We start from the raw sequence: 72,089 nt of genomic DNA on the forward strand, positions 1-72,089 counted from the left end.
GTTTAAAACTTTTTTTATTTTATGTAAAATTATATTTTGTTTTCATTGACTTTCAAATTCTTCAGTTGCTGAATGGGCTGCATAGTTTTCATAAATTGCATAGTTCAGAATAGCTATAATTGTACCAGATGGTTGCAATCAGTTAAGTTGGACTAGACTGTAATACAAACCGTTCAGTTTGTCAACAATAAAACTGACTGAAATGAGAGAAAGACTGAGTGTGAGACTTTGATATTAGATAAAATGAATATTGATAACGTTTACCTTTATGTACAGAATCTGAATATTGCAAAATATTTTAAAAAATTGCAATAATATCATATCGTGCGTTAAGTATTGTGATAATATCATATCGAGGGATGTATGGTGATTCCCACCTCTAGCTGGTACCTCATCAAACAGTGAGACATTCATTCACAAACAGTACACAGGGTAACATGGGCTGTGTACCCTAGCAGCTAATATGGAAAAAACAGATTTCTTGAAGCGACATAGTTCATCCTCAGTTCCTTCCATTCTTTTTGTAAACTTGAAGAGATCAGTTATTGGCTTCACTTTGATCATCCACAAATAATCTGCAGCTTCTGTGTGTCAATGTTTTCAACATAGTCATGTCACATAAAGTTGCATATTATCACAATATATTCTGATAGTTTATTAAGTTAAACAGTAAGCAGTTTATCAATTAATGAGACAGATTTCTCATGAAGAAAAGGCTTATTTGTAGGCCCAATTTATCAACGGGATCCAGTCGTCTGTAGTTTGATCAGTGCATCCAATTATCTGATCTTCCCCTGCAGTGGATTTCATTTGTTCCCTTAGCTTTAGTAACATGAGCAAATTCTCAAATAATTAGGAGTAAAGATATAAAGAAAAGGTACATGAAAAGATGGATGGAAGACAGCATTTCTCATCTGGGCGCAGATCCCGTCATCTCCCATAATGCTTCACTTCTTCAACGAAATCAAATGTATAACATCCCCCACAGACTCCCCACCACACACACATATAACCATTTATCTGTTGTACAAGCAAGTTCTGCTATAGATGAAGAGAATGATTAGAAGTAAACAATTTGCTCTGCTCTTATTACACAGTAATGAATACACTGTCTGTGGTATGGGTATCTTAAAATGGTTTACTCTGAGGCTTCAAAGGAAGCAGTTTTTTCAGATTTGTTCTGTCCTTAATGGTTTTTGATCACCCTTCATGCTTAACAAGCAGAGCCAATTAGCTATAAACGATGTTATCTAATGCAAACATGCTTCACATGAAAGCCTGTTAGCTTCTGCAAATATGATAAATAAAGGTCTCAGTCCTTTTTTGAGAAATTGTAGTCCACAAGCTAGCTGCTAAATGGGCTCATAATATAAACCTTCTTGCACATAATTTTTCTTCTTCTGGGTGTTTACAATCTCCACTTCTGTCTGGCTGTCCTCCAGGCGACAACGACACCATCGATCACCAGTGTCAGTCGGAAATAATAAACTTTTGTTCTTAAGAATTACGGCTGTAATCCTTATACACCAAGCACTCAGTGACTTTATCTGCTGATTGTAAACACTGATTGGAACAGCTCTGCCAGTTGTCATGTCCAAGTCACATTCATAATCAGTCTGACAGGGGTTAGATGTGTGCACAGCTTCAGGGGTTTAAAGCTTGAATCGTATTAAAAACTGGATGTTTTGTTTGTTGTTTTTCTGGTTTTGTTGTCAACGCTACCCAAAGGTTAATTATCTAATGAAGTAACTACAAATGAAATACAAATGTGGATTGATGCCATTTGAGTACTCTGAGATTTGCTGGGAAATTATAAATAATTAAAAGTTAGTGTTACGTTGGCTGTAATGTGGATCTTGTAAAAGCTGTAATGATCTGACTAAATCCTCACAAGATACAAAGCAAAACTCATCCTAAATAATCCCTTCACAGGGTTTTTACTGCACATTGTTATCACAAGAATACTCTAAAAATCATGGGCTCCACACAGGGCCTCAGTGTGAGCTCAGTCCTCATTCATAAATAATTTCCCCCAGGGATCAATAAAGTATTCTGATTCTGATTCTGATTATCTCCCATAATACTTCACTGGCTTCGGCTCTGCAGACGAGGAGGCCTCATTCACGACGGGACACCCAATTGGCCTGATTTACGAGGACGTTAATAAGGGGAGGAAACCACTTTGCTTCGCATATATCCGAGGATTAAGTTTCATAGTGAATGGGAACATTCAGCTGTTGAGTTCCTGAGTGCAAACTGATGCTGATGAGGAGGATCCATAGGGACAAACTAACATAGCTCGCCCTGCAGCGTTGGATTATTATGTGTCAACTACTTGAAAAACAACTATTTTCAGGAGAATGGACTTGATCCAATCACGTCTGGTATTTAAAGTCAGTTTTCATTGGAAATTGACGGTTCCTGTGCATTTCTGAAGAGTAATTGGAGTTTAAATGGTCAGTGTATAATAATTGCTTGTGATTTTCTCTCTGTTATTTTGCCTCTTCACTTAGAGGCATTGAGAAGCACTAGCTGTAGGGGTTGGTGGCAGTGCAGTCTAAACCAATGATCAGTAACATTATGTAGCTAGAGTAATGAAAATCAAGGAAGATATTCTGTTTTAAGCCAGATCATATGTCAGCCTAACTATTTATTTATTTATCAATTAATTTATTTTTTGACATGATCACACCATGGGCATTATATTATTTTATTTTACTTTACTAGTTAGAAGAATACATGCACCACTGCACATTGTGGGGTGCCTGCTGTGATGCCTATTTTTTTTTCTTTTAAATCAAACAAATCTAAAAAAAAATCTCAAATTATGCTAAGTATGAAAATATGATTACAATAAAAAGTCATTTTGAAGGATTCACAGCTAGAAGATGAGCTTGTATCAAAACTTTTCATAACTTTTCATAATACAGCTGACTGAAGATACGACCCTTCCATTTTCTCCCACTTATTAAATTCAGGGTCACCTGCCAGCCCTCGGAGCCTATTTGAGATCCCACAGGGCAAAAAAGTGAGTTATGCACAGAACAGGTTGTAAGTCTGGTCTAGCTAACGCAGATCATCATTCACATGGACAACGACGACGTCTGACCATTTAAGAATTGCTGATATGCCTGAACCATGCTTGTCTTTGGATGCATGGGTTTTCAACTCAATTCTATAGCTCAGTAGGTAGAGTGGTGGCCCCTGATCAGAAGGTTGGGGGTTTCAAATCCCCTGAGCAAGGTACTGTCCCTACACACTGCTGCCCACTGCTGAGCAGGATGGGTTAAATGCAGAGAGGAATTTCCCCACGGGGGATTTCTGTTCCATTAGCTGCTCTTTTTTGATGTATTGGTATTATTTCTGAAAGCATCATGAGTCAACTTTTAGAGTCTAAAGTTTTTGCAAAGCACTTCATAAAGGTTAGGGTGATTTTTAGTGAATGCTTGCTCAGTTGTAGAAAAGTTTGGATCTTTTATAGTCAGGACTTTGCCATCTAAAAGGAAGACCCACATCAAAAATAACTCAAAGCAGTAGTTTAGATCAGTGATGGTAAACATGTGGACACCAACGCAGTTTGTGGTGAAATTAGAGGCAAAACTGAACTCGAGTGTTCATCATCTCATGTGAAAATTACAGCCCTGTCTCCTCCCAGCACTCCTGAAACAGTCAGTATGTGCACACCTCATCCATCATGGATTAAGCCGGTATAGAGGCATGTTAATCTCAACAGTGAGGCATGAATCCAGCCAGACAATATAAATCAGGTGGCATGAATGAATTTATAGCTGCATAAGGTGAAAGTGTCACGGGATATGATAACAACCACAGTAAAAACAGGGGGGCATCACAACTCCGCACCTCATTCTTTGGGGTGTGTCAGGCGATGATGCCATCTAGACAAGTGAATAAACATTCAAGCTCACTCTCCCTGTGTGCAGTGAGGCTCTGCTGGATGCTGGGAAATTTGCATCCAGTCAGGAAGGAGGAGAAACGCTCCTATGTGTCCTTGAAGTCAGTAAAATACTAGTATTTCACTGATGGTCTACCATGCTAGTAGTACCTCATGCCATTGTAGATTGGACAATTAGACTTAATGTTCAACCTTTAAACTCAGGAGCTACTTTTTCCAGCTAGATCCTAATCCTAATGTAGTTCCTAGTGTAACCTTTTTCATAGCTTTTGTTGGTTACTGCACAACTGAAAAAATTACATCCTGCAATTTGCATGGACTAGCCAGAGACAGTTTTGCTATAATAATGAAAATGCCTCCTTGTAACTTTGTGGTTGCCTGTGGTCATCTGGTCAGGGGGACACTCAACTTCCGGGTGACCACTTGCGATTGCATGCTGGCTGCATAGTTTGCCTAGTGGGACACTGTCTCCATGCAGTCATGGTCTGACTCAGATTGACTGCAGTCACTCTTAAACTGGTTGGTGAAGGTTTGCAAATAACTGTCGTCTAAAATTTTTTAAACACCGACAGGTTGCGAACCCATTGCAATCAATCTGAATTAGTCTGCACCGACAAGTGCAACTCTGCAATGTGTCTCTTTGCAATACAGGACTTGAGTTATATTCCTCTATAAAAGCAAGGTTGCTGAATACCTGTGTTATTTTGTTGTTAAGTTGCCATCCTGCAGAAACTAAATCACGTGAATTTCATTATGTGTATGTAGATGGCAGCGGTTTTGCAATCTGCAACAGTTTCTCCAGTCCTCTAATATGCAACTTTGGAGACCTCGTGTGAACTATAGGCTCAGTTTCCTGTTCTCCTGGTTTCCTGCTGCTGTAACTCATCTGCTTTGAGGTTCGGCATGTCGTTCATTCAGAGATGCTCTTCTGTATAGTAAGTGGTTACTTAGTTACTTTTGCTTTCCTGTCTGTCTGGCAAGTCTCCTCTGACATCATTATCATCCAGAGCACTACCGCTCACAGGATAATTTCAGACCAGTCTCTGTAAACTCGAGATGGCTGTGTGGGGAAAATCCCAGTACATCAGCAGTTTCTTCCAGACCAGTCTGTCTGGCAGCAACATCCATCAAAGTCACCTAAATCATCTTTTTTTCTGACGCTCAGTTTTAACTTCAGCAGCTTGTCTTGACCGTGCTTCAAGCCTAAATAGACCGCGTTACTGTCATGTGACTGAACAAATAACTGCATAAGTGAGCAGTCGAGCAGGTGTACCTAATACTGTGGCCAATGAGAGTGTAAATAACACTAAACTGAATAAAAGTTGAGAAAGTACACCAGAAGTTCAGGGGACAAGTGTCCAAAATCTGAAACGTGTGAAAGCAAAATATGTTGATATCAGCTGGAGCTGCAGTATAGTGTAACGTAGGGTGGAGATGAAGCCAGCCATGGAGGTGTGCAGGTGGATAAAGAATGAGCAGCTTCTGACTTTCCACAAGTACTCATTTATTAAAAAAATCTAAAATAAAAGTGCTACCTCTACCACACATTACTTGAGAGCACACTACTCCACGTACACACGGGAGCATCCATTACAGGGAGAGTGCGAAGAAGAACAAAAAAAGGGGTGACACACCAGTCATGAGACAGGAAGCGCCACCATGTGGTGATACACTGCATTACAACAGCAACTGTTACAATAGGGGGCGATCGTGGCTCAAGAGTTGGGAGTTCGCCTTGTAATCGGAAGGTTGCCGGTTCGAGCCCTGGCTTGGACAGTCTCGGTCGTGTCCTTGGGCAAGACACTTCACCCGTTGCCTACTGGTGGTGGTCAGAGGGCCCGGTGGCGCCAGTGTCCGGCAGCCTCGCCTCTGTCAGTGCGCCCCAGGGTGGCTGTGGCTACAATGTAGCTTGCCATCACCAGTGTGTGAATGTGTGTATGAATGGGTGGATGACTGGATATGTAAAGTGCTTTGGGGTCCTTAGGGACTAGTAAAGCGCTATATAAATACAGGCCAATAGACCAGCTGATTATGCATCTGTTTCTGACCTGGACGTTTGGTTGCATTTTTTGATTGATTACAACTAAAGTTAAAAGACATGCAAGTCCAAATAACTACAAATCCATGCTGTCCATCCAGCCTATGGGAGATTTCCCAATACAGTTTAATATCCACTGAAAACTAATTCTCACACAGCCTACTGCAATTCAAAACTACAGCGCCTCAGTTCAGCTGGTTCCAGTACATCTGAGCTCATTTGTGTCATTATTGTTTTTCTGTCATGCAACCAGGAACATCATTTGTTATTTAAAGGCAGATCACGCATATGGCTTTTGCAGATTATTTGCATTTGCGTATAATTCGAACAAGGAGTCTCTTCTTCCCACCTCTTTCTGCACACTGCGAACTGAATATTGATGTATTTCACTGAGACTGTCATTGTGAGACAATACGTCAAAAAGGTATGCATAAATTTAACGAAAATGCGCTGTACTGAGACCACTGTTTGGGTTATTTTGTTACTTGACAAGTTTCTGGGCTGCAGAGAGAACTTTTTTTATTTCAAAACCCCTAAAAAGGTAGTATGAAAACTAACAGTACTGTGGAAGAATTGTTAAGATAATATGGCACATTTCTAAGTCAAATATATGGTTTTATATATGCCACTTGGGAGGTCCACTTACCTTTTGTCCTCTACCTGCTGTGTCCAGTCAGTCCTGCACAGTGTAACTGTCTTTTCATGTGTCAGCAGTAACAAAGTCAAATTCCTCACCCTCCTGGTCTCCAATTAGAAGTGATTATAATTCTGATAGTGCTGCCAAATTCTTAGTGGCAGCTGTAGGCTCTGGAATTACTTTTTTAAAAAGTGGGTATTCTGAGATGGTCCCTGGTCGGTCTCGCTGTGTCATTAAGCAGAGGAAAGCATCTCAACTTTTCACTGCAAGTCAAATATTCAGAACATAATGCTTCCCAGATTGTGAGTCTGCAAATAAGTTTTCCTCGTGTCTGAAATCCAGATAAATGAGTTTGTTCATTGGGACAGTTTTAAATCCATGCTGCAGGCCGACATTAATGAATTACTGATGCAGTGGAGTATGTTAAAGTCACAAGCCAAATGCATATACAGTGGAATGACAAATTAAAGGAACAATCTGATGAAGTGTTCTAGTAAGGTGGAAAAGATATTTCCTGATTCTGAGTTTTAGGGATACTGTCTTGGAAACCTTGCTTCAGAATATTCCAAAAGTATTCAGCTGGGTTATCTGGAGAGCTGACTCATTTTTGGCAGTGTCACAGTATCTAGAAATCTCTAAGGTAGCGTAATCTTTGCATATATACATATGCACCTAGGCTTTCCGCCTGTTGGCCAGCTGCTACTGGACATCTGGATTTTTATTTATTTAAAAGCTGCTAGTCATTTTACACATATGCACCTAGGCTATAATAATCCTGTTGTTTGGTCTGTGCCACACAGTAGCATTACAGCAGGTGGATAACGCTACAAGCCAGATGGATGATGGCTGTGTACAAAAGACAACATGAGTTGTTGCTATTAGTGAAACCTTTTCATAACATAAAATGTTGTCAGAAAGTGGATTTGTTGACTGTTGACACAGCCCACTATAAGGAATATCCAACATAACTATCTCTCAACCTTTTCACACCTAATTTCACTCCAGTGTACGCAACATAGTATGCAACCTTTTGTACGATGACTGGGAAGTTAGCCAAAAAGATTGCAATGGTTTTAAAGCAAAGTGTATAGTCTCTTTTTTTCTTTTTAAAGCCTTCGTAAAAACATATCCCATCCTCTCGAGCATCCTCTCGAGGTCCAGTGTCCTAAAACGGTGTCCCTGCTGCAACACACCTGAATAAAATTAGCTCATTAGTAAGACTATAGAACTTAACTGCCTACTGAGGTGGCAACCCCTAACCCTACTCAAGTAACTTTAAGTAAATGTAAGTGTTTGAAAAACTTCTAAAAGTACTGTTATTGCACCATGTTCATTCACTCATGAGCTGCTGTAATGTGAATCAAATGGCTAATGACCTACTAATTTTATTTAAGTGAGTTGCAGCAGGGACACAGAAAAGTTTCAGGACACTGACCCTCAAGGACTGGAGTTTGACACCTATGCTCTAGAGGAAATTTTGGGCATTCTATTTCAAGTGTTGAAAGGAAAATGATCAAATTGTTGTCAGTGACCGGGACAACAAAATTCATATCTCAAGGTTTAAAAATGGGTCTTCTTGAACCAGTAGGTAAAATCTTGGTAGCTATGTTCATCTTGTATCCTCACCAGAGATGGGCAGTAATGCGTTACGCGTTACTGTAATCCGATTACTTTTTTATTTTGAGTTTGATTCCATAAAAAGTGACAAAAACATTAGCGTCCGCTGTTCACTGCGTGGAAAGAAAACTTCTTTTTACAGCGAAAAAACCCCCGAAACCTCCGAGCAAGCACAGTCAGTACGCTGCCACGGGAATGTGAAACTCCCAGATCCTTTCACTGACCGCTACGACACACCTGCTCCAGGGCAAACCTCCACCTGCCCCACTCCTGCTATACAGGTGAAAATAGAGCAACAGGACCGCTGAGTCTTTGATTTTATTTATTTTCTGCTGTGTTTTACGTGCATTCATTTGAAAGAGTGAGTGTAAACACAAAAATAATATTTAATTTTATGTGCTGGAATGTACAGAAAATAGGTTTAAATGTTAAACAAATTTCTTCCAGTCAGAGAATGTTGCATATAATTTAATGTTTGCCTGATGCACAAAGTTAAAAGATTAAAACTAATAAAACTAGTTTCAGTGCAACATGTGAATGAATATTTATCACAGCGGGGAACGCGATCACCCAGCAATCTTCCCAACTAAAAGCCAAACAAAATAAATATTGTTTGTTTTCTTGGCCAAAAAAAAAAAAAAAATCTAGACAACCTGTGACGATGGCCCATTGTTTTTTGTCTGAGTTGTGCTAAATTATAAAGACTTTAAAAAATATATCTTTAAGAGCCTTTTGTTTGCTTGTTTGTCAAATGTCCTACAAAACTGCCTTAAAGTGAACGTGATGTATTTCTACTCATAAAATCGAATCAGCTAAGCATTTAATATTTTAATGCTTATTCTAATGCGTGTTGTTATAGTAACGATAATACTAAAACTGCTGGGTGGGAACAACATTCTCTCTTGTTAAATATAAATAGACTACAAAAAGACATCTTTATTTTCACAGTAAACAGGCCCAAAGCAAAATTCAAGACTTACATTATTACAGAGACCTCGGTAAATATTTGAACTGAGTAGTGCTCTGATGTTTTGGCTCTGTTCTCCTATTACCTTGGATGTGAAATGACAGTTTGATTAATTACTGCAATTCTCAGTTGCATTGAATGAAAGGTTAAGAGAATAAAACATTCTGGACGTCGTCCTTCACTTTCTGGAAGTCCTGACTGGGAATCTGGGGTTACTGCAGTAACCCCTCACCTAAAATATTGCAGAGGAAATTGCAAAGCAGACCCTGGATCAGAATCCAAAGGCAATTTCATCCTATTAGTCTGAAGGAGATGCAACAGCTACATCAGCAAACGCTAGGCTGCTTGAAGTCTGATGTTTCAGAAAAATATTAAGACATAATTTTCATCCCTGAGATCCAACACATGGCTCTCTTTTTTTCTTTTTCAATTATACAAGCACTCTCAAGATATCCGTACTTTAGTCATCATTTCTCAAAGCCTCCAGTGTTTCAGGTTTCTGAGTGTTATGTGTCTCTAAAATTATAAATTCACTATATAAAAATGAAACAATTAGTTAGAATTTGGCTCTGTTAAACATTTCTTAATGGATTACAGAAATGCAGCATTTTTCTGGTAAATATATTTTACACAAAACTGAGAAAATTAACATTAAACATGTCTCCTTCTGCCCTTTTAAGTTATGAGTCTAAAACTAGAGACTTAAGAAAGGCCCACCAACCCTTCTAAACCAGAGCAAGACACCCATATTGAAAATATCCAGTGTTTCCCATGCAGTTCCGCATTAATGCCCCTTTCCATTCTTTTTTGGAAAGTTCAGTCATTACCAACTACCTAGGACTGTTCCTGATCATGTGTTAATGGTTAAGATGGACTTTAATTCCACTTCCATGGACCACAGCTGACAACGAGTTCTTGTTCTTCCTCCCTGCTGAAGCCTCTGCCATAACCTGACGTGCAACTTCCTTGAAATGTAATCACATTCACAGCTGATGCAGCGCACACAGATATGCCAACAGTGTCGTTGCTAACCATAACCTTTCAAGCCACTTTGTTTGTGCCAGGTAGGCCTTTCGACTAAAGTTTATTTGCCTTCACTATCACATCCACATTTTCAAATAGAATATGTAAATTAAATAATGGAGCTGGATATTGTTTAAATCAAAAACTGAGGCCTGGTATTTTATCAAAGAGTGTAGAGAGGAGAATGTAAACACTCTGAGCATAGCCAGAGCAGACGGATTCAGTGCTGCTTTCAATTGGCAAGCCATAAAGAAATTACAGAAAAAGCAGAATCTAGAGGAAAAGCCAAACCCTCAAAGGGATCTGCTCAGTGTCATATGGAATGGCATATGGAATTTCAACCCACAGCTAAGCCCATCACTCCAGGAGCAAAGGGATTTATAACTGCAAAGGATTTTCAGATGGATACTGACTCCTTCTATTGTTGTTTGGTGAGTTCTTGCTGCATGTCACGACACTTAAGACGCACACCACTTCCTCAGTAATTGTCTGTCATTATTACTCTCACGACTCCTACCATCAAATTGTATCAAGATGACCTCAGATGATGCAGGAGCTAGTATCTTAGAATTTTAGATGTTTTCACTTTCAAGTAGTTGAGATTAGCTCAACTGTTTTCCAAAGTTGGATGGTGACAGACTCCATGTAAACCGTAGTATAGGCTCATCAGATTAACAATTGCAGTGAAATCAATTACAAGATAACATGTAAATTAAATTACAGAGATATTCAAACCATTATTTTGTCTCAGTGGCAGAAGGATTGATCCTGATTTGTTAGCTTTGGTTCATGAACTGATCCTCCAATGGTTATTTTATAGTAATGGAAACTGTCCCACTGGGCTGAACTGCAAGCATATCTTGCCAATTAAGCCAAAATGAGGTTGAACTTTAAGCTTTCAACTTATCCCTTCTTTGAAACATGGTTAAAACAGGTTGCCGCCAGTTTGAAGAAGGTAAAAACCAGTTTAAACCATGACCTAATGACTGTTTTTTGACACTTGGTAAATAGCAGTTAGAAAGAAAGAAGCTTTACACAACATTCTCAGTGAATGGGGACCACATGCAAACCACCATACAAATCACCTCCACAGCAAACTTCATCAGCTGAAAAAAAGGCTTGTTTGTTTTTATTGAAACCAAAGTTTAAGAAAAGCCAAACATTTTGAATATTACAACCTTATGGACAAACGACAGAGGCATATTCCAGATGGGCTCAGTCCTCAGCTGGCTAGACCTTTGTTAGATCCCACATTGCCTGTCTACTTTTACTGTGAAGTGTCAAATTCAGTCAAAAATCCCCCCAAAATCTCACATTTAAGGCAATTTGATGTCAGGTTTCATCCATCACTTTGTTCTCTTTATGAGGTTTCTTCCTTAACCTATGTGAATGAAAAAGTATCATTAGTCTTCACAGGACTTCTGGGGAATGAAGGAAAGTTTGAACTTTCCAAGACCTTACAGTTACAAAACCGCTCTGTGTGGTAAATGAAACCCCTTTTTTAAACATGCAGCACAATTTAAACTCTATCAGTCATCTAGTTATACTCATTTGCTCTTCTAAATACTTAAACCCACATCTTTTGGCCACAAACCTGCCTTTTCCTGAAAGCAGCACTGACCATGTCCTTGGAGAGCTTCATATCCTGAGTTTGGGTGTTAAAAATCAGGTGCAGTGCTTTCACTGTTTTATATGGAGATGAAATATGCTGCTAACGTGTAAGTGACCAATTAATAAATTTAAACTGGGGGTTGATTTTTATGCTTACTCAGGATCTTCCAAAATGTCACTCAGTATTTCCTGTCCATACACAATTTCCATTTTTTTAAAGTTAATCGTGGTATTTGTTTTAGCTCAGATGTCTGTTTAAAATGTGTTTTTCCAGAGATTAATACTAAAATACACAACTACAGTGATACTTGTAATGTCTTAGAAGTACACAGAGCTCCCATTCTCTATAGACCTGCTTCTATATCCCAGTAAAATCCAGACCATCTGTACCACAGAGCCAGATTACCTTACATCTATGCAGAAACAATCAACATGTAGAGAAAATGTACCGACTGGCATTTTATCCATTCAGTACTAATATGCCTTCCATGAAACACAATGCAATGTAATGTTCTGAGTCCAAATGTTAGCATTGTTACCAGTAACCTGCCAATTTAACATTTGCCATTTCTTCGCTTTTCATAGCTTTGCCGGTCCATGTACTCCAAGTTGCCGTAATTTAAGGTAAAGTTATTTATGAGTAAATCTAACATGAACTGCTCAGGTGATAAAGTTTGGAAGATATTTAAAACATGCTAAAGAGGATTTATTGAAATTCATGTTCAGTTAATTTTACAAGGAATAAATAGAAAATCAGCTAAAGTCTTAAGCAGTAGATCAGACTTCTTTAAAAATAAATAAATAAATAAATCTGACCAATTGTAGTTCCTGCATCCCCACAAAGATCATTTTAAACCGGTCACATTTGTGGACAGTTACACCCAGCAGAACTCTGACACACTTAAACACACAACTCACAGAATAACCAGGCAAGTGCACTCTCAGGGTCAAGGCTTTATTATCCCTTGTGAGAAAAGTGTGATCAGAGAGTCATCTGTACAAACAAGCTCCTGGCAAACCACACACACAGCAGGGGGGTGGGCAAAGAAAAGGCCTCTGGGTAACATAACTGAGCAGGCAGTAGATGGTTTGCTGCAGGAGATGCGTGCTGACAGTTACGCTGTCAAGACCAATACCCCTGATTGTCACCAGATGTTCTTTTCTGCAAACTACACAGAGTGTGATGGTGCACCTGAAATGCAGCGATTATGACCAAATACATGTTTCAGTAATGGTGGCGGAAATTAGGGCACTTCCTGTCTATGTATGCGCCATTAGAAGCCTTCGGTTCAGCGTTTCCGTAAGAAAAAGAAGGAAGTAAATAGAGTTCTCCAAAGGTGAAATGCAGTTTCTCGTAGGTGCTCTGGACGTGACATATGATGTGGAAATGAGTTCCAAGCCTCAAACTCAAACTTTCCTAAGAAAAATCCATTACGTGCGATTCAAACCGCCACTTCCCACCTGCAAATATCCACAGATGTACCTACAGGGGTCCACAGTTGAGGCTCTGGTTTAGTCATACCCAAGGTCCCAACACACAGAAAATTCAATTTGTTGACAGAGTTAAAAAAAAAAACCCCAAAAACATATATATCTTTCAGGACAGCACACTTCACAGTCCAGACATTATAAATATATTTTATGACAGTCCAAAAAACTTTAACTTTTAATATTACTGGAACAAACATTTTTAACTTTATCGTCTGCAGCCATTGCAATACCACCCACTTGTATTGGCTTGGGTTAGGTGAAAATAAAATATTTCCTTTATTTAATTGGTTTATATGGCTCAATATATTAATAACTTACTCCATAACATGTCATGAAGTAGTGATAAATACTAGTTTACTAAAGGTCCAGTTGCTGTTTTCAGATATTTAACAAAGGTCGAGCTGAAAATGTTGCAAACCGCCACCTGACTCATCATTTTTGGATGTTATAAAGCAGCGGTCCCCAACCCCGGTACCGGGCCGCGAGAATTGAGGCTCAGGTGTGAAATTGATGGTTTTCAGGGTTTTTATTAGTTTTTAGCGTTATTTTTTATCGTTTTTATCGTTAACTCTGTTTCCCTGGGTCTTTTCCCATGTTTTATGAATAAATCTTCTTTTTTTTTGTAACCGGTACTGGTTTTATTTTGTTGTATTTGTTCGCAACACCTTACAAATTACTCCTAATCTGCCAATTTCAGGAAAAAAGGGCAAGGACGTTTGTGTTCAGCTTGATCAATAATATATAAAATTGATCAGTATGTTAAAATTGGATTTCTGTCCAGCCATAGGTGAGGGAATCCAATTCTACATACAAAACCTCTTCTAATTCAGCACAGTGTTGGACAACGTGCAGCTCAGTTTGTCCCACTAATAATCTTTTTTAAATTTGCTGCAATAAGGTTTTATTTTTTAAAGTTTGGGCAAATCCAGTGTGCAGGATAAACACAAAATAGTGGAATGTATTTGAGAGTCAAGGTGGGGACAATTATTTTTTGTTTTAGGAATGAGACCTTGCAAATCAGCTGTATAAGACTCTTACCAAAGTGACTTGGGTTTAAAAAAATATTCCCTAAGAGTCCCAAAGAGACAGCTGGAAGCTATTGTAAGTGCTTGCAAGGTCACAAAGGAGTGACAACTTGTGTGTGTGCTCTGTGTATAATTGTTTTATTCTGTAGCAACCTTGGAGTGTGAGAGCACCTTTGAGATGAACGGGGAGAGCCGGAGAAAGCAATTATAAGACACTTGTTTTTACTGGCAAGTGCAGGAGACCTTGGAGGCTGCACATATGACACCATTGTGATATCGCCCGCTGAAGGCAACCATGGACTTTACTGGCACCTCGGAAAAAAAACACGGGTGACCTCGGAGAGAATGCCTGGTTTTCACTCGAAACGCCCACTCAATTTAATTTCACACTACATTAGTAATCTAATTACGTGGTGAAATGTTAAACCGGCGGGGGTCCTCGGGTGTTGAAGCCCCTAAAAAGACCCAGTGAACTCGCAGCATGGCCGCTTTACGTCTCTGCTACCGTTGGAGGATTCAGTGAACTCAGGCACTCCACCCCGGCTGCCCTGCCAGCCTCCGCCGTAAGCCGAGACCACCCTACATAAACGCCAGCAGCTGAGCTGCAGCCATGAGCTGTCAGGCAGCATTAAGACTGAGCGCTCGGCACTGCACTCACATGTAGGTTCCCTGAGAGGCCAACATCACATCACTGAATGGCCAAATGATCAAGCCCACACATCCACCTCAAAAACAGGCCCCTCCGTTCACTGAGCCAGCCTGAGGGAGTGAAATTAGAAAGACCCTTCAACACTGATATGAACCATGGGAATGCCATCTACCCTCAACCCTGACTGCCCTCCCCATGAAATTAATTAAGTGTAATTTCAACTACATAATGGGACAGTGTACATTCACCAGATTGACCGCAATAGTGAGACTGTTTATGGCAACTCATCAAACTGTGTTTTGCAAAGCAGCGCTCTCTAACCCACAGTGCCCGGTTGTGACCTCAAGGAACTGACTTCCAGCTCAGTTTTAATGTTGTTTACTGCCAGGTTACTCGTGCTGTTTTCTCACATACTTCATAAATGATTACATTGCGCAGGAAAGCTGCCTTTGTGTTTGCAAACTGTGCAGAATCCAGAAAGTCAGGACATTACCTACCAAGGCGAGCTATTGTCTGAGAGTGAGTTTATATTGGACGCGATCCACATCACCTCATGTTTGAGATTATGGCACAAGCCACCCAGAAAGCAGAAGGAATTTTTAATAAATTTGTTCTGCATTATGAAGTAGAAACTTTTCAGGGCTTCCTTAACTCTCATGAAGGGAAATAAAGGTGTTTGTCAAACAACAGCCAATGCAGAAGTTTTTTCTTCTTGAGGTTGTGATTAAAGGTAATACAGTGTTGCCCTTTTTAATAGGTTTTGTAACAACAATGGTGGAAAATTCACAAAACATCAACTAAATGAACCTTTTGGCTGGATGAACAAGCTTATTTCCATGAATTTCTTAACAGTGCTTAAACGTCTATAATTCAAATAAAACTGGGCAGATTCAGTTGTTTTTCATGATGGAAAATTCCAGAATAGCTACTCAATCGACCTTGTGGTGAAATGGTTTTCTTAGCTTTTGATCGCTAAGTTAAATAATGAACTTTGAAAAAGTTTGAACAATTTCTATCTGATTATGTGATATGAAAGAAAATTCCAGGTCAGTGACTAAATGCTCCTTGTGTTAAGAATGTTCTTTAAATAATAAAATCTTTCTTTTTATCTAGAAAGAATGTTGCAGTGTTGAAACCTGAAATATTGCTTCAAAGCTAGTTTCATTTCTCACTTACACAAACGCACTACAGTCGAGTTGCTGGTTTTCGGCGAGACCACATCACTGCTCCGAAATTTTAAGGCATCTGCAAATTGTTCTTGCATGTTCTTATCCGGGATTCGATCAGCGCTGACCTTAAATGTGAGCTCCAAGGCTGCTAATCTGCCCCTGCTGAATGCATCAATCTGTGTCAGCACTAGAAAACAGAGTACTTATACTTTTAATGCACTTTTTCTTTTTTTAGACTCTCTGTTTTTTCCCTCCCAGTGTGGATAAAAAAGTGATTAGGAGTCTTTGTGTGTGGGCTGCTGAGCTCAACTGCTGCGTACCTGCTGGCTGCACGCAGGTACTCTTAAATCTTCCCTTTAACATCCACCGTCTGTCAAAACAACTCTGAATCCGTGCCTCACGTGAATCACACCAAGAGGTTCTGTGAGTTTCTTTGTGATTTGTGTTTGAGGGAGTCTGATGGGTCTTTTGTTAGAAGATCACTTCAGATCAAATTCTTCTTTGGATTGCTCTCTGGTGTGAGTCTGGGAGAGAGTAGAAATCAAGACTTTTAGGGGTTTTTTCTGTGTGGGTAGGAAGAGGAAATAAAATTTGATATAAGCTTTTTGTGGCCAGATGCCACAGTATGCTCTTTTTAAGGAGCCACATGCACGGTAGAGACAATCAGCATCCGGAAATGAACATTGTGTTGCACCACAAAAAACATTCCTAGTGGGTTTATCCCATCTTTAGCTACACAACATGCACAACGCCTGAAAGCAAAACAATCTCACTCTGAAGGATAAGCTGGTGGATCAGAAAAGGTCCCACAGACGTACGAGGACTCAAATGGCTCATGCGGTAATGCTGTCCGTTAGCTGTCAACAAGATATGAAACTCTACGCCTCGTGAACTCACTGTTCCTGCACAGAGGTCCATTTGGTGCCTCAGCTACTGTATCCCATTGCCACCGCCGGGAATTCACTTTGACATAATTTAGTGGGCCCTTACCCTGACGCGGTCATTGAGCTGAAGGTGCAGAGCAGCGATAGAACAGACTTTGAGAATAAGGTTTCAGCTGCAAGCCACCTGTCTGGATTATGAGATCAGGAAAGCAGGCAGTGGACTGATGATGGAAAGTACCTGTTTGGAATAAACTACTTTTTCAGAATCTATTTATGCGATTGAAGGCTATATTTCTGCTGTCGAGGGTGAATAAAAACTGAAAAATTAAAATACACTGCCTTCACATTTACTGTATTTTGACTGCAAATGAGCCCTTTATTCAAGTTTTATGATGCATAACTGCATAAACACCGCATAAAGCTGTAATAGCAGCATCTGTCCACTAGTACTGATAATAGATAAGAGAATATAATAATAATAATAATAATAATAATAATAATAGATAACATAATATGACATAACTCACTTTCTGCAGCTTATCCACAGCTCTTTAGCCTTTTTTATGCCTTGTTTTGATTTTATGGCTATCATAAAGTTCAGCCTTACAACTCTTATTAATCACTAGTCAATGCTACCTGCGTAAGGAGGTATCTATTTTGGGAAAACTAGAATCCGAGCTTTTTGCAGATGATGTCGTTCTGTTCAACATGTGAGCTTCACCATGTATTTCAGTGGTTTATAGCTGATTGTGAAATGGCTGAGATGAAAGCCAGCAGCTCCAAGGCTGGGGCTGTGTTTCTCAGATGGAAAATTGAGTGCTCCCCCTGGTTTGTGGGAGGCTGCCCCAAACAAGGGAGTTGTTCAAGTATCGTGGGATCTTACTGATGAGTCACGGGAAGGTGGAGCATGGGCAGGATTGCTGCAGCATCCACAATATTGTGGGCTTTGTACCACACTGTAGTAATGAAGAGAGAGTTGAGCCAAAAAATGTAATCTTTTGATTTATCAGCTCATCCCAGCCCTCACCTCTAGTCAGCTGATCTGTGTCATACCTGAAAAGCTAAGTTCACAAAGATATGTTGCTTGAAATGAATTTCCTGTGTAGGGTAGCTGGGCCCTGAGATATAAGCAACTTCAGTAGTATTGCCTAGGCACCCTTTGATGGTTTTCCAGTTGATCTGCTGTTCCAGGACTCACTGGAGAGATTATATATCTAATCTGACTGAGGAACACCTCAATATACCCCAGGAAGAACGGGAGAATAAGGACATCCAGCCTTCCCTGCTTAGCCTGCTGCCACTAATTAAGCAGAAGAACATTAGTGAATAGAATAAATGCCCTAATACAAAAATTTCAAGTTTTTTCACTAAAAAGCTGTGTCCGATTAACTAAAAAAAACTCCCTCATCAGCAACAGCTTTTGTGTAAATTACCTGCATTTATAAAGTGTTTTTTGTTGTCTTACTGACCACTCAATGGCTTTTAACTTACCATTATAGATAACTGTTTCAACTCATTATCCACAGCTTTTACCCAGTACTCCATAACATCTGTTTCATTACGTATCCATGCATTTTGTACCATTTATCCCATGCAGGCGGGCTGGAGCTTGCATGTCTTTGGACTGTCAGAAGAAGCTGGAGAGCCTGGAAAGAACTCACACAAGCACAGGGAAAACATGCAAATTCCACAAAGGAAAGCCTCGGCCAATCAGTGGATTCAAGCCCACAGTGACCAGTTCCACCAGCTTATTCAATATGTTGAGCCAAAATTTTAAATTGGCCTATGAAATAACAACATCACTTCTTTATACTTTCATCTTACTTCATCTTATTTCAGCTATTACTCCTAACTACTTTAGGTAAATATTAAAACACCCTGCATAAAAAGTAGTGGTCCTAACACATATGACGCACCAAACATTAGTTTATAAAACATCATAGTATCCACCAACAAACCACAGTACAGAGCTGCTCTTTCAGCAAAACATATAAAAGCTGACTTTAGGAGGAAAAATCCAAAAGCAGTAAGGAAATCAACATACCAGTGTGTCTGCAGCTGCCATTGTTTCATCATTAACTTCTTTAACCCATTTCAAAGCCTTGTGGTATCTCCAGATATTGAAAGCTAAAAGTGCCCTCATGTGTTAAGGTGCCTGTTGCTGCAAACAGTTGTGCAAGGGCGTGGAGGAAGCAAGATGTTTGCCTTCGCGACAGATGTGGAGAGCCGAGGGGTTAAAATTCTGAGTCATGTCCAGAATCAGACTAAAAAGCAAAATGGGAAAAGTTTTGTTTTTGTTTTTGCTGCTAATCAGTGCAGGGGTAAGCCCTATCTTTGAATTCCAAGTGCAACAGGAAGACCTGATTAGCTTTCAAAGGAAGCTGGTGGAAATTTGTGGTCACCAAGACCGATGTGGAGTGGTCAGCTGTGGCCGTAAAGTGAACATGAGAAGAGTTCAATAAACCACACAGTAACATGCAGCTTACATCTCTGGTCATGGTGGACTGATATTTGAAAATGCTATTTCCAATATTATGTTGAAGGGTTCTCTGGCACTTGTCAGATAAAATTGACATAATAACGGCAGACATGCATCATATTTTCAGGTGGTATGTGGTGGGCTGTTATTCGCCGCAATTACAGCAGGAACCAGCTTTATGTGGACTTGGGTTTACCACTCTTCCACCATCCAGTTTATTTAAGAAGCCACATGCCAAAAAAAAATGGTGTTTGATTATATTTATACAGCCAAGCTTCCTTATCTGTTTCTTGCAACATGCTCCAAGTAATGAAATTCCAAAAAGTTGATTCTGTTCATCTTGACGTAACGTTTTCAGTGGGAGAAATGTTTCGTAACTCATCCATGTGACTTCTTTAGTCTCAGATGACTGCAGGTTTCCCCAACCTTATAACCAGTTCATTTGCATAATGACTGAAACTAGCACCACTGACAAACATTGGGCTGCAAGGTCAGTTTCTTTATCATAATATGCAAATTGTTATGAACTTTGATTAACAATCACTGATCAATGACTATTGATTAATGGCAATTGCCCCTCCTCAATTCAGAGATGGTGTTTCTGTTTTCATGTAAATGTTGTGAAAAGGAAAAGGGGTGGACCAATTTTTAGCGCAGCATTTTTTAGGGTTGAAAGCCACAAAGACGTGGCGTTTATAGAAAATGTGTCTCAACTGTTCCGCTACTCCTGACACATAAGGGACCACAAATTTATATATTTTATCATTTATAAATTTTTGCTTTAACATTAACTCTTAATTCATGTCTGGGAAACATGTTTAAATGTACTTAATAAAGTAGAAATATTCATGACACAATCACAAATAAAGAATTGTGATTCTTACAGATCCTTTTTTATTTGCATTGCGCTGGTTAAAATAGCAAGGATGTTGTAAGGTATCAACAGTTAGTCCCATAATATTCTGGGGCTCTTGAGTTCTTGAGTTGGAGAGAGACAGCCATAACTAAACAAACTAGAATAATCCATTAGGTTGCACGGATAGATGGCAAAGAGAGAACTAGTGTCATGCAAATCCTGCATCAGAAAAGAAAAACATCTGAAAGTGAACTGTTGAGGCAAAATCTTGTGGTTAGCACTGAAATATTAGAAATAAAATTAAATGTTCTGAGTATTCAATGAACTGCCAATAACCCTCATTTTATTCAAAACACTAAACAAGACCAAAGCCTCTAGCCTGGCCGGAGGAGCAACTGGATTTTAATGTTCTGCTCAAGAACATGACATGAACCAGAGATGAAACCGCCAGGAATGAAATTCATGAACGACCAGCTCTGAACCCTCTTTGGTCAGCAAGTTCATGCAACGCTCCAATGAAGGACCAGAATAACTAGTTTACAGACTCTAATGTAAGCACTTAATTGGTTAAGACTGAAGGTGTCTTAAAATATCTCTTTTGATCATCACGTCAAAGGTTTCCCAGCCAGCTGGACCTTAAGCCCCCACAATGAATTCTACACTGGCTATTTTAACCAGTGCGAAAGACATTTTGTTGGCTTTTACTGGTTTTTAACTGTATTACAATATTCCCTGAGCTTTTCCTGTCTTAGGCCCCAGTCCTACAGGCCTAGAGAGCCCGATTGGTTGGTGAGCCATTGCTCTCACTCAGCAGGCAATATTAGTTCCAGAAAAGTCTACAGTGGTCACTCTGGGAAGGTTACTTTTAAAAATACTTCTCAGTAAGAAGTATGACACAAACCGGAAACAAGACCTCCAGACCTTGTACCTATAGACACTACAGGGCTTTGTCAACTAAATGTAAACAGATTACACATTTTATGATCTCTGGGCTTAGCAGTAACCGGTTATATGAGATATTTATTATATTTTCCAAAGCAAGTCTGAAGAAAGCATGTCAATCAATAAAAAAAGGAGGAGGAATAACAACATTAAAGTGAGAATCTGTCACATCTGATGCACCAGTATTAAAAATTTGAAGTTAAAATCCCCCCTTTTGTGTTAAAACATGCACACACTGTGGGAAAAGGGATTTACCTGCTGGTGGAGGAAATGAATGAGGGTTTCATGCCCATGGTGGTTAAAGGAAATGAAAATGCTGACAAGTTGCTGACAGTTCTGACAACATTCGAGCACAAACATCCCTGCACTAAATTTATTGCCGTTCATCTGTCACGGGGTCTTTAATGAAGCTTAATTATAGAGTCCAGAGTTGAAGCTGCAGACAGTGAGATGGAAGGCTTCCCAACTCTGCGAGTTTCTGCAGCTCGGTTTTCACAGTGTACACATCTCTGATTTAGAGCGTCTGCGTTTGTGTATCTGTGTGTGCGACTGCCAACCAGTCAAGATGAGAGGAAATGTAACTCAGGTGCTCTGATGAGATTATGCTCGCTTGACACCTTTTTCGTCAGACTAAATCATCCCGACCTGCCAGTTGGAGAAAACACCTTTCTCATTTTTCTCCTCAAACATGTGACTCCCAAGTGGTTTGCTGAGGGAATTTTGTGCTACTTTTTCAGCTAAAAATGCTGATTCACAGAACTTCTTTTCAAAGTCTCCATTGTCCCAGCATCGAAAAGAGTCTCCATTTTCCAGTCAGTGCGGATTGCATGTAACCCAACATGTCTAAGTCTAATTGCTGAGATTTAAGTACAGTAGATCTTTTGATTCTGAACGTGGTATTTCCAGCCCGAAAACACACCCATGACACGAGCCCTCAGCTCAAACATTTATTTCAGCTCTCAGCGTTGTTTACAAACCACCACTCAAATATGGGATATGAGGAACTGTTGGATCTTACAGTACGCCCCTCTCATTATGCCGGTTTTTGGGGAGATTTTCACATGCAGAACATTTTTGGATTTGCCAAAATGACTTCATAATTGTCATCATATTGCACTGAGGCCCATCAACGTCTTACCAGAACCAACGGCTGACGTCAGCAACTGACCAATGTCAATATTTTCCAAGTTGTATAATGACACAGACATAAGCTAATTGTTGCCTGTCGTAAGTGTGCACCGCTCTGCTTTTACTTTGAAAAGTAAAGACTGTAAACATTTATTTAGCTCGGGTTGTAATCGGCAGCAGATATTCAGGCGTGCAGAGGGTGGGTGGTAGGGTTGTGCAGAGAGTAGGTATATTCACAATTTCATCTGATGTAATTACCATGCACAAAAACTGAATTATAATGGTTGTGATTTGATTTAGCACTCCTGCCAGGTGTGGGTACCTGCCAATATTAAATATGGATTCAATACCAGTGTTAGATTTATAACCTATGAGGAAGAGACTGGGAATTAGTCTTATATGTATTTGTAAGGAAACTGGAATAAAAACGTAGCGAAAAAAAGTCCAAGAATATAACTTTACTTATTTTCTTTGGTATTTATTATTAAGATAATGACTTGAAAGCAGCCCCAGAATAAATACAGTTGAAAAATAAATTATGCATTGATGTAATTCATCTAATTTATTGAAATGGCCTTGCCATGAGGCTGCGCACTGCTGTCAGTTACATTCATTGCAGTTTCTCCCTTTTTCTCTTCACACAAGACTGTGACGCAGACAGCGAAATATACTGTAGTCACCTAAAAAAATCAATCAGTTTTAAAGTGCAATAGGCAGCAGATAAAGTCACCAGACTCCTTTGACAAAAACAAATATTTATACAACACAGAACACAAAAGTTGTTGGTCTGCTGCCATCTGGGTTGGTTCCTTTACAAAACTGTGTGACTTACATCTGTTAACACATTACTTTGGTTTCAAATGAACCTTTTGCTTGATGTTTTGGCTCCTGTTTATGGTATGCACTGTATTTAGTAAACCTGATGAATCACTATAATACCAAATCACTTTCTTTGTGATGTTGATCCACTGGGTCCACTAGGTCAGGAAGTCCTATCCTTAACGACCACACCCCTTCCACCCTTATATATTATTTATTATATTTTATTACACTACCCTTGCACACATCCCCGCAATGCTTCCTGCAACCCAAACATCATGTACATAGTGTTCTTATATTGTTGTTCTTATTTTTTAAATATATATCTTCCTTTACTTCCGCACCTTTGTGATCTTGCAACCTAATTTCGCTGTGCAAGCAACTGTACAATCACAATAAAAGTTCTAAGTTGTAAGTTGTAAGTAGTCATCATGGACAACGTCCAGGTCATTTACAGCTTCAAACTTAGGTGATTAGGAACCCATGTGTGTACAGCCGTTTTCTTTTTTCCTTGTTTCCAAAACACTGGACTAGAAAATTGTTCTGATTTTTGTTGATTTGTGAAACATATCCCTGATCTGCTTACATGACAGTCAGAACATGCTGCCTGTTGTGTTTTAAAGCGATCAGATAAAGAATTCAGTTTTCCAGCAGCACTGAAATACAACACCCCTGGTTTCACATATTACCCCGGTCTGCTGTGTGCCAACCGTGACTCTACTCATGAAGGGAAAAGCAAATATTTCAAAAGCAGTTTCAGAAGTTTACAGTCCTGATGGCAGTGTTAGTTTGTTCACCGAACAGTTGTTGTCTTTGGCTCGGTTAGAGTAAATATTTCTATTTCTCAGTTGTGTTAGAAAATGATGTGTATTCAAATGCTGAAGATAGTCCTCAACACAGACTAAATACAATCTTTTTTATTGTTTTTTTTCTTCACAGTAAGCTGTTTGTGTGGGTTTTGTCCTTTCTTTCTTTACCAGTGTGGGTAAAATGCACTCTCTTTTGATTCCCCCTTTTTTTCTTTTCTGCTGCCATCACTGATTCACTACAACCGTGAAAATTGTCTGGCTATAAACAGCGTCCCTCTGAATGTCTCTTACGCATGTCCAGAGGCACATAGTTGTTCAGGGCTGCTTCCCAACAGAACTCCGCAGCTATTACCATCAAACACGAGTGCTGCAGTTTAATCTCTCCCGCTTACGTTTTTTAACCATTTATCTGCTTCACCAAACCTTTCTTGTTCAGTCGTCGCCGAGACCTTTACAGTTGGGTTGAAAACATAAGAAAAAGCATTTACTCCACACCATTAGCAGCTCATTTAGACCACAGTTTTATCTATTCGGGGTCACATCAGATCAAAAGTGCTTCTTTTTTAAGTGTGATACTTTAAGGAAATGGGTGGTCTGTGGCAGCAACAGAGACAGAGAAATCAGAGGGGATTTGAAAACATTTTAAAATTGTAGCCTGTTTTTCTCCTTCACGAAACGTTTGGAAGCACAGCGGGGGGAAAGTGGACGAGAACCGAAAAATGTCAGAAAGACTGTTTGTACAATCTGAGCAGCAAAGATGCAAACATGAAAACTGCTGGACATGTCAATTAGCCACATGGACAAAGAAGAGGGACAGGGTTGAGCAGCAGCAAACACACCATTACATACAGTATGTGCAAAGTTTATTAAAGAGTCTCAAGGTCAGTGTAATACCTTCCAACTGTATACGAGGGACTCAGCTTGATCTGTTTTCCATTCGTTTCAGAGGGATTGTTTGGTCAACATGATGCTCAGAATCAGACCGAGAATATCATTTCAGACTGCAGCAGCCGCTCGCCTGCCAGTGAGCCATGAGACATCCTCATTCAGATCTTTAGAGCAGGATTCGAGGACACTGATGCACTGGAATCGTAAATGCTTATATAGACTGTCAGGAACTGCAATGTGCAGTCAATCAGACTCCTGCTGGAACCAGATCCTCAGCCTCTTCCAGAAACTTTAAGGGCTTTTCACTTCCTTTCTGCATTTTTTTTTTTCATGCTCTGGCTGGGCGAGACGGTGTCAGATCCTGTCCACAGCTGTGTGTCCTCAGCCTCCGGTTTAGCTCGTACTTCATATAATTTAGTAACCACCAAAGCTGCCTCTGGCTTCTGACATTTGAGGCTTGCAGGCCCACGACCACCAGAATAATCACTTACTCTGCTCTGAAGACTGCAGGCATTGTCTGGAGTCCCAACTGCAAAGGAAGTCTTTGAGGAACAATCACAAATATATCTGAAGTTTTGTGAATGTATGGCGCCGTGGTGTTTTCACATCATCTTTGCCTGATTTTGTCTTTAAGGCAGCCAAATGCCAAGTACAAACAAACAAACAAAAGCACAATGCAGCAAAACCAGAATTACAACATCCATAATTCATGTTTTACTTTTTAAACAAAAGCGGGATTATTTTGGATGGGATACAGAGTTGTTTTCAAACATTAGAGGGGTCAGTTGCCTGCTACCACTCAGCCCCCCTCATCTTTCAGCGATCTGGCATTGGATCAGCCGCCTGTTTCTGCAAAGGCTCCCTCTGCTCGGCTGCATTACGGCTCAAACTCCAAATCTGCTCCGGAGGTTGTGGCCCCACTGGAATGCATCCACAAACACACAACCCCTGCCACTCTCGCTCTCGCTCTTTCTCTCTGTCCTATGCATTTTTTTCAGACTTAAACTCTCTCGGCTCGCTCACAGACATGGACATACCCGCTTTGTGAGGAGATGGGGACTCACTGGAGGCTCTGCCGTCACTGCAGCAAAATCTTCATTTTAAAATCTGATGTTTATGTCCAGTTGTGTCTGTTAGGCTTAGCAATACTAGTACAACTAAGCAGCGTGCTTGCATCATCTGTTACAAGAAATTTACAGCAGAAGAAAATTGTATATATTGTATATAATAGGAACCTTATTAATACAGTCAGTCATGTATTGAGCAAAAAGATCTGCAACATGTTTGCTGTCAGTGAATTCTGACAGCTGGTTAACACGTGGTCAAATGTTGAAGGAACTAATGGTGACACCACGCTAAACATGTTTATTTTAACATTTAACCAAAACCATCATCTTTTCCCCAGAGCCTGTTTTGCCCATCATCAACAACAGCACAGCCGTGTGTGAATTGGACAACACCAGTTAACATTGGCAGTGAAGATAATCCATCCAATTATATCTGCTGGAAAACATTAAGCAGAACTGTGGAGCACCAGAAACCTCTAATTTGCATTAATTTTAGCTTTAATTCATTACAAATTATGCAGAAGTCTTAACAATTTAAGTGAAGAGTGGGATCTGAGTTTTCCTCTTGCATCAGTGTGGTGGTTGTTAAGGCTTTTTCTGCCATGCTCCAGAAGTCAAAAAATAAAAGTTGGCACTCCACTCTACATAATTGTATTAAACTGAATTTAAAGAAATACAGTAAAGGTCAGCATGATAGCTTTTGCTCGTTTTTAACAACAGTTTAAATTGGATTTCACTCCATATATTTTTGCCTCCGTCCACCTTAAGCGTTTAGCACTGTTTCCTTTCCCGAGACCAGATTTAGAGCCATTTTAAGTCTCTTAGGACCACTTCAAGACAGCCTTCTTTATACATTTGCTAAATGGACTCTTGCATTATTTATTTCTGGAATTAAGTTGTTTATCTGTCTCTGTGACTGTCTTATAATGGTGTGCTCACTTTTAGTGTGCATGCTCATGCTTTGTAAGTGATTCTGTTTTCATTAAGTGTTTTAGGTCCACATATGGCGTGTTACAAACCTTCAGTTTAGCCATGACCTGATGCTGGAAGAGAATCTCTTTGCTCTGATTAACCTTTGACTCTTTCACTTAGCTCTGATTAGTTTTCCAACTATCACAGCGCCATCTAGTCTCAGTAAAAGGAGCTAACATGATCACCCCTCCTCACTTACTTAAACACACTCATTATGTTTGATCATTACCCAGAATGAATTTAACCACCAACTTTCAGCTACTAACGCTGGAGTGTTTATGTCATGGTCCTGGGTGTCCGACCCAGTATTTTAAGTTCTAGACTTATAATTCACTTCTTTGGATTGAAGAAGTATTTAAATTCAAGCTCTGTATTAGTTAGTCTTGAGTTTAGTATTCCTTAGTGCCTTTGAGATTTGTCATTTATATTTCTAGTCCTTGGTTCTTGTTTGATTATATTAGTTTCCTTTTCGGGTCCTGTCTGTCCTAGTCTCGTCTCTGTGCCTTGTCATCAGAGGGGGGTCCTTTTGTCCGCAGAGGGACAAAAGGACATCCTGGGCCGTCTGACCTCAGGAATTCGCATGATAAGGTAGGGCCAGGTTTCACAATGAGCTCACCCGAAACTCTGGCTGATTGGGACCCACACCCAGTTTCACACCTTGGCTTAGGCGATTAGAGGATCATCAGGGGGTCCTTTTGTCCCTCTGTGGGGGGACACTCCCACTAGGTTTAAATCTGGGACTCCCCACCATTAGACCTTAGAACTGAAGAAACTTCTCGGATGAGAGGTGAAACGTCTTCAAGCAACTTAAAGAAGTCCAGATGCTTTTCTTTGCAAGCTCCTTTGACTATGATGACCTGGATGACTGAGAACCTTCACAGACATGTTGTGTAGCCTAGCTTTAATGACAAAGTGTCACAACCAAGTGTGTCTTCTTGAAGAAGACTATTGAAAGTTGTAGACACTATAATTTGCAAATCTTGCATAGCCAAATGAGTGTGTCTAAAGCAAGAAGAACAAAGACCTCATTAATAAAAGAAACAAATAACCAAGCTTATCTAAAAGGAACCACTTCCTCTTTCTTGAACTCACTTTAAAGCCACGATTAAATGCAACCAGGCGAGCTGATTAAAATGCCGTGCCATAAACTGCCCTGGGAGCGGCCAACGAGTCTCCCGATTGATCAAAAGTAAATGGATTAATCCACACAGGCCATATTTGTCAGTACTATGCTCCACCCAAAACATTACATCTCCAACCACATCGGCGACGATCAGCGAATAATGTGACCACACGTTCTGTTGCCAAACGGCACTCAAAACAAGTGAGAAAAACAAAGCTTTCAAAGCTTGACATCTTGTTACTGTTAAGTTACTCTTGTTTGTTTGAAGCACCACTGCCTGATAATGCATGCCCAGGATGAGTTATAATAACAATATGTAACAAAAATTTGATTCAGAATTTATGGGGCGCCATTTGTAAACTGAAACATGCCGAAATTAACAGCAACATTTTTCCACATTTAGCTCTAAATCTTACAAAAACATGTTTTTTCGAGTCATTTTTTACAACATTTAGTAAAATATTTGTAACTTTTCATATTTAAAACATGATTTTAAATGTTAAATCTAAATGCTAAATGTTAAATCTAAATGTTAAATGTTAAATCTAAATGCTAAATGTTAAATGTAAATATTATATTTAAATGTAAATGTTAAATGTTAAATGTAAATATTATATTTAAATGTAAATGTTAAATGTTAAATGTAAATATTATATATAAATCTAAATGTTAAATGTTAAATCTAAATGTTATATATAAATCTAAATGTTAAATGTTAAATCTAAATGTTATATATAAATCTAAATGTTAAATGTTAAATCTAAATACTATATATAAATCTAAATGTTAAATGTTAAATCTAAATGTTATATATAAATCTAAATGTTAAATGTTAAATCTAAATGTTATATATAAATCTAAATGTTAAATGTTAAATCTAAATGTTACGGGAAACTAAATATTTAGCTAATATGCAAATTTATTGTACGGGTCAACGGAAATACCAAAATAAAAGCTTCAAGAAAACCTCCCGCGCTAAAGTGTGCCGGTCGCGGTCAGGTTCTGTGTTTGCGCTCCTCTTACGGTCACTTTTGACTGCCATGAGCTGCTTCGACTATTCCCTACCAGCATGTCCAGCGATTTAGCTGAAAACATTGGAAGAGCCGTTTTGTCGGCCATCCAACGATTCAGCGGTAATGCACCCTCGACCTCACAAACACCGCAGCACTTGGTAAGTTTATTGTATAGCATTTTGGACGGGTTGATAGCAGTGTTAGCAAAACTAGCAAAGCTAAATTACTTAGCTAGTCCTCAATTATTTCATTTGGTAGGCAGCAGACAGAGATCGAACATCATACAACTCTATTTATTTATTTGGTAGGTAGGTAACAGTCGTTCTTGATGTAAATGTTTCCTTAGGAATCCAGCAATGCACCTGGACCAAGTAGACCTGCCGTCTCCACTGGGATACCATACTGCTCGGTAGGCCTTCTTACACATATCATTTAGCTGACTAATTTCTGTTTTTTCTTTGGTGTAATATGTCACCTTAAATTAAATCCTGTCAAAGTAATGATTCTGATTCTACATACATTTCATCTTCTTAGGGGTCCATCACTAGCAGTGTCACATCACCACCAACAACATTCACAAGTTTTACGTCATATTTTATTACTGTTTTTGCTCTGAAGTGTCTTTTGATTGCTCACTTTCATATTTTAAAACTATTGATAAAATATTACTCTAGCTAATCTGTCACAGTACAATTGCCTCAAATTACCCATCTTTTGTTATAGAATTGTGCTCATTGAGATTTTCTGTGCCGTGTTCTAGGATGGTTACCAAGGAAGGCTTCAGATTTCCAAAGAGGAATTGGAAAATGTTCTTTCCCTGAAAACATCTTTTACTGAAGCTGCATCTATCCTTTCCATCTCCAGGCCCACTCTGTATAAGTTACTGCAAGACTATAATATCTCAGAGTCAAAATTCAATGTAATCAGTGACCATGAGTTAGATCAGATAGTGTCCCAGATAAAAACTGAACATCCAAATGTTGGAGAAGTGATGCTGATGGGTCATCTGCGTTCCAAAAACATAGTGGTTCAAAGATGGCGCGTAAGAAAGTCACTGCGGAGGGTGGACTCGGCTGGTGTTCTATCCAGGAGAAGAACTGCAGTTGCTCGGCGAGTATATTCTGTGCCTCATCCAAATTTCATATGGCACATAGATGGAAATCACAAACTGATTCGTTGGAAGTTTGTTGTTCATGGTGCAATAGATGGATACAGCAGGATGTTGATGTTTCTTCGGTGCTCCAGCAATAATCGAGCTGAGACTGTGAAAGCCCTCTTTACTGCAGCTGTTGGATAATTTGGCAGACCCCTGCATATCAGGACTGATCACGGAGGAGAGAATGCTCAGATTTGGGAGGACATGCGAGCAAGCAGGGGTGAAAGCTCTGTCTTAATGGGAAGTTCTGTGCACAACCAGAGGATTGAGCGTTTCAACCGAGACTTAAACAACAACTGTAGCCGCATTTATGCACCTATATTTTATGAATTGGAATCACTTGGTATCCTAGACTTAGAAAATGCAACAGACCTATTTTGCCTTCATTATGTGTTTCTACCACGAATCAACCGCACTTTGAAGGAATTCAAAGCTGGATATAACAATCACTCTGTTTCCACTGAAGGTAATAGAACTCCCATCCAGCTTTTTGCCTGCGGAACTCATGTGTCTCATCGTCACAACCCAGAACTTTCTACAGCAGAGGTCTCCATACCCTCCTTGTCAAACTCTGAAAGTAGGTTTGTCCCATTAAATGACAGCGATTTACAAGAGCTATATACAAGCATTCACCCTTTTGAAGAAGACAACAATAATGGTAAAACATTGTTTCAACGAACACAGCAGTATATTTTTAACAAACTTGTAAATGTGTGACCTCAACCACAGGATACCAGCGATGTTCTAAAGAGTGATGACACTTAATATTCTTAAATGCTGTACAGCAAATGCAGTTTTTGTACTACTGCAGAAGCCCCTCCCCTCTAGCAGTGATGCCTCCTGCCACATAAGGACTCAGAGTTAATGACTGACAGTGACTCATAGGCTATTCAGAAGGCTACAACCACTTTTAGTTTATGGGTAAAACCAGTTATTCAGATTGAAGTAAAGATCAAATTCACACTGTAATACAGTATAACAGTGAAAATTATCAACACGGAACAGTCAGTCTTTAAATCAATTCACAAGATTATCTACAGTATTGTTTTAATCATTGTAAAGTTGCAATAGTCTTAATAAATGTTGCTGTTAGATGTCTAAGTAATCCTGGCTTGTTCTACAAAGCATGTTTAGTATACTCTGTGCATAAACTGTTTTGAAGTGTCCTTGTTTAAAAAAGAAAAGCTTAATAAAATTGTATTACACCAGTGACTTTATTGATTTGTCGTTGAAAATACAGAGTTAGCATTTTTATAAATCTATTGAAGCTTTGAAAATTATTACATTTCAACATTAAATGCAGTCAGAATTTATTTCAACTATCTTGTATGAAGCAAAGTTACTTGAAACTACAATTAATGAACAGGATTAGAGTTAACAAACCCACCATTTTAATTTCACTTTTTTTGGAACATGTTTAGATTGTGCTGAATAAAGCTCCATGAGTGCTACTAAGAAGCAGTAATGAAAAGCATCATCATCAGCCATTGTTGTTTCATTCACAAAAAGCTGAAGCTCATTTGCACATGTGTGTGCAATCGGGAGATGTTTGCTTTCATCGTGAATGAATGTTATTTTAGGAGCTGGTTGAAAACCTATGGCTGGAACCTTGCTGCTCCCGGTGGCAAAAGCCAAGATGTGACCAGGCCTCAAAGCCTTCACAAATGCCTCTTCATCCTTGGTAAGAGTCCTTTCTCCAAGTGAGTCTCTCAGCTCTTCATCTAAAAACAAAGAAAAACCACCGTTAACCTGGGGACACTAAAATAGTTAAAGCTTGAGCTAACAACTAAATGATGGCTAATGTTTTTATAAAAAATACAGAGGTTCTGTCTTTGCCTTGCTTGTCAGTTGTAAGCTATCATACATCTTTATTCCTGTTTTGTGTGCGCGCATGTGACATAAAAAGACAAAGTTTTACTTTAGTGTCCCGAATTGTTTCATGGCCAGACTACATTATGTGAATTTCTGCTTACTTTCGACACACTGGAGAAATTCCCGAAATTTGACCACCATCAGCTCCTCTCTAACTCTTCTGTTGCTCCCAAGGACAGAATAGCTTGGCCTGAGAACCCCAGCAATTAAACTGGCTGTCAGATCTTTGTCCTCCCCCGATAGGTCAAGCAGAACACGCAAACTGGGGTTCTCTCTCAGGAGTGATAAAATCTAGACAGAAAAGTTTAAATAATGGTTAAATTCCAGTTTTAAATATAAAAGTAGCTCACTCTAAATGATTATAAAATAATGACCAATTGATACAGAAAAAATATAAATCTCACTCCATAGTAGGACAAGCCATCAGTTAGTTGATCGAAACAGCTTTGCCGTTGCAGAACTGCAAGGTATAGAGCTGCATTTTTCACAAACAGATCTTTATTGGCCATGGTGACTGTGAGTGGAAGACCTTCAACTTGATATCGCCATGAGTCGCAGCAGCTGACTGCTTCCTCCAAATCATGTTGAGTTTAGAGATGGCACGATACCACTTTTTTATGTCCGATACCGATATCATAAATTTGGATATCTGCCGATACCGATATGAATCCGATATAGTGTTTTTTAACCAACAAAACTGTTTTTTAAAATATCTTGCTGCATTTTGCAAGTCTGCAAGTTCATACTCAAGTTTAAAACAACAACTACACTAAAGCTATTGTCATGATCCTGGGTCCTTTTGACCCAGCGTTTTGTGTTTTCTCTTCGCGATTTTGGTTCTGTTCTTCCTCTGGTTAGTGTTTACTCTGTTCTGCCCGTGTGTTCCTGTATCTAGTCCGCGTTTCTTAGTTTGTGTCCTTTCATGTGTAAGTTCCTGTTTTATTGTGAAGGTCTGTGTCTTATGTGAGTGTTTTCAGTTTGCCTCCCTAGTCTCGTCATGTTAATTACTCCCAGCTGTGTTCCCACCTGTATGTAATCTCCCTGTGTTCTCTGAGTGTATTTAAGTTGTGTCTTCTGTCATAGTAGTTGCTGGTTCGTCTGTGTTGTTTCCCCTCGGTCTCCCTGTATGTATTTCCCCGGACCTCCCTGCACCGTCATTCTTGGTTTGTGTTGTTAGTTTACCCAGTTTAGGTTTCAGTTTCATGTTCCTAGCGCCTTTGTTGTTTGCATTTTTGTTGTTAATAAACACTCACCTGCACCAGAGCTGCCGCCTTTTGGTCCTATATATATTCCACACGGCTTGCCCCCGCAAACCGTGACAGAACGAACCAGCCACCATGGACCCAGCGGCAGTCAATCCGTCCGAGGAGCTCCAGGATGACATCGGCTACAATGTGGAGATCCTCCTCGGGCTGTGGCTGGAGAATCCTCCGCACGAGCTTCGCCGCGCCGTGGAAGGTCGGCTACAACGGCTCTTTTCCGGCCTGCCATGGCTACTAAATTCACTTCCTCCGACCATACAGGCTTTTCTCCGGCACACACCCCACCTTCTCTCAGCCACTCCTGCCTCGCTGCCCGACTCGCCGGATGCGATCTTGCCCGGCCCGTCGGAGCCGTCTGCGGGGAGGAGACGCCGATCGCGCCGCAAGCGCGCCACCCCACAGCTGGACGTTCGGACTTCTAATTCGCCGGCTGTGGTGAGTGAGGACTGTTTTTCATTTTCGGACTGCATGACTGTTCATTCAGGGGCTGCGTTTTGTGTGGCGGATATCAACGCGAGCTGCTTATCGCCTGTGCAGCTACCGGCAGCTAAGTTAGCTCCCCCGCAGCCACTCCCAGCTCAGTCTCCTGTGCCACTCCCAGCTCAGTCTCCTGTGCCACCCTCAGTTCAGTCTCCTGTGCCACCCTCAGTTCAGTCTCCTGTGCCACCCTCAGTTCAGTCTCCTGTGCCACCCTCAGTTCAGTCTCCTGTGCCACCCGTAGCGCAGGCCCCAGTAGCGCAGGCCCCAGTAGCGCAGGCCCCAGTAGCGCAGGCCCCAGTAGCTCCAGTGCCGCCCGTAGCGCAGGCCCCAGTAGCTCCAGTGCCGCCCGTAGCGCAGGCCCCAGTAGCTCCAGTGCCGCCCGTAGCGCAGGCCCCAGTAGCTCCAGTGCCGCCCGTAGCGCAGGCCCCAGTAGCTCTGGCTCCAGTATCATCGGCTTCACTCATTCACTCCGTGCAGGGAGAAAGTTTAATTTCACCTCAAGGTGCTTTTCCTGGTTCAGCCGCCATTGGCACTGTTTGCCGCTCCAGGGCTTCCCCAGAGGCTAGGTCCCAGTCCTCAGCTGATTCTGGACCCCTGGAGTTTAAGCAGCCACCTGGGAAGTGCCCCGTGTCAGTGCTGTCTGAGCAGGGCCAGTGCTCAGCACAGCACCCATTTCCTTCATGTCTGCCAGTGGACTCCATGCCTGCGGGCTTTGTGATGGCTTCTGCTGGAGGGTCCAAGGGGCCCGTCCAGCCTTCGTCTCGTGTCTCCGCTGGAGGGTCCAAGGGACCGCTCCGGCCTTTGTCTCCTGTTTCTGCTGGGGGGCCCGAGGAGCCCGTCCAGCAGCCTTCCTCGTCAGCTGGTGGTTCCGAAGAACCACACCAGCCTCATGCCTCGTCGGCTGGAGGGTCCGAGGGGCCCGTTCAACCTCCTGTCTCCGCTGGAGGGCCCGAGGAGCCTGTCCAGCCGCCACCTGCGGCCGCTTCGGCGTCGCCTGGTCCAGCTTCATCAGAGTCTTCATCCTCGTCTGGTCCGGCCTCATCAGAGTCTTCATCCTCGTCTGGTCCTGCGGCCTCATCAGAGTCTTCATCCTCGTCTGGTCCGGCCTCATCAGAGTCTTCATCCTCGTCTGGTCCTGCGGCCTCATCAGAGTCTTCATCCTCGTCTGGTCCTGCGGCCTCTGCTTCTGCTACGCCTGGTCCTCCTGCGGCCTCTGCTTCTGCTACGCCTGGTCCAGCCTGTGCTTCCGTCACGCCTGGTCCAGCCTGTGCTTCTGCTACGCCTGGTCCTGCCTCTGCTTCAGCGTCGCCTGGTCCTGTGCCCTCCAAGCCTCGGCCGGTGCGCCTGACACTTGGGCGCCGCCGCTGCCTTCCGCGCGGCCGGCCCCCGGACCGCCGTCGCCTGAGTGGCCGCCGCTGCCTTCCGCACGGCCGGCCCCCGGACCGCCGTCGCCTGAGTGGCCGCCGTTGCCGTCCGCACGGCCGGCCCCCCGAACTGTTTTGGACTCCTGTGCTGTTGGCCCCCTGGCCGGCCCCCTGAACTGTTTTGGACTCCTGTGCTGTCGGCCCCCTGAACTCTTCTGTTTTGGACTCTGTTTTTTTTTTTTTTTTTCCTGTGTTTGGTGTGCTTCGTTTCTTTTGGTTTTGGGCTCGTTTTTTGTTTTTGTCTTTTGGCCTTCTGGTGCTCCGGTTTTGTTTTGCTTCGAGCCCTCCTTCCTGGGTCCCCCGCCGCCCGCCCTGGTCGGGTTGTTTTCTGTTTTTTCTGGCTGTTTTGTTTCTTGTTGGGCTGTCTGGAGCCAGCCTTTGAGGGGGGGGTACTGTCATGATCCTGGGTCCTTTTGACCCAGCGTTTTGTGTTTTCTCTTCGCGATTTTGGTTCTGTTCTTCCTCTGGTTAGTGTTTACTCTGTTCTGCCCGTGTGTTCCTGTATCTAGTCCGCGTTTCTTAGTTTGTGTCCTTTCATGTGTAAGTTCCTGTTTTATTGTGAAGGTCTGTGTCTTATGTGAGTGTTTTCAGTTTGCCTCCCTAGTCTCGTCATGTTAATTACTCCCAGCTGTGTTCCCACCTGTATGTAATCTCCCTGTGTTCTCTGAGTGTATTTAAGTTGTGTCTTCTGTCATAGTAGTTGCTGGTTCGTCTGTGTTGTTTCCCCTCGGTCTCCCTGTATGTATTTCCCCGGACCTCCCTGCACCGTCATTCTTGGTTTGTGTTGTTAGTTTACCCAGTTTAGGTTTCAGTTTCATGTTCCTAGCGCCTTTGTTGTTTGCATTTTTGTTGTTAATAAACACTCACCTGCACCAGAGCTGCCGCCTTTTGGTCCTATATATATTCCACACGGCTTGCCCCCGCAAACCGTGACAGCTATTCTGTTATACCTGTATACAAAAAAAATATTTCATAGTTCAGCAATACTGATCAATCTAATAAACTTAAACCTACACCATCCTCCCTATTCTGGTATTTTAAAGAGTACTTAGTGTAAATATTAAGCAACCTAACTAATAGGGTTCCAACTCCCAGCAACAACAAAAATAAATAAATAAAAAATAGGGAACCACCCCTCACGCTCCACCTCATGATGCTTAATCGACGTAATCAACCTTAATTTGATGCAGTGCGAAAAAAAATGCACAGAAATCAATTATTTTTCAAGAAATATTAAATAGATTCAACATCTTTCTTCAACAAAATTGCAGACTGCACAGATGGTACCTTCCCAAAGTAAAGAGTACTATAGCTTACTAGGGTATATATATTAGACTTAATAGTCACTATATACAGTAATTGACTTCTATTCATTTTACATCAAATTAAAACTTTGGGTGTCAGATAATTATTTATTAAAAGCTAGACATTTTAAATGAGAATAAGAAAGAAAAGTATGTCTTTGTGCCCCCTTTTCCCTGTTCATGCCCTATCGGCCCCCCTGGCTAAACTTTGCAAGATCCGCCCCTGCACAGTTACCAGCGTCAGCTACGTAGAAAAAGATCCTCGAGTAGAAAGTAAGATTAAATAAATTCTAACAACAGCTTATCAAGCTTAAACGTTCTGCTGTTGTTCAGCCGCTGGTTTCCTCTTTCTGGTGCAAAGTGGGCCAAAAACAAACAAGAGAGACGGACTCCCGACAGAAAAGCCGATCAGCTGATCATTAAGCAGTTTCATGATTGAAGTAGCAGCCGGAGAGCGAGAGGCAGTCGCTCGTTAAGCTTAACGCAGGAATGCTTTACAAACATTCAGAGATGGACTTACACACTTGCTTTACTTCTCTCGGGGATAACTTTGTCGGAGATGAAATGCCGAGTTGCTAGCGAAGCTCCACATGCTATCCAGACCACCGACAGGTCCCGCATGCCACAGCCGCTCTATCACGTGATGCATACTGCTCCGACGTGCTAACGTTCTGAGGTGAGTTACGGCGTGTTGCAAGTTTTGTGAGGTGCTTTCGTGATATTTAATGGATCGGATTACATTTTTTATTTTTCTCCGATATCCGATCCAGTAATTTAGGTCAGTATCGGACCGATACCGATACGTAATATCGGATCGGTCCATCTCTAGTTGAGTTGTTGCATTTACAACCTAAATATTTAAGAAAAACACTTTAAATGTTTGTTTTTTACCAGTGTACACAAATACTGCAGATGGTTCATTTTAATTGGACTCGAAACGTTTTTGTTTTGGTTTATTTGGCTGTATTTCACCAATATTTTTTTTTTTTTAACAAAAAGGAAACAAATTGAAAATATAATACATGGAATTGCCTCTAATAACCAAAAGTATATTTATTATATATTATAAAAGAAGACCAGAAGACTTGTGAATATAGGAAATATTACAATATTCTTGTTATAATATTGCAATTCACCTTTTTCAGATTCTCTCTTAACTCAGGGTCACCTATATCATCCGGTGTTAGGTGTACTTGAAGAATGTCTCCTGACACAATGTAGTCTACTACATGTGGAGAGAGAAAGGCAGGTGCTTCTCCACCTTGCACTATTATCGTGGACAACATCCTGCCAATGGTTCGATATACTCCATTTTGCAAGTGTAGGATGTTAAATTTCAGTGTGCATCCATTTGGTGTAGCTGAAAAATAACACACAAAAAAGTATATTCTGTACAGACCCCAAACTGATATCTTGAGATTGACAGACAAAAATGTATTACTTTTTTTTTTTTTTACTGTTTCAGACACACAGAACATAACAGATTTATTATCTGTAGTCATTTATTAACTTGTTAATGTTCTGTCAAACAATGTTCAGATCAGGTGGTTGTTGCGTTTGTAACATTATAAAAACGAGTGTCGTCAACAAGCCTTTAGGCCTTGAGTAAGTAAGTAAGTTAGTTAGTTTGACTGTGAAATCCTATTACCTTCAAAAGCACCACTGTCCTGAAAGATGGCCTTCACCAGTAAACGGAAAAACTCCCGCCTTGGCCCCCCAAGGTCAGCAGCATCTTCCTCTGTATCATGTTCATCGCTTGCAAATGTGACATAAAGCATCTCACAGCTTTCTGCAAACTTGGGTCTCTTGAACTGACGCAAAGCAGTCGACCACACATTGGCTCGACTGATATGGAGTTGTCTTGTTCCTGGTGTAATGACTTTCTCACTATGAGCTCTAAGAAGACCTTCAATTTCTTCTTTGCTGAGCTTCTTAAAAGACCTATATAAAAAAGGGACAATGACAAACAGATCTTGGGGAAAAATGGAAATTTGCTGTACATTTGACTCAAGTGCACAGAGTTACAACATATAATTATGTTGTGATAGTCCATATTAAATTAGTCAGAAATGAGCAATTACCTTTGTAATTGTGTAACTGCAAAAAAATGATGCAAGTAAAGATGCAAATAAAATATTCAATTATCAAAGGTTACTTTCAAATCTTACCTTGAAATATGAACTTCACTCTGTCTATCAGACTCTTCTAGGAGGCTACGCTGAATTGCCTCTTCAAGAGCTTCATCTTCCTCCAGAAAAATAGGGCTAAGTAGATAAGAGATATTAGAAATCATAAAACATGTCAGCCTTGAAGAATTTCTCACACTACATCATTAAAAAAAAAAAAAAAAAATTAAATGTAAATCCTAAAGTTGCAGTCATTCAGCAAAAAAAAACCCAAACATGCAAATTGGAAACTTGCATCAAAACAATATCCTAAACAACATCTAAAATGAAGGATTTCTTTAACCCCTAGACAACAGCTTACACAAATTCTGCCACATTATATGGAAACATCTGCTGTCCCTCATTTTCACTCTCTTGAATGCAGCTCTCTGTTTCCTGATGCTTGGCCTCACTTTCACCTGGTGTTGTAGACAACGCATGATGCACTGAACAAAGGAAAGAAGGTCAGCATGACTTGCTTCATAATGTTAACAGCCTTTATATATCCTTATATTAGTTTAAGTGAAAGTTGGGCACATATTCCTCCTTGGCTGTAATCACCTGTGATAATTCGTAAACATTAAAATGGTAAATGGACTGTATTTGTATAGCACTTTTACTAGTCCCCCCTAAGGACCCCAAAGCGCTTTACACACCCAGTCATCCACCCATTCACACACTGGTGAAGGCAAGCTACAGTTGTAGCCACAGCTGCCCTGGGGCAGACTGACAGAGGCGAGGCTGCCATATCGCGCCATCGGCCCTTCTGGCCAACACCAGTAGGCGGTAGGTGAAGTGTCTTGCCCAAGGACACAACGACCGAGACTGTCCGAGCCGGAGCTCGAACCGGCAACCTTCTGATTACAAGGCAAACTCCCAACTCTTGAGCCACGATCGCCCCAATCGGACAAATTAACGATGCTCTCATCAAACAAACCCCCCAGGAATTATTACGCACTGCAGTAACAAAATCTAACTGGTCATCGAGCTTAGAACCTCACTAGGTTTTCATTCACATCACATACCTCGTCTTCTCCGGCAGACTGGACTTTCAAAGTCACTATCAGACAGCTCTTCTGGTTCCTCCTGAGGGAAAAGAAAGCATGTTCTACATAAAATCAAATACAGTTGCACCAAATCACTGGTAACACAGAGGCACATGGCTGCACTAAAAACTGTTTACACCTGCTGAAACTGCAATATTAATTAATACAATTAATAAAATTATGTTAAGGGAACAGACTCACTTTTTAGAAAATAAATATTTCTGCACTGCAATATAAAATGTTTACCTGTGCAGGTTTTTGTATCCCTGCCATTATATAGAGGCAGGTGGTGGAACAAATCGAGCCAACTTCTTGGCCACCCCAAAGAAAACTGCTAGAAACATTTGGTTTCATTAGTCGTTTACATCCTCTAATTGTACTCAAATACTCAAAAGGGAATGTCTGGCCAGTTGACAGTGCAAATGTTCTTCTGAAGATTGCTGCTATTTCTTCTCTAAGTTGTGCTTCAGACCAGTCAGATGTAAAGGAGATCTTCCCAATAAGGCCATCTTGTGCTAGTTTTGCTCGTGAATCTCCTCTCGGTATGAGAAACGTTGATGTTGAAGACAAGGGCAAGCACACAACATCTTTTGTATAGTGTTTGCAGGTCTTGTTTTTTTCTCACAAAATGTGAGCGCGTAGCATGAGCTTGAGGAACTGATGGAAGAGGAACCTGAAATGAATTCAAACACAGATACAGATAGACACCTATGCATTACAATACATCCGTAAGGTTTCTGTTATCTGTTCATTAAAAACAAACAAACAAACTGTAGACTCAGACCATCTTACTATTGTCTACCCATTACACAGAAAACTGAACCTTTTGTATCTTGTAGATTAGCATTTGGTGATTGTCGGTCAAGTTGGTGATTCAGTTCCCAGGTGCTCTAATCTAGAGCTCCCAATGAGTTTATCCGACTATGACTGTGTGCGAATGTTGGACAGAAAAAGTGCTTGTATTAATCTGTGCATGTGAATGGGTAAATGAGATCTGTTGTATAAAGTGCTTTGAGCACTCAATTAGAGTAGCAAAGGCCTGCAATTAGGTCAGTGTGTATTTGGACCCTAACAAGTTTTATTTTGTTGCCCGTTTACTGAAACATATTCCAATCAAAATTATATCATGGACATGATGTGCAGACTAAGCTTTAATTTAGGGTATCCATATTAAAATGATGATGTCATTACCAATTAAGCAGATAAAAGGCCTGGAATTGATTTGAGACGTAGTGTTTGCATTTTGAAAATTTTACTGTGAACAGACAACATGCGGTCAAAGAGAACATAACAGAAAAAAGAAAATTAAGAAATTAATACAGCCACTACAGTGACCATCAAAACGATGAAAAATATTGACGTAAAATTTATTTTGCGACACCACAGAACAAATGATAGCGTATAATATGAAATGATAGATGTTTTCATATCGTCATATCGAACAGCCCTAATACAGAGGGTTCACTGCAAGGTGCAAGCCACTCATAAGCCTCAAGAATAGAAAGGCTAGAATGGACTTAACAAAAAAAAAAAAAAAAAAAAAAAAAACCATCTAGTAAAAGCCAGCTAAATTTTGGAAAAACATTCTTTGGACAGATAAAACCAAGATCAACCTCTACCAGAATGATGGCAAGAAAAAAGTATGGAGAAGGGTGGAACGACTCATGATCCAAAGCATACCACATCATCTGTAAAACATGGCAGAGGCAGTGTGATGGTTTGGGCGTGCATGGCTGCCAGTGGCACTGGTAGTGTTTACTGAATATGTGACACGGGACTGAAGCAGCTGAATGTGTTCAGATACATACTTGTCTGCTTAAGTCCAGCTAAAAGTAGTCACATTGATTGGGCAGCATTTAATAATAAAGATGGAAGATGACCCAAAACATACAGTCCAAGCACCCCATGACTTTAATAAAGTAAAGAAATAGAATATTCTTGAATGGCCAAGTCAGTCACTGGATTTTAACCCAATTGAGCATACATTTCAGTTGTTGAAGACTAAATTTAGGACAGAAAGGCCCACAAACAAACAGCAACTGAAAGCCAATGCAGTAAAGGCCTGGCAGAGCCTTAGTAAGGAGGAATGCCAGCATCTGGTGGTGTCCATGACTTCAAGACTTCAGGCTGTCATTGCCAACAAAGGGTTTTGAATAAAGTAATAGAAATTATCATTTTATTTTCAGTTATTTAATTTGTCTAATTACTTTAGAGCCTCTGAAATGATAGGATTGTGTTTACAAATTAATTTTTCCCTCTCACATTTTTATGCATTCATTTAGTCCAACCCACTGAATTAAAACTTAAAGTCTGCACTTCAACTGCATTGGAGTAGTTTCATTTTTAATTCATTCTGGTAATGTACAGAAGCAACATTAGAAAATGTGTCTGTATCCAACTACTTATGAACCTGACTGTATATCAAAACCAGTCAGCTAAGATAAGATAACATACCTTTATTAGTCCCACAAGGGGAAATTTCATGATAAATGAATTAAATGATATGTGTAAGAAGGCCTACCGAGCAGTATGGTATCCCAGTGGAGACGGCAGGTCTACTTGGTCCAGGTGCATTGCTGGATTCCTAAGGAAACATTTACATCAAGAACGACTGTTACCTACCAAATAAATAAATAGAGTTGTATGATGTTCGATCTCTGTCTGCTGCCTACCAAATGAAATAATTGAGGACTAGCTAAGTAATTTAGCTTTGCTAGTTTTGCTAACACTGCTATCAACCCGTCCAAAATGCTATACAATAAACTTACCAAGTGCTGCGGCGTTTGTGAGGTCGAGGGTGCATTACCGCTGAATCGTTGGATGGCCGACAAAACGGCTCTTCCAATGTTTTCAGCTAAATCGCTGGACATGCTGGTAGGGAATAGTCGAAGCAGCTCATGGCAGTCAAAAGTGACCGTAAGAGGAGCGCAAACACAGAACCTGACCGCGACCGGCACACTTTAGCGCGGGAGGTTTTCTTGAAGCTTTTATTTTGGTATTTCCGTTGACCCGTACAATAAATTTGCATATTAGCTAAATATTTAGTTTCCCGTAACATTTAGATTTAACATTTAACATTTAGATTTATATATAACATTTAGATTTAACATTTAACATTTAGATTTATATATAACATTTAGATTTAACATTTAACATTTAGATTTATATATAACATTTAGATTTAACATTTAACATTTAGATTTATATATAACATTTAGATTTAACATTTAACATTTAGATTTATATATAACATTTAGATTTAACATTTAACATTTAGATTTATATATAATATTTACATTTAACATTTAACATTTACATTTAAATATAATATTTACATTTAACATTTAACATTTACATTTAAATATAATATTTACATTTAACATTTAGCATTTACATTTAACATTTAAAATCCTGTTTTAAATATGAAAAGTTACAAATATTATACTAAATGTTGTAAAAAAATGACTCGAAAAAACATGTTTTTGTAAGATTTAGAGCTAAATGTGGAAAAATGTTGCTGTTAATTTCGGCATGTTTCAGTTTACAAACGGCGCCCCATAAGAATTAAGCATCATGTCCCAAGAATGAGAATAGTCTCAGATTTTAGCTGCAGGAGGTGCAGGACACAAAGCAGACGCCACCTCGTCCTCCTCAAACCTTAAACTCCATCATGATCCTTCACATCTTGACCTTTTTGTCTGTCTTATTCATTTCTTTAAATGGGTTTCAGTGCTGCATGGCTGTGGTTTGGGCATTCTGTTTCATATATGGTCATTGTGGCTGTATATAGACCCCCACACGTGCACTAAAAAGGGGAAAAAATCCAATCTACCCCTTGTGTTTTTCTGGAGGACATTTACAGTAAGAGGTCGCTCGTGTGCACACGTTCATTTTAAAGGCTACAATGAGGTGGAAACAGATGCTTACCCCTCGCAGTGAACTGAGGAAGTAAAGCAGCAGTGTTGCATCATGACTAAGCGGCTAAGAGTTTCAATGATGGTGGAGAGGGGATTCGGACCCCCACAGGCTCCCACAGGCTCCTGGCTCTCTTAATTATGACGTTAAATGTCAAACTACCGGGGGAATTTTAATTAAAGAGTTAATTTCCTGCACACACCATCTGTTTTGGAAACACCTGGAGTCACTCAGAAATTTCGAAAGATCTGTCATGCTTACTGTTCAAAAGCTGTAGTATCTCATTATCTTTTTTTTTTTTTAAAGTGCCACAATATTTTGATTTCTCGCGCTTGATCATTTCGTAAGATGTCACAATTATTTTGCGGTCGATTTTTATTTTGTCATATTTAATTTCCTCTTTGCAGATTCTGTTTATGCAGGTTGTTTAAATTTCTGTTGCCTTGTTGACTGAAATCATTGCCTTCACTTTCATTTTAAGCTAATCAGCAATATCAACATTCAGATGTACAATACAAACAATGATAAACAATTACAGCACTGTTGATACCAATGAAGAGCTTCGGCCTATCTTCAGTTTACTGATGACTTCATGGTTTTCTACACTTCAGCCTTACACTAGATGCATGAAAGGGCCGTCACCAGTGAAACCTTTAATAAAACAAGCAGGCAGTAAAGTCTGTGTTTGACTCATCAGTAAACACTACGCAGTTCATATTGATGCAATAATATGAAATGAGCATTAGCCCTATTGGTCAGTGCACTGATTGTGAGGTGTGGTGATTGCTGTCTTTAACACAGAGATACCAGCCTGTGGTGCATTCTGGTTCTGACCTCTGCACCACAACAAAATACACCAGTAGCAATTTGGATGCAGCATATTTGGTCAGAGTGTTTATTTTGAAAACCATGATCTGTGCGGTTCCTGCATCTGACTTCCTTCCTCCCTTCCTTCATCTGCAGCTTTCCATTGCCGCATTCGATATTTGACTCCTTTCTTGATTACTCTGACAAGTCAAAGGAAGCAGCAGGGCAAACTATCTTCAAACTGATTCTTACTGAATGTGCGAACTGTGTAGGAACACAACATTCATTGAACATAGAGTTTGAATGACCTCGCCATATGACAATATAAAGAATGGTGACTGAAAACGCTCACAGCTGCTCTCAAATGTGTCCCATATGTTATACAAACAACTTCAGAAGAGGACATGGGGACTATTATTGCTGCTTATGGGATGACTTGTATATTCAATGATGATATACAGTTGTATGAATGTAGCAGAGGAAAGCATGGTCTACTTTAATTAAGATGATATTTTAAGGATAATTTTTATACTGTGTGTTAGTATTTGTAGATAATATTTGTGGTATTAGTTAAAAATGAATGTCATAACAACAGATTAAGGGATTTTTGATGTTTGACAGCTGAAGAAACATTAACATTAAGTGAGAAAAAAGCAAATTACTAACATGGATGTATTAAAGGACGGATTTACATAAGAGGTTTGTTGAATTTAACGTCTGCATTTGAACTATAGGAATTTGCCACATGGGGTCCAGTCTGCCAGGAGAAAAAATAATAATGAGTGACAAAAGAAAGCTGGAGGATTGTGACTCCTGAAAATGACTGAAGGTGTAAGTCACTCAGTCCAAATGTTAAGAGGAGATATTCAGGGGTAAAGCAGAAGTAAACAGAAAAAAAAACTTCAAATGACCAAGTCGTAGGGCCAGCTCCTCAAAATGAATCATTGATATAGAAAACAAAGTTTCTACTTTTTTGGATTTTCTCTGACTTTCTGTGTAGTATTGCCCACAGGTTCATACACTTTGATCACCAACATGAAATATACTTTTAAGGCCCTGGAGAGAAATCTAAATATACAGCGCTGGAAGATGTACTTCCATCTTTGGCAATGCTGTAAAAGTACCCCTTCAAAAAAGCTCCTCCTTGTAAAGGTATTAACATGAAAATGAAGTTAAAATACTCCATCCAGAAAAATATGACTGTATTATTTTATTGTCCGAGTACAGGCATGTATGTTTATCAGAAATATTTTAACTGTTGGAGGAGAAATTTGACAATTCCTGGATTGTCAATAACGTACCCACAAATCTTAAAAGGATATTTGTATCCTGAATAAAGGCAGAGGTTCATGGTGTAAAGCAGTGCTGTATGATTATGGCCAAATTGATTTTATATTATGATTATATTTATATTTTGATCAATATTGAAATCAAGTTACTTACCAAGGTTATTCACTCGTTTTAGTGACGAATGTTTTTATTGCACTTAAACATAACACTGCTTTCACGTCCACATAGTGCGATATTCCTTTTAATGTATAAATTATTGCATCAATATCATATTGGTCCTTCTCAATGACTGTATGAAAGATGGACGACCTCGCTGCACTTCCTCCCATTGTACAAAACTGAAGCCAAAATTTTCCGTTTGTCCCTGCTCTTTCTGCCATTCCCAGAGATATGCAAGTTTCTTTGGGACTGCAGCTGCCAGTCAAAGCTGTTATGATGACGTTGCAGCCCAATTTAACAGCATTTTGGTAGTAATTAGAATCAAACTTGTGAAAAAGGAGACCCCTTGAACACAAATAAGCGTGATGAGAGAGAGAAAGTTTTATCTACTGATTGTAACGATATTGACATGAAAATCGTCAAGAAGGTCATTGAAGGAATTGTAGGACCTCTAACATATATTTGCAACTAATAATTTCAGACGGGAAAAGTGCCAAACAAAATGAAAATAGCTAAAGTTGTGCCGCTGTATAAAACCGGGGATAGACGCCACTTCACAAATTACAGGCCTGTTTCTTTACTACCACAATTCTCCAAAATCCTAGAAAACCCGTTTAATAAACGATTAGACAAATTCTTAGATAAATATAAATTACTCTCTGACAGTCAATATGGATTCAGATCAAAAAGATCAACATCTCTGGCATTAATCGAATCAATTGAGGAGATTACAAATGCTATAGATCAGAAACAGTATGCAGCTGGAGTATTTCTGGATCTCAAAAAAGCATTCGACACAATCAATCATGACATATTAATTAATAAATTGGAACGGTACGGGATCAGGGGGGTTGTACTGCAATGGGTGAAAAATTATTTAAGTGACAGAAAACAATTTGTGAAGCTGGGTGTCCATTCCTCATCATGCTTGGACATTGCTTGTGGTGTTCCACAGGGCTCTGTACTGGGTCCAAAATTATTTATTATTTATATAAATGATATTTGTAAAGCATCTGATATATTAAAATTAGTATTATTTGCAGATGACACAAATATTTTTTGTTCTGGGGGGAATCTAAAGGAGCTGCTGGATACAATTACTTCAGAAATGTGCAAAATTAAAAAATGGTTTAACAGGAACAAACTATCGCTAAATCTAAGTAAAACTAAAATGATCTTATTTGGGAATTCCCTTAGAAATGCACAAGTGCAGATTCATATAGATGGTGTGGAAATTGAAAGAGTACTTGAACATAAGTTTCTTGGTGTGATTATAGATGATAAATTAAACTGGAAGTCTCATATAAATCATATACATAACAAAATTTCAAGAAGTGTCTCAATCTTGAGTAAAGTAAAACACATTCTGGACCACAAATCACTCCACATTCTCTATTGTTCCCTGATTGCACTGTATTTGAATTACTGTGGAGAGGTTTGGGGCAATACTTACAAATGTTCGCTATCATCAATCTTTATATTACAAAAAAGGGCCTTAAGGATAATCCATAAAACTGGTTACAGAGATCATACAAATCCACTATTCTTAAAATCAAAAATTCTAAAATTCACAGATCTGGTTCATTTTCTCACTGCACAAATTATATATAAAGCAATAAATAACCTGCTTCCTGACAATATTCTAAAATTGTTTTCTAAAAGGGAACGGGGATACAATTTGAGGGGGGAATTAAATTTAAAACATCCTCGTATCCGTACAACATTAAAAAGTTTTTGCATCTCTGTGTGTGGAGTGAAGCTGTGGAACAGACTAAGTAAAGATATGAAGCAATGTCCAAGCATGGCGCAGTTTAAAAAGCGGTTTAAGGATATGGTTTTTACAGGGTACAGGGAAAGGTAGAGATTTGATAGGGTGTTCTTGTCTAATGTGTGTGCGGGTGCACGGGTATGTTGGTATGGGTATATATATATATTTGTAGGTTGTGTATCCTTGAGGTGAAAATGTGTATATGTGCGTATGTGTATATACGTATGTATGGATAGACAGAAACATATATGTATATATAAAAAAAAATTAAAAAAAAATTACACATGACATATAATGTAATTGCAAGGAGGTATTTTTGTAGTCTATTGATACTATATAGTGGAAAAGGGGTGGGATTAAATAAGCTTATGCTTCTTCCTGCTCCTTTCTGAACATGAACTTTATTTGGAGTTGTGGTTGCTCGTTTTCCTTTTGTTTTGCTTTGTTCATTTGTCTCTTTTAATTCTATTTTGTTGTACTTTTTCAACATGTTCAAAATAAAGATTCAATCAATCAATCAATCAATCAATCAATCAATCTATTACTTTAGTATTTTAGTCTGACCCGAGGAGGCAGGCTTAAGACCTATACTGCAGCCCAGAGGAGGAGCCAGACATTTGAAACACCCGGGGCTTAGCCCTAAAGGGTAGTATGCATGTGGGATTTTTTTTTTTTTTTGAGGGGGGGGGGGGACTTAACCAAGACATAACCACAATCAGAACTAGATGATAGTAGCACTAAAAATCATCATAGACCTGCACTACACTTATTTATTTAATTCTACCAAAGTACAATATTTAGATTGAGAAAAGTTTATATAATTATTTAGCCTTGTTGTGCAAACAACCCTGCAGAACTTAATAAATATAGAATTTGAAAAATAGCAAACCTAAAAAGAAACACTAGGTACGAGATACATGAGTACCTATGATACGGTGATACTTTTAGTAAGCAACCATTTGACTAACATGTGTGTCTCACCTGCTCTTGTTCATCTCTGTTCTGTCCTCATTCTCCATCTCAATCTCTGCTCCTCTCTCTCTCTCTTTGTGCTGACAATCATCAAATATACAGTTGAAACCAGATATTTACAAACTCTTCAGATCAAAACAAACACTTTTTTAATTGTAACATCAAATCAGACTAAATGTTTATTTTTTTAGATTGATAAATATAAAAACATATTTGTTAACTTTAAGAGTAAAGAGAGAAACTGTCTGTGTTTTTTAATTGCAAATGGCACCAAATTGTATTCAAACTGAGCCACACTTATGGAGCTCCACAGTTCTTTTCCTGGTGTTTTGGTTGACATCTCTTGATTTTCCCATGTCAAAGAAACAGGCTCTGTGTTTTGCCTTATATGCATCCACAGCTGTGCCACCAATTTACTCACATGGACTCTACTAACCTATCAGAAGCTTCTTCAGCTCAGAATGGAATCCTCTGGAGTTTCTTATTAATTAACAATAAACTTAGTGTATATGTACTCCTAAATTTAATGAAAGTGATAAAAAATAGACAGCTCTGTCTCTCTTTATTCTGACATTTAACTAATTCAAAATATATTTCAATATTTATCTAAAACAAAAGTTTACTCTAAATTGATGTTGTACAGTAAAAATGTTTTATGTTTTCTCCCTAAAGTGTAAATATCTGGTTACAAATGTGAATATCCTGCTGTGTACTGAAATCCCTCTTGTTTTGCATAGAAATATACTGAACAACATACAAAGCATAATATACAAAATAACATTTACCTGAGTTTTTTCTTTGAAAGAACCCTCTAATGTCCATTCTTATATTTCAGTACATAACTGAAACCGAATTAGTCGGGGAGGGTAAGAACTGAAAATATGAAATAAACACACGTAAGCTAAGACTCTCTAAAAAATAGCATTTGTTCGGCTTTTCATTTCGCCATTTGTTGATTCACTTGAAGAGCAAGTAAAATAATATTGGTCAAGTGATCAGTTTCATATCAATCTTTCGTGATGCACCGTCATATTTACATTATTTGTACGGTACGAATGATTTGCTTTGGTACCTGGTCAAACTTAAGCTCTCCTTAGTATGGCTGGCTCCGTCTCTCCAACAGCGCACTCACGGGCAGCAGCTCCCCCCGCCCCCTCGCTCAGTCGCTTAGTGCCTGAGCTTGGATCATACCAATATCAGGGGGGGATTCACGCACAGTCGTAAATTCCCACAGTGTGCACTATGTGCTTCGAATATTGTGTGTACTTTTTGTTTTATACAGTTGTCAGCCAGGCATCTAACTATGAAAAAATTACACTCCAAAATACCCCGGGCTTCTGACAAAACAACCCGGGCTTAAGCCCCGTAAGCCACCCCCACGCTCCGCCCCTGCTGCAGCCAGACCCCAGGGGGGCGATAGAGACGTTTTGGCTTCATTTTGGGGGAAATATTAGGTAGCCCATATTTTATACAGTCATTGCTCCTTCTTATTAACCAAAATTTAGTAAATAATGAAGAACTTTAAAAATAGAAATACTAATTAAATCAAAAGGGAGCTGCTCTCACGTTTATAGGATGCTAAATTTTAGGTAATTAAAACATCACTGCAGACATATGATGTTTATTTGCTTGACCAAAGTGCATCTCCTAAAACCAAATAAAAGAAAACTCCTAAAGTGCAGGTTTTGCCACTTTGGAAAAATAATTAATACATGAATTATCCTGGAGTTTGTGGTGTTTTTTCAGGCAGTTATATAAATTAGTTGTACTGGTTTGCATTGCATACACCACTCTATAGCCCTCTCTTACTGATTTAGGGAGCACTTGATTTGCTCTAGTGTATAGCGTGATACTCAGTGATGTTGATAATTCAGTACAGTGCAGTTTAGCTTGAGGATTTTGTCTTTGAAGTACAGAACACCTCCCCAAACCAGTCATTCTCCTTTTTTATTACAAAAAATCTGGAATCATAAAATGCTTTACTTCCTGTGAGCCAAAGGATTTTTCTCATGAAAATCCAAAGTGTTCAAAATGCCAAGTTTAAAAGCTTTTATGAAGTTAGATCACAGATGGGAAACATTGAATCACTGCTATGTTATAGCAATCAGCAACAGAATTGGGCAAAAATTAGCATTTATTTATATGAAGATGTCAAAAACCTTTACTTTGAAACATTAAATTTTAGTTTTAACTATCCAAACTTTGGCAATACCAAATGTAATCAGTGTAAATGGTTGTGTTAGAAGTAGCATATGGCAGCATCCCTGCTAGAGCTGCTTGGTGTGTTCATGGAAATGTCAGAACATTAAAAGCCTCGAGGCAATAGCCTCGACACGTATACAGTCGAGGCAACAGCGTTCAAGACTCGACGATGCACGTCTCGGGTGAGGATGATTAAACAACATGCAGCGGTCAAGGAGGAGTGACGGAGCGTTCGGTGATGAAAGCCAGACAGTGAAACGGTTCCTGAATGGTTTTGTGAGGTGAAGCAGACCAGCACCTAAAACATATTACATGATTACGCTGAAGTGAAGAAAGGGAAGGCAGAGGTTTTACAGCTCAAACTGAACTGACTTCACTTTTCACGTGCAACGATGCCTGAAACCAAAATGTTACAGAAACAATCAGGAATTTAAACCTCTCTCCAAGTTTCAAATCTTACTTTTCTGTGTGAGGTTTTCTCTCGTAAATCATTTTCTAACAATGGCCAAATGGGGTAGCGGCGTTTTTCCTGCGGAGACTCTGCAAAAAGTAGCACCAGAGAAATTAGATGGGAGCAGACAGTAAATAATGACCAGGATTCAAACACATTTATACTGCAATTCCAACGCAGTTGTGTTATTTCACAGAAGAGCATATACATCATAGCTGTGATAAGGAGTGGAAGCCGAATAAGGCGTGACCAATGGATGTAAACCACACATTAGTACTTATGTGACAAAAGACTAAAATAGCTTTTTAAAGAAGCATATAAACAGAATAAATATCAGTCTAAACAATGTCAGGACACTCAAGAATGACATTCCAAATATAACAAACATATCCTTTATTAAAATAATAAGATCAATACAACAAAAACAATATGGTGATAAAAGTGGTTTAAGTTGGCTGAATATCTATCAGAATCCTAAATACAAATTATTGACTGAAACTCTGTAAACTGACATTTTAGCTTCTTCTTCCTGCCTTTTATGATATAGCATTTAACAAAGGACAATACTTTCATAACTACAATTCACTAAAGGACTACTTCACTATGTTTGCACAGTGACCTACACTAGCGGCAGTAATAGTTGCACACAATACCATAAATTGCAATCACAATAGATAACACTGAATGAAAAAATACCAACTGTAGTCATATAGATTGCTTTGTTGTGAAGGGATCGCTATTTCACCTATGAGCTGTTAGTAATGACGGAAAGAACACAACTGGAGATGCAAGCAGCACAAATGGACTCAGCCTAAGAGAGAGAGTGGGGCTCAATCCTTGTACGTGATGTTCAGATGAATGTTTTTATTTTTTCTTAAGCCACTTAACGCTGACCTATGAATCACTGAAGCATGAAAAGGCTCCTAACTCAAGTGATGAACCAGTGTTATGTCTACAACTTGGCAAAGAAAGGATTTGAAATGGTTTCTTTAAACACTTTGTGACCAGCAGCCTGCTGCAAAAATACATCATACATCAAATGGCAACAAATCTTATGGAGTGGTGAATCCAAGTTTGAAATTTGTGGTTTAAGTCGTGATCAATATATCAATATATATATAGAGAGAGAGTTGGTACAATAGTGAGTTTCTACAGCCATGTATAGAACACCGTTGACGCTTACCTTTCTCACACACTATGGGTTAATAGACCTCTCTGCATTGAATCGTACCTGTTATTAATCTCTGTCTCTCTTCCACAGCATGTCTTTATCCTGTTTTCCTTCTCTCACCCCAACCGATCGCAGCAGATGGCCCCGCCCCTCCCTGAGCCTGGTTCTGCCGGAGCTTTCTTCCTGTTAAAAGGGAGTTTTTCCTTCCCACTGTCGTCCAAGGTGCTTGCTCATAGGGGGTCATATTTTCTCTGCTTCTATTATTGCAGGATCTACTGTACAATATAAAGCGCCTTTAAGCGACTGTTGTTGTGATTCGGCGCTGTATAAATAAAATTGAATTGAATTGAATTCAGTCAGTGTTTGGGGCTATGTTTGATGCACAATGCTAGAAAGCTTCTGATTGTCAGTGGCTTCATTTATCAGCATGACAATGACCGCAAATGCATTACCAGTGAAGTAAAAGTTTGGAAAAATATACGGTGGAACACTAGCAGTCATGGACTGGCCTCTCCAGACCTTGGCCTTCAATATTATTGAAGCAGTGTAGCGTCATCTTGACAGAGAACAGAACAAAAGGCATCAAGAATTCCTGAAGACAACTTAAAGAAGTTCCAGCTGAACTCTCTTGATGAACAAAGGTGTCAATACCAAACATTGACTTTTAAGCTTATTAAATTTGTACAAACTCTGTTTTTGCCTTTTATATACTGTATTTAAATGTATTTCTGCACCTATTTACCATTTTCCTGGCAAAATATGAAGAAACGAGAGGTGGCTGAAGACCTTTGCACTATAATGTGCAAAAGTCTTCACTTGAAAATAGTATTATGATCAAGTTGGTCCATTTGTTAACTGTAGCCCTACACATGAAGAATATGTTGAATAAATACATAAATGAAAAAAAAATCTTTAAATCTGTAAAACTGAAATAAAGATTTGCTCATTTGCCAGATTTTATTTGACTTATTTGTCCCTTTGTGTCCGCAGATGATGCGCGATACCCAAACCAGAACTTTGTTCGGCCAAATACAGACATTATTTGGCGTCTTAGTTAATGATGGGCTTCTCTGTTGCAGTTTTCTACACCATAAATTTAAATTATGAGTCCAGGAAAAAAAAATAAGGGTCGAGGCCTTTTTCACATGATGAGTTCCAAATATCCAGACTGAGATCATTCATAGGATGAAACCAGAAAAATATCCCACTGTGCTCTGTACCACTTCACTGTCACATGAAAAAGTGCCTTTTGAGCCTCTGGCATCACTACATCAAAGCAGTGTTCTCTGCAAAGTGACACAGATTGTTGTGATCAATACATCACCTCACAGCATGTCGCCTGCTGGAGCTAAATCAGCCACAGCAGTCAAACCGTTAGCCGTAAAGGTAAATCATCAGTAAAGTCATCCATGCGTGTGGTTCCATTTTTGGAGCTCCAAACAGTCTATATGACTGTACAGGAAAAACATAAATGTCCTTGTTGGGATTGGAACCAGAGTCTGATTTCCTAAAGGCAATGTTGAGGTCATTCAGCAAGAAACGCCAACTCCGTGCAGCCCCATCGCTGGTGAGAATGCACCAGCAATCATGGACACAGAAGTTGCGAAGTGATGCTTTTCAGTTTTTGAAACATGAGGGAATGACTCATTTTTTCACAACTAAACATGTCTCAAAAAGCCAACGCTTGAAGCTAATTTTGCTTCCAATCAAAATCCACAAAGCGTTTGTCTGACTCTGACTTTTTCCATCTTGGGCTTGATGTGTATGCTTCCTGAGGATAACAGAGGGAAAAATAGGTTTTTCCATCACATAGACACCTCTAATTAACTGTTAACAGGGTAACTGTGATGCTAAAAGCTGAAGTTTAAATGGTTTTAAAAGCAATCAAATAAAATCAATATGTTGCTCTCAGCTTGACATGGGTGTGAGCATCCATTTTTAAAACAGAACAGCATTCGTGGGGAGTTTATTGACTCACAGTGGACTGCACTGATGTGTTTGGCCTCTTGTAAAACATCCGTTTGTGTTGCCATGTTGTGATGTAGATCTGAAAGCATCTGCTCACACCTGAATGGAAAAAGAGCAATTTTGGGAAATTCCTGTCACAAGCTCTGTGACACTTTCTGACCTTCACAGTTTACTGCTCCCTGGATTTCATTCTTAAAAGTTATATTTTTAATGAGTAAAATAAAGAGCTTGGAAAGAAAGCGAAAGAGGCATCTTCAGTTCTAAAACCAAATGGTGGAAGAAGCCTCTTGAGTGAGCGGTGAAACATCTTTATGAAAATTAAAGAAGTCCAGTCGCTTTCTTTCCAGGCTCCTTAGATTACCCTGACCTGGATGACTAAAATATGTCTGTGTAGGTTATCAAGTTTATGTTTTATTAGGTGAGAATATGCGCTCCAAACTCTATCTCTAAAATTAAAAAAAATAGCTGTTTTACTTTAGGGTGTGCTCTGGCGACTCAGAGGTATAAACTTATCTATTTAAGTACTTTTAAAGAGGTTAAAGTGCATTCGCCTCTTCAGTTCACTTCCATTCACACAGTCACGCAAAGTCAAACTACATCTTGATGATTTTACGTGGCTCTGCCATTTAAAGTCCCATTTATCTCCAGTTAGGCCGTTCCATGACAACATACAACATGTTAGCATTCATACGGATTAAACTAAGTCCTGCTGCTGCGTCGGGGTGATTGAGGGGAACCTGCTGAACAGAACATGTGTTTGGCTCTCGCAGACGAGGTCAGGGAGCTGCAGACTCCGGTGTGGAGCTGAAACAGAGAGAGCTCTCTGGTCAGGAGTTGGCTGAGAGCAATAAATTGAACGAAAACGGAACCAACTCAAAGGGGAAACTATTCATCCCAGCCCTATAATTCTTCCCGCTTCTTTCCCCCCTATTATATTTTATGTTCGAGCTTTTTCGCACTGATTGCATTAGCAGGCCCCAAAGAGGCCTTGGAAGAACAAAGCCGTCATAGCTGGAAGCAGACTCGGCTCAGAGGAGGAGGAGCTCAGGGGTCTGGACAGCCAAACACAGAGCTACATAATGAGAACAGCCTTCAAGTGTCATCTAAATTACTTCTCAACACATTTGCAGTGATGGGTTTTGTTTTGATATCTTTCCATCCCCACTGACTGTGCCTGTTTTGTGACCGAGTATGCTGTAAATAAATATCAGATATTGCATGTTCTTTCATTTTCAGCTCTTTGTCCTTCGTCTGTAAAGGTTGTTTATAATTACTTGTCGTTTGTCAACATAAGAAGTTAAAATATTTGCCAGCACTAACAGCTGGAACAGATGATTTAGCATTAAAAGTTGTTGCTATTGCTACTGGTATCACATTATTAGTATGAGTAAGTAATATGAGCCTTTGTCAGACTGTGGATGTATTTATAGCAGCATGTTTGCCTGTGTGCATCCTTTTAAGTAGCAGTAACTGTTCAGTGTTTCTCACACATATACTTTACTTGGGCAGGCCGCCCGAGTATATTTTGGCGACTCATTTTAGCCTTTTTTAATCATTATTATGGTTTTCCATCCAAAAGTGCTATTAATCCTTTTACTAGCTGTTTTATTAGCTAGACACAGCCCTTTAGGGAGCAGAGCAGGTCACGGTTGTGGCTGCCCTTCAGCTGCATCTCCAGAGAGTCTCCTGTCTTGTGGTCCACAGAGTTCGACTGGAGCTTGTAATGATAGTACCTGTTCTGAGATCTGCTGTGAGCTGCTTCTGGTAAAGTTGATGGTAAAATTGGAGTCCGCCTAGGAGACGAGAAAGAGGCAGCTGAATGCGCTGTTCATTTATTTGTCACAATTTATTGAATGATAGTTTAAGAAAGCCAGGGTGTGTCTCTCTTTGCATGCACACACATCACAAAGGCAGAGCTACCATCACAACTATGGGAAACGTTGTTGTTATATTAGAAGCCTATATCCTGACCTACTTATTTAGTTTAGTTGGCCATGATTGACTCCAATTAATTTCAGTGTTTTTGCGGATTATTTAAAGTTTCTGCTCCTTCTGCTGTGAAGCAGTCCTTCTAATCTGGCATTGATCTACTTCCCTCCCCTCACCCATTTTCATGAGCTCTGTTTCTGACTGAAACAACAGGATGCCTCCATAGAGGTTTTCAAAGAGCAGCGTCTAAATGGGAGGAAGCCAGTGGGCAGACCTGCGTTACTCTGACTGGATTTTGTATATATGCCAGAAGAGACAGACTTAAAATGTGCACCCCCTCTATAATAACTAGCTCCTCGCTCTGCCTTCCTTCAAAACAACTACAAGCACTTGATGCCTGGACCCAACCATTTGAGACCATAGAACTGAAATAGCAGCTAAGGAGCAAGTGACATAATAATAATGACAGGAGGGATATTAGCTGCAGCAAGAACAGTAGTGATCGTATTAAAGGTTTTCCAAAGTCTGAGCTGAGGCCTGATTCTGGATACATAAAGCTGCTTCATTAACGTAGTTTTAAGTCTGTCAGGCAGCATCATACAAACTGCTGTTTTTTTTGTTTTGTTTTTAATTGAAACTGAAGCGGTAGCTTGAGACTGGATGGGACTCTGGAGATTAGAGCTTCAAAGTGCTGTGGTGATGAAAAAGTGAGGTCTTGGCTTCTGGCAAAGGCTGCCTGAGAGAAGCACAAGGACGCTGCTATCCTTTTATGGCTTCAGTGTTGTTTACTTCTCGCTGGAGTCACTGCACTGAATGTGATTCATTAAACCTCAGCGTTCCTTCGCATCCCTCAGTGTCGTCATTATGTTGCCGAGTTCATGGACGTTATCGGCATGCTTTGCTATGAATGAATCATGGAAATTGCTGTAATTATCTCTCAACCAGATCCTCTTCATGTTTACAACCTTTAAGGCCATGTTTTTCCTCATTGCGTCCATCCAGAGTGGAGGGAGAGGAAATATCAATATGGCTTGAATCAAGTCAGAGAATAAATTATTCTTAATTGGTTACAGAGAGCAGTAATGCTTGAAGGGTATTGTGGGGAGTCAGAAGGACCTGAAAAGTGATGGTGACTGTAACGGTGTACTGTGAGTTAAATATTGCATAAAGGGGTAAAGAATTAACATGTCAGCATTGGACAAGATCCTGTATTTCCTGTGTTTCCTGTATATAAGTACTGCTGTTTCCTTGCCTTTAGTAAGAAGATAGTAACTGTGATAAGGCATTTAAAGCTATGGTAAATCCCCTTTAAACCGAATCTGTTCCACATAAGGCAATGAATAGAGGAAGCCCAGAAAGAGCCAGATTTTCCCTTTAGAGTTTCTAAATTGTACTGAGCTGTATGACGTAGACACAACCATGACTCCAAATAAATACCAATGTCTCTCCATGTCGGCTTGATGTGTCGACACTTAAACTTAATGATAGACATTTTAGGGCTGGAAACCTTACCTGATAAGTAAATTGGTTCTTTTAGACAAGCGGTCATAAATTTGTAGCCAACTCCTTTAGAGGATTTTATGAATCACTTTCTGTGTGTGTGTGCTTGTGACTCGTCATTCATATTCACTGGCAGTTTTTCCCCTGTGATCATATTTGAATGACAGAATAACCAGTTTTGTATTCATAAATGATGTTTTTGTTGTTAGTGGGGCTCTAGTAGTAAGTAAAATCTTCAAAAAAACCACTAATAAAACCAAAGAAATATTCACAAGAAGAACAATGACAATATATACGTACACTACTTGTTACAAATACAAAAAACACACAAGAAAATGAGAAAATGCAAAACAACACAAAAAAGGGAAGATCAATTACACCAAATCCAATGTTTGCAGTTTCTTTTCCTGAAACAAATTTATGACAATAAAACCAAAATTATATGAACTATACATAAAAAGGGATTTAATAATTATATTTTGTGGACTCCATATATCATTTAAGTATACTTCAGTTTCACCCAGTCGAGATCAGCACTGTTTCTACTGCTATTGGCCTTCAGTGCAACCCACAAATACTAAAGAAAACGAAGGATTAAATACAGCTGGGTATACAGCTCGAAATACACTTTAGATACCAGAAAAAATATCCCGTAAAACACCATGTGTTCCCTTCCCGGACAGCCAACTGAGCAAATTTAGAGTCTTACTTAAATCGAACAATTGGATTGTATTTCTACCAGGAGAGAATTTCACTGTCTGCTTCGACTCAGTGATTATTCAATACCGAGAGACCGAAAGGTTGTATTATATTTAAGGGTAATGCTCCCAAAGCCAAATGTTTTCTGTCATTAAAAAAAAGACATCATTCCACAATAGCACATTTGTCAACTCTGACAAAGCAACTAGCATAATTATTTATTCACCCAACAGCGGTTTTGTTTATTTATTATCATCTCCAAGTAACAAACCATAAAAATGACATATTTCAGATGAGCTCACATGGAGCCACATTCTTGTGAACCGCAAGACGAAATCTGTGATTCCAGCTTTGTGTTGATGTGTTCAGATAATTGGATATGGAATACTGGGCTTTCAATCCAAATGGTAACCAAAGCCGTAATTCTGAAAAAGGAGGCCCTCCAACGGCGAGCTGTGTCGTTTCACTTCACTGCTGAGTAGCACCAAAGGTGTGGGGGCCTTAATTGAATTTTCATTGCCCACTTGCCTTATAATGGCAAGGTTTCCTTTTTGGAATCGAAACTTTCCAAAGCTGCAAAACATGGAGCTTTGTGGCTCTGAAGTTTGGTGCTGCTCCAGGCCTTATGTTTATGTACTTGGAGGCCTTTGGCCCAACTAAGATGAACCCACTTTACCCGCAACTGGGAAGCCATGATCATATTTCTATGAGCATAAACAGCTATATTTTTTGATCCACTGTGACGTGTACCGCACCTGTGAATGGGAAAATTCAGGACACGTATATAAATGAGGTAATAATCCAAGTAAACCAAGGAAGCTTTTCTTTGATTGACGTGCTCTCTTGCGCTGAGAGAATTGTTTGGTACACAGATCTCCTGTTTTAGTGAGATTAAGAAACAGGCTTGTATACATTATTTTGAAAAGTATAATTTGATCCAGACCTGATACATGGTGGAAAATGGTGATTGGGGATTTTAATTTTTTTTCCCCATGTAGAGTTAGACACAATTATTTTATTACTGCTGGTATCAAATAAAATATAACAAGTTGAAGCTGGTCATCAGGTGTGAAGTCCCTCTGCGCCAGTAGAATTAGCGCCTGTATGTGGTTTTTACAAGGTCATTTCACATCAGTGCTCCCAGCCAGTCCACACAATCACGAAGTGCAGTAGGTGGCTGGATGAAGGATGACCTCATTGTTTGAGCTCAATCCCAAGTAACTGGAGGATTGTAGCTGTGAATGTGGCAGTTGAGGAACTGTGCCTGTGCTGGAGAGCAGGCTCTGTGAATTACTGAATCATGGATGATATGTCCTGGCTGTGGACTTGACTGTAAATAAATGCCAGAACACACCCTGCTAAATCTGGCTCAATGTGTGATTAGCTCTGGCGGCTAAATACAGGGCATGCTGGCTCGCAGAAGTGCCGGAAAACTGCCTTTTCCCAAGGACGGCATTCCCCCATGCTTCCATGCTTCACATATGGATCTGAGTTGTCTGATACTTATAAGCTGATTTGTACTACTGTTTCTTTGCACACAGTGTTTGCATGAGTGATGAGCCATCTAATGTCTGAGTTTCAAATTAAAGCGCTGCGGACCTGTAGGAATTGGAAAATCCAGTGGGTGCAAAGTTTAATCATGAACAGCAACATGAAAATGCATGTGGACACTAATGATTTTAGCAAAACCAATTATCTGCATGGTTTTAATCACATCACATCCATATTTTTCCTGCAGCTGAGCGGGCAGGATTCATGTGACTATAAATGTCCTGAGATCTACATGTCTTCAGCCAATTCTAATGAGACTGAAAGTCAATATTTGGTATGCCCATGTTTATTCTTCAGCACAGCCTGAACTCTCTTGTAATTTGTGGTCTTCAGGACTAGTTCTTCGGGCTCTTCTTTGGGTTTTGGCTGCCCTTGTTTCTGTTCTCTATCATGATGATCCTACACTGCTTCAATAATTTTAATGTTTGGGCTCTGGGGAGGCCAATACATGACTCAGAGTTTTCCACTATAGGTTTTTCCAGCTATGGATGCTGTTACTGCACTGACAGTGTGCAAATCAGGATTTCCAGGTGGATCAAAATCTGATTATACTTTTCTGTGTTTGTAATTCCATTTTTATAAGATTCCAACACCGCTTCAGGCAAAGACATTACAGACCCTCAACCATGACTGTAGATACTCACCATTGCACGTCTTGTCTGACAAGATCCATACATACTGATCAAAACGTAATCAAAGATTTCAAATATATGGATTCATCCCACCATAAGACCTGTTCCAACTGATTTTCAGTCCCTTATTTATGTCCAGTTCTTTTTAGGCTTCACTTCCTTGCTCAATTTTTATTTTGGTGTATTGAAATTATTTTTATGTAATGTTTTTTTTTTTTTTTACAGTTTTCACATTATTTTTGTGAGCCTCAAGAAAGGGGTCTCTCTGACATCTTTCCAGACAATCCTTACCATTACCTCCGTATGTTTAAAAACTAAATGGAAATCTACGGATGTAGCTTGATCAAACAAAATTGATATTGACAACAACCTACAGCCAACACTGCTAAATCTTTTCTTGTACTCTGGCAGGCAAACCACAATCATTTGGATTCCTTACTCTGTCCTAGGAGCTGATAAAATACTGAATGTAGTCTGTCAGTTTGGGGATTTACTGGCCTCTCTGGCTGATCTACAAATACTGTGTTTCCGTTCTTGATCTCAAGGATTCTAGATGTGCATTTGATGGCTGAGTTTTCACTTGGAGAGCTACTCGTGATTGCAGCCACAGAGGGCTTACAATAATCAGTGTTCAGGATTCAGCTCACTTTAGAGATATGTGTCTTCCCAGAAGTTTCTTTTCTTCTTTTTTTTAGAATTTATGTTAGCAGGAGGTCTACTTTCAGTGCCGATACCATAAAACAAGTTTTGTTGTGTATGCCTTAAACCAAGGTTCACCTGTAGGTAACACGAAAACGACTAAAATCAAAAATTGTATTACCTGTATTGATGCACAGCAGCAGTGATTTTCTTCCTCTCAATCACTTTAACAATAAATTAAAAGTCCGTTCATCTTTTTTCTATTTCTTAAAAGTAAAAATATGTCTTCAACAACTCTTTGATTAAACTCATTGTGTTGTTTTTTCCATCTCTGACTGTAGATTAAAATATCAAAGGCAGAGAATGAGAGCGAGAGAGAGGGAGTGAGAGCTGCACTAACATACAAAGAGGTAAATTAGCAGGCGGGACACAGTGAAAAACGAAACCTGGAGAGATGCTTAGAGGAGCTATCCAAATCAAACAGACACTTTGCCAGTGCTCCAGCCTCAGCAAGCAATCCATCACTGGAAGGGGATATTATTACGAACATGTTTTCAGCATTTGGTTCCATAGGTGCAAGGTAAAAGGTTTTTTCTAGGTGTAATCGTACAATGAGGCCCAGCCCGTGCTGGGGGGTGCCTATTAAAAAGGGATTCGGTGTATGCAATAAGCACAGACTGAGTTGGACCGTGTTTTTGTCGAGGTTACACCTTAGTTCTCAAATACTCCCCAGCCATTTCTGGAAAAGGGGATTTCTGCTTCTTGCTGGATGTTAGCTTTTTCACCAAAATGGAAACAAAAAACTAGACACCAAACCTGAATCTTGCTCTTTACTGATTCTGAGGAAAGGCAAGTGAAATGAAAACCATGTTTTAACTAAATAAATTAGATTAGGTAGGTTTATGCCTCCTGCAGTAATGTGCAAATTTTCACAATGCTTTCTTTAACCAAGCGTGGAATTCACATATATTTCCAAACCTCCCAGCCGCTTCATGAGTTGATACTTGAACAAAAAAATTATCTGGGCTTTTGCACCTTTTAAATTCTTTTAAGTATTTATTTTCTGTAAATGAACATGAGGCAGTAAATATGAGACCGGACAGATGAAGGACTGTGTTCAGGAAGGCGAAAAACTTGAAGCCCACCTTTTGAATTTCATCTCTGTACTAAAGCTACGAGTTTGCCAAAGTCATCAGCATCAAACATCTGGAGATCATGAACAAAACTCACAGATGGAGTAGCTGCTGTCTACTGGTCTTTTTCCACTGCTTTCCTGAGAGCTGCAACAGCATCCAAATAGGTCTCCAAAGTGCTCTGATGAACAACATTCTCCAAGTCTGGAAGGTGAACTTTGACCCAGCAGATGATCATGTCCTTATATTAATTTTCTCTTCCAGTCCCTCAGCATACTCTTAGACCAACGGTGCTGTTAAATGTCTGGAGTGTTTAAACGGCATGTATCGTATCATTAGCAAGTCTTTGGGTTCAAATGCAGTGAGTCATATTTGCACCTCATGCACACAAGCCAGCAACTGTTTATGGATGTCCATGAGTGTGTGTGATTTTTTTCAGAATGTTATGGTGTCCATGTGTGAATGAGGTAATTACAGTGTCTGTCATGAGGATAATGCTATACGGCTCATTTGACTATAAACAATGTCCCATCAACCCAGCTGATAGACAGGGACCCCTTCCAAACACATCCCACCGAAGCATAAAAATACAGAGGCTTGCATTCAGTGAAGGGGAAAAACGAAAAGGATAAACCCAGCTGTAACCTATCTAACCCCCTCTGTGTTGTGGTCCCTTTTTCTTTATATTGTCTCTGAGGAGTTACATGATGCAGGTGCCTGCTGGGAATTGTAATAGGGCCTAAATCATAGAGGAACTACAAGCAGGAGGGCATCCTGTTGGCTTCCTGTAATCTAAAAGGCCAGCGTCTTTCCAGAAAGAAGCGTCATCCTCTAAAGTTTACTGTAAACACATTTCTCAACCTCCTTGGTTTACATTTTATAAATACGTGTTACAACGTCAGCGAGAGAGGATTTCTTTGTCTCACTAAAACCCACTTGAACATGTCAGCAGATGGATAAGATGTGGAACAAACCGTAGAATAAATCGGGCTCCAACAGAAGAACTTTTAGTGCATTATTACTTTTTGCTTTTGGTTATTCATTAAAAAAAGTTCTATTTAGTCATTGTGTTTGTATCATTTAGAAACAGAACAGAGAAGATTTTTGCAAACCAGTAATGCGTTTTTAAAACATTGCATTGAGCTCTGGAGTTTACTCAGAATGAAAGGAAATATGCCAATAACTACTAATCAACCGTAATTACAATGTAAGGAAACTGTTATAAGCTTTCTCTTAAGCATGAAGTGGAGACTAATAACAGCGTTTGGGGGCTGTGTTTTAAATTCCTAAATAAGATCAGCTAAAAGTTAAAACGAGGAAAAAGAAGAAGCGTTCTTCCGAAGCCAACCTGTGCCGCTATAGAATTAGTAAATCATCCCAGGCAACCAAAAAAGACATTTGCACTGTCACTGCAAAGTCAGCAGGGGTTAAAGAGGGCGTAACAGTAACATTTAACTATTTAAAGCTATCATTTGTGATCCAGCCATGATTTTCTCAAGGGGTTTTTCAGTCCAGGGTTGTACAAGGCTACCACAGGGTAGAGCAATCAGATTTATTGTTTTTATTATCATTTATTTTTACTAGTGCCTTATGAATGTTGCTCAGTTTCAGTGGGTTTGCTTGATTTAGTTGTAGCTTTTTAAAAAATGTTGACTTTCACTTCAGCTTTTATTCGTTTTTATTAGACAAATCTGACCAAATTGACCAAGACTATTAACCCAATTAGGCCGACTGTAGCAGTTAAGGTATGCTCCTTCTCTGGAAAGTTACTCATTTTTATTTTATTTTCACCTGATACAAGGTACATCATCAGTTCCTCCTATTCCATTAAGGATTTATTTTTTAGCTTAATTCGTTGGTTGAATGCAAACCAGCTCATGCAGCTGCTTTTCCAGCTAAACAGGCTCATCCTGGCACCTCATCCAGGCTCTGTGTCCAGCTGGAAAGGTCCTTCATGGTCATCTTTGCGCTGCTTGGATTTAGCTGATGGGAACACACACTGGTCATTTTACTATTTGAATAAATGTTCCCCGACTGACAGCTGCCTGTCTAACTTACTTAGCACAATTAAGCTGAATCTTTGCCACCCAAAACCTGTACCCCACCTCTCAGCCCACGACAGCTGGGATATGAGCAATGGCTTCAGAAAATGAATGGATGTTGTGTGATTTGGACTGGAAAGAAAGAGCATCCAAAGAAAACCTGTGAGTACCTTCATAAGCCAAAAGTTCATGAGCATGTCTTGTGTTTAGGCAGTGAGGTAAAAAAAATGGTAGCTGCTGTTGATTATAAATGTAGTATTACTCAAAATTATAATCAAGGAAGTCTGGGAAATGTTAAAAAACTATAAATGCTCTCCAGCAGCTACTGGATTCTAGAGGCTGATACTCACAGCAATACCGCTCCAATTCCTTGTTAGCTATTGGCTGTTATTTATACTGTCAACAATAAAAGCTGTTGTTACACGCGGGTCACTAAACACTTGCACAAAGTCTAACTCCTTGGGATTGCTATATGATGAATATTGATTTAAAAAAAAGAAATAAACATGTTTCAGTTTACTTGGGTATTTAGCATGACTGATCTGCTGCAGTCCTGTTCCTATTTGATGAGACAAACCCTCACAAACGGATCCCCCTCATGCAGCTCATCCCTTCCCATCTCTCCCATATGGGACAGATTGAGTTGTGACCACAGCTCCTCACTCCCATCCTGAGTCAAGCCCGCACAAATCAGTCTCCTTTCACACTTTCCTGAGGCCACACAGAAAGTAGAGAAGGCACTGATTCGGCTGGAGACTCTCGCTCTGCATTACTCAGGTCGGATGTAAATCCCCTTTAGGTCGGGGGTCAAGTGTTTTCATCATGTGTGCAGCTATTATTTTACGCGTCATTATCAGCTGTGCAATACCCTCACTTAGGCAGGAAACGGGCGTAGATGCTAGCGAGGAAGTAAAGAGACGCGGGTGGATGGCTTGTTGCCCTGCAGCTGTGGTTTGAGTCTCCCCCCCCCCAGGACCTCACACAAGCCAATTCACATCCATCCACCAAGTCCTCACCATTTCAGAATGTGAAGGAAGCAGCTGCGTTTCATCCTCCCAACCACCGTTGGCAAGCTGTAGTGACCATCAATGGGCCCAAAGCGCAACTTCCCTGTCTTCTGACCACAGCTGCTCAGATTTTTGATAAGCTTAGAAGTTTGAAGGCTGTTTATTAGATCCCAGACTTCACTTCGCTTCCCACCAAAATCAACCCATTCTTATATATCCTACAAGAAGAGCCAAAATACATTAGCGTCGTTGTAATCCAATCCAAGTGTTGCATGTTAGTGCTGATAGAAAGCAGTGAAGTAGGGACTCCATCAGTCTCTAAAAGGTTTCTCTTGTTTAGATTTATTAGCCGACACTCAAGTATCACCCGGGTTTGGGAATAAATTTATTATGAAGTGAAGGCTCACACTTTTCCATTAGACTGGCTACTGCTCCGCCACACACATCATAGATGTCCCTGCCCAACATCAATAAGTTGTGCTGTTAACAGATGAAGCCCTGATTATCTCTACATAATGTAAATGTTGTCTTCCCTCCCTGTACATTAAGAGGCAACAAGAAATATTTTCTCTGTTGCATAGCAGCAAATGACTGCTAACTTGGCAAAGTGCTCAGATGTCTGGCCCCGGGAACAAAATTTATAGCCTGCATATTTAAAAAAAACGCACACATACAATTACGAAGCAGGATGATTATATTATAGTCTGTCTTTTACTCTTTGCAGTAATGGAGTGTTATCATTTACGGCAAAAGCAAGTTTTAACAAAGGTCAGTCAGTGAATTAAACATCTAAGGTCTCACATTTCTTTATTTGTATCTGTTCCTACCCATTAATGGTCAAATCTAATGTCTTGATATCAGTATATTAACTTTATAAACAGGACAATTGGATTGACCTGATGTCCTATAAGCTGTTTTGTGTTTCTCGAGGTCATCCATCAAACATAATTTACAATTGCAGTTTCTAGGAGCAGTTAATAGTGCTGAACCAAACGGCAACCTCAAGGGTTTGAAAATAAAGCCAACAGTCTCTCCAGTGGTCAGTCCAAACAGGCAAATGTTCAACCCTGCAGCATTAAAAATGATGTTTACAACACAGCACATGGATAGTTTTCACCTTCTAACAACTGTATGGCTATAACCATCCAATTACAGAACCGTAACCTCACTTTTGTAATTACAGTGACCAAACTAACCTTCTACATGTTTTGTTGATATCATCTGGAGATTTTGAACATACATGGCTGGATTTGACACATATGTTTGTGCTTCTAGTGAGTGAAATTCTAGCAGTTTATTAGTCGGCTACAATACACATTTTCATCTAAGTATGGTGACTTCTGGCTCCAGAAATAGAAAAAGTGCAAGAAACATGAAGATTGAAAAACAGTGGGTGAAAGAAACTTGTAAGTTTAAGGGTGTTTACTTAAAACAACATAATAGTTTAGTCTAATCTACATATGCTACCTTTTATACATATGGCAAGCTATTCTGGTATATCTGTTCTGAAATGTTTGTAGTCAGCCTGGTGCCAGAATAAGACTTAGTTGGTGTAGCACACTTATTGTGTGAAGTGTATGTCAACATACTTGAAGTCCTGGAAAGGAAATTTTAGGGTGCCACCAAAAACTTTCTGGCAGTGCATTTGTTCTAGCAAAGTAATGCAATTATCCTTAAATTGCTACATCTAGCAATTAAGCACCTTAACTGTGAAAATGATGGTAAATAACACTTTAATAACTGTCACCATAAAATAAACACACTTGCAAGAGAATTTTGTTTACCACTGCTCCACTAGCTAATTACTAGCTTATCCACCTAACCACCAGACTGTCAACATAAATCCATAAAAAATGTGACTTGGTTGAGTTTAGAGTGTCACATTATGACTAAAATAAAAACTGGACTTATATAGATCTATATTAGATCTATGTAATAACCATAGTTATTCCTGCTAAACCAACATCACTTGGAAACAGACAAACACCATTCGTTCTGTTAAAGTTGGATGTTCTGTTGAATGCTGCATAATAACTTTTTATATAATTTATTTTTTATAATAACTTTTTTTCTCAAAAGGCTAGACTGGCTTTAGAAAAAGTAAGCAAATAGCCACACATTGAACAATCAGACAAAACCATGGAAAATGTAGAAAATACAGTGAAGAAATATGTTAAAATCCACGATGAGACTGAAGAATTTTCACTTTTGTAGAAAACTTTAACATCAGACTTACATCACCTAGAAAACTTAGAGTAAAAAGTTTAATATTTATGGACATATTTGTTTTTATTTCCAGTGTATCCCACACATAGACTTAACTGGGTAGGCTGCTGAGGTATATTACCAGTGAGTGCTCCAGTATATTTTGCAGTTTATTCATCCATCTTTGACAACACAATTGATTTAGGAGCAGACTGGTGAACTTCACTACACTGGATTCCTCCACCTACCCGAGTGTGGCAGGCTTCGCAGGTTTAAAAGTTCTAGATGAGAAATGTGGTTTTAAATGTAAACATAACTTTACTGAAAAATATTATATATATATTAACACAACAAGAAACAGTTTAAATAAGACCTGTCTGCAGGCCTAAATGTTGCCCTAAAACAAAACAGCATTATGAAGACTAAAAAGAAGATTAAGGTGGGTGTATACCAGCTGTGTATGGTTCACAGAAGAAGGAGGACAAAGAAACAGTAATGCACACTACACACTAAACTTAACACCCAAAGTCTTGTATAATAAGGTGAATTTTGAGGGAAAACCCTCTGTATTTTCCCACAGTGGGGAGAAGGAAAGAATACCATTAGCAATCAGTAAAAATCACTATTAACTAGATTCAATGGTTAATAGCAACTCAGCCTAAGATTCCTGGTGCTTAACACTGCAGGGATCACACACTCCAGATAAACTGCTACAAGTATATTCAAGGCGTAATGAATAAACACACTTTACAACTCTACAGCGATGAGAGAAAGGTACACGTGTACACAGTATTCATGTCAAAATAAAAATAACAACCATAACAAAGTGTTAAAATGTGGGACATCACCAAAGCCCAGCTGGGTTGGTTAGGTGTAACCACAAGCCGGAGAGCATCAATAAACACGGAGACTCCAGCCGCTGACCAAGGCGCTGCTGTAGCAGCAAACATTGACCTCAGAGAAAAACGTGCTTCCTCAACAATGGCCAAAAGTAGAGTAGCCACAGTTGAAGTCATTTCAAAAGACCTGAACTACCTAAAATTGTGCTGAATTACACCAGTGGGCGCTTCACCAAGCTACAGAAGAAGACAAAGGATTTAATGAGCAAAAGGGAGACATGCCTGATTATATCCTGGGGAAATGCCACCTGGTAATTACACCTACAGGTGCTCTCCCAATTCTAGCACAACGCAAGAGGGAGGGAATGACAAACACTGAGCAAACCAGATACCCTGGCTGCTTATACAACTACAGCTTTTATTGGTTTTTGGGTGGGTTGTCACATTTTTCTTTAAGGAAATCAGGATCTAGATTAAGACGGTCCATTAACCACTCCAGCCCCCAGGCTTTATTCTGTCCATGTGTGTTATAGCACCACAAACTGCAAACACACCTCAGTGGGCACAACAGACCCATTTTTAGATGTGAGTATATTTAACCAAAAAAAACTGAAACTGTATTATCTGCCAGGTCAAACCGACGGCTCTATGTTGACTGACTATGGGCTTTAAATACCAAAGAAAAACACTGACAATAATCTGGTTTAAAATGAAACAGCCATAGTTTCAAGTAACTGACACCTTTTATTGAATCATAGCTGGCGAGAAACTAAAACCAATTATTCTGTAACTTCATTTCTTGGTTCAAAACCTCAAACTTCTCATTCACAAGATATTTAATAACACACTTGCAGAAATGTTTTGGATTTGTATTTTTGGATTGAAACCTTTCATTTGTAAAGCGGCGTACTGAAGTAGCCAATAAAAATTATAAATGAGCTTGGGAAAGCAGTGACACAGTGCAGGCTGTGCAGGTACGCCGTCTTCACAAGTCATCTACACGTTCATGGCTCTTTTGAGGATATTTCCTGCCAGAATTCGGCAGAGTCCAAATTACACTTCAACATATTCAACATATGGAGGCTCTTCAGATTGGTAACACTGACACGAGTTCAAAAACCTCATCATTTACCATGAAGCAAAGTCCTGCTGATTGAAGCTGATTGACGGTGACATTTCCAAGAGTTATGAGACATGTCACAGCTGCCACCATGACTCCCATTTATTTAACATTTGTAACGGCTAAATTGTGAAAGATCGCTTTCAAGAAATCCAGACCTTGACCTCCTATTTGACTTGATACTTATGCCAGGCCTACTTTCCAGCCAAAGCGCTATTTGAGTATCCTTTTTATTGAGTGCGTGCAACCATTAGGCTTTCAATGAGGGGAATTACACTGTTGTTACTGCTGAAGGTTTCATCTGGTTGACTGAAATGACCCCACGTGACCGCAGGGGCAAAGGACTCGATAAAAACGACAAAGCATGTAACTATAGATCACTCTCCGAAGCAGGAGTGGTGTTAACCTTGGAAATCTGGGGAGCTGTGAGGTTCAAAGCATACACGCCTTGAGTTATTTGTTTAGGGTTGAACTGCACTGAAATGGACCTACTAAGTTACTAGAGCCATAGCTCAACTATGCCCCTCTTCCTGGAACGGTCAAAGGTCACTGTTGCTGAAGAGGCTGCATAGCAGTGGAGAGGAAAAGTGTTGGTTCAAAAGCTGCAACAGTTTCTTTTTGCATCATATCCTGGTGGAGAGGAAGAGAAAATTAGACAAAGAGTATGTGGTAGAAAATACCACATATTTAATCATATTGTGACCTCATTTTTTTTGGCCGGTTTTGATAAATGCCACGGTAGCGCTCGATCTGCTGCTCTACTGTATGTCTCGCAAAACCACAGAGCATGATTTCTTTACAGTACAGAGACAGAGAAGCCCTTTTCTCTCTTCTGTTTGCTGTTTATTTTTATGCAGGTTATCCTTGGCCTCCTGCACCATAAAGATCCTGAAACCACACACTCTACAAACTATTTACAGAAATGAAACTTGCATCCGAAAAGGGTTTCTGTGTCTAAATCCTCTGGGCATCCTTTTCCCTCTGAATGATATACCTTCAAAATTACACAGTGGCAGTGGATGAGTCTCTATTTTTAACGTCGGCTCAGGAGTGGTTTAAAGCAAGCAGTATTATTTAGCTCTGTTGCAATGAACTGCAGTGATAACATCAGCATGCTTACAAGCCCACGGTGGGAATTCTAGTATTTTTCAATTAGCACAAAGCATAACGTGGAGCTGGGCTTTACAGTTCATCCCAAGGAGGATATTAAACATCCTGCAAACACTGTTGAAAGATTTTGATAGCAGATCCTGACACTTTTTATCTGCAAACTTTAACTTGTTGGTGGCAGTACAGGAAAAGTCAGAGGTTCACCAAAATCAGTGGGAGTCATCCACTGAATTCAGTCATAAAAGGCAATCCATCGAGAAGTTATTGAGATATTTCAGCCCCGTCCAAAGTGCAGTACTGGCCCACACTGCCATCTCTGGAGACTCATAATCTCTTGATTTATGTCACTGTTCTCAAATCCTGAGTGTAAATAAAACAATGGGAACATATTTTTTCTCTTGAAGTGCTTACATCGCACAGTGTGTCATTTGGACTTAGAAAGGCCTCGCTTGGCTATGAAGAGCCAAAAGCCACCCGAGGTTTGGAAGCAGTGGTTTAGAAACTTGACCCTTTTGTGTGTCGCATGTTTGAAAAAGACAAGGATCTGGCTTCATCGTGATTCGACTGTGGGGCCTTCATACGAGGTATCTCGTTTCACAGCAATAATCAAAGCCAGGCGAATCTAATTATCATAATCTTGGCTTATAGCCACTTCTTAGATAAACTATCACCAAAATGCTTCACCCGCAGCAGACCTGTTTTTCTTAGCCAATCAATTTCCTAGGCGGCAGCCCGGGATTATCTCCAAGGCTGATCCAAGCCTCCTGCGACAGGCAGCGAGCGCGGTCCGTGTCCTGCTTATTTTGCCTTCCTCCTGTGTATTTAGGTCTGTTTGTTGACCTTGGTCGTGCTTCTCCTTTGGAGCCTAAACCAGTTTTGTGTGCTTCGTCTGGCCAAGCTTTGACATCGGCTGGACCCGGGACTGCATTGTGGCCCAGAATACACAAACGTCACTGGTCAGAGGGCCAGAAAGAGTCGCGACGAGACGCTCGACATAGACCACACAGCCATCAAACCTGTCTCACTGTGCAATTTGAGAGAATTCTATGAATGCATTTAGGTTAATGCTGCGGTGAGTCTGGCTGCTTTCTGCTTAACTCTCCCTCAGTAAAGAGAAGAGGATATTTAGGAAGACCCTACTGTGTATTTTT

The 72,089-nt window shown here is 39.7% G+C and overlaps 1 protein-coding gene and 2 long non-coding RNA genes across 3 annotated transcripts; all 3 read right to left on the minus strand.

Annotated features, from left to right (window-relative positions):
• Positions 1 to 31,725: 31,725 nt before the first annotated feature.
• Positions 31,726 to 32,689, minus strand: LOC146581646 (uncharacterized). Its single transcript, XR_014888583.1, has 3 exons — positions 32,553 to 32,689; positions 32,250 to 32,439; positions 31,726 to 31,997 (listed from the first exon to the last, which is right to left on the minus strand). It is a non-coding gene; the product is annotated as an uncharacterized LOC146581646 (long non-coding RNA).
• A 5,032-nt stretch (positions 32,690 to 37,721) lies between these two features.
• LOC146581647 (G2/M phase-specific E3 ubiquitin-protein ligase-like) lies at positions 37,722 to 42,967 on the minus strand. The gene is made up of 8 exons (XM_085249226.1): positions 42,598 to 42,967; positions 42,351 to 42,413; positions 40,076 to 40,502; positions 39,809 to 39,869; positions 39,106 to 39,229; positions 38,787 to 38,882; positions 38,267 to 38,559; positions 37,722 to 37,978 (listed from the first exon to the last, which is right to left on the minus strand). Exons 3-8 carry the CDS (start codon positions 40,181 to 40,183, stop codon positions 37,722 to 37,724), a joined length of 939 nt encoding a protein of 312 aa, XP_085105352.1. The 5' UTR covers positions 40,184 to 40,502; positions 42,351 to 42,413; positions 42,598 to 42,967.
• Positions 42,968 to 48,748: 5,781 nt separating this feature from the next.
• Positions 48,749 to 50,111, minus strand: LOC146581648 (uncharacterized). The gene is made up of 3 exons (XR_014888584.1): positions 49,813 to 50,111; positions 49,526 to 49,613; positions 48,749 to 48,820 (listed from the first exon to the last, which is right to left on the minus strand). It is a non-coding gene; the product is annotated as an uncharacterized LOC146581648 (long non-coding RNA).
• Between the last annotated feature and the right edge of the window lie 21,978 nt (positions 50,112 to 72,089).

Source organism: Mchenga conophoros, linkage group LG2 (assembly GCF_057382185.1).
Source record: "Mchenga conophoros isolate Kocher_MC1m ecotype Shallow Benthic linkage group LG2, M_conophoros_male_GT1.1, whole genome shotgun sequence".
NCBI classification, from domain to species: Eukaryota; Metazoa; Chordata; class Actinopteri; order Cichliformes; family Cichlidae; genus Mchenga; species Mchenga conophoros.

What these genes read in the sequence shown, in the direction of transcription:
- LOC146581647 (XM_085249226.1), bottom strand. Translation starts at nt 40,183, where the DNA reads ATGAAACCAAATGTTTCTAGCAGTTTTCTTTGGGGTGGCCAAGAAGTT. An exon ending in GGATACAAAAACCTGCACAG is followed by an intron (nt 39,870 to 40,075) that starts GTAAACATTTTA and finishes CTTTTCCCTCAG; the next exon opens with GAGGAACCAGAAGAGCTGTC. An exon ending in AGTCTGCCGGAGAAGACGAG is followed by an intron (nt 39,230 to 39,808) that starts GTATGTGATGTG and finishes TCCTTTGTTCAG; the next exon opens with TGCATCATGCGTTGTCTACA.